Source organism: Tinamus guttatus, unplaced genomic scaffold (genome assembly GCF_059628265.1).
Source record: "Tinamus guttatus ecotype Peru unplaced genomic scaffold, ASM5962826v1 Tinamus_guttatus_pri_ptg000364l, whole genome shotgun sequence".
Classification (NCBI taxonomy): Eukaryota; Metazoa; Chordata; class Aves; order Tinamiformes; family Tinamidae; genus Tinamus; species Tinamus guttatus.
In genome coordinates this window covers 647,334-710,447 of record NW_028288898.1, presented here as the reverse complement: position 1 = coordinate 710,447, position 63,114 = coordinate 647,334, and the positions used below count along the sequence as shown (strand labels likewise).

The 63,114-nt window shown below is 37.5% G+C and overlaps 1 protein-coding gene across 1 annotated transcript; it reads left to right on the top strand.

Moving 5' to 3' along the window:
• The first annotated feature begins 14,584 nt into the window (after nucleotides 1-14,584).
• On the top strand, nucleotides 14,585-21,816 carry TRIM42 (tripartite motif containing 42). Its single transcript, XM_088530207.1, has 5 exons — nucleotides 14,585-14,946; nucleotides 16,588-17,294; nucleotides 18,565-19,382; nucleotides 20,107-20,334; nucleotides 21,613-21,816. Exons 1-5 carry the CDS (start codon nucleotides 14,585-14,587, stop codon nucleotides 21,697-21,699), a joined length of 2,202 nt encoding a protein of 733 aa, XP_088386333.1. The 3' UTR covers nucleotides 21,700-21,816.
• The last annotated feature ends 41,298 nt before the right edge of the window (nucleotides 21,817-63,114 follow it).

The window sequence follows — 63,114 nt, the reverse complement described above, 5'->3', positions numbered from 1 at the left end:
AGGAAATCAGTGAACAACAATAAAATATTATAATTCATTAAGGACCTCTGAAACGACATTGCCAATGTTAGAAAAGTAACTCAGAAGCATGTTTTGTAAAGTCTCATCATTTAGGGATGTCACTGATTCTCTCAACTAAGTAGTATACTGCAGATACAGAACATCCAAATTAGCCTGTAGAAAACCTTTATACCAACTGAACATTTTTTATGCAACAGATTTAAATAGGCAGATATAAACTGTTGCATAGCCACAAAAGATCTTTGTAACTGTGATTTCATATTTTTTTTTAAATAGGCAAGGAATCAACTCAAGCTATATCATTATAATTCAAACTATAATAAAAGTCTCAAAGAGTTAATGGATGGATATGATTTTTTATCATTAACTGCAAATTTGTGCATCTTCAAAGTAGTCCTTATAAGATATGTTGAGATTCATGCTGTTTTTTTCTGTGAACATTTTTCACCCACAGAAATGATGGAATTCATAGAAATTCTATATCAGAATACCAAAAGTAAGTTTTTCACTATAATGCTGGAGCTGAATTTAATGCACTTTTGGTACTCTTAAGTAATTGGTTGCATCTGATCATAGATATTTGAGGGTGTTTTGTTTTTTATGTCATCTGCTTCTTGCAATTTTTCTCAAAATGCAGTACCTAAATCTTGTACGCCTTCACCTTGCAAAAAAATAAAATATATCACCACGTTGACTGTGCCTTCTGGTTCATACAAATCTGTACATATGCATTATTAATAAATAAAATCTTCGCTACTATGCTGGTACTGTAAGGGCTACCAGGCAGCAGAAAGAAGCAGGAGGGTTAGAAATAGAGGATGACACTTGATGGGGCACAATGTAGTTGGAAATGAAAAGTATCTCTCTGAGCACAAGCTAACCTCTGCTTTCTTTGCATTGTTAATCTGCCTCAGTTAGACACAGATAGATATCATATGTCCTTCTGTTTGCAGGTCTCACACCAAAAGACTGTCTATCAAAGGAAAGCCATTTCAGTAGGAATATTTCCTAAACTTAACTAGGACAAAATCTGGGCTAGGAAGCAGACTTCTTCCCGCCCTTCCCCAGTGCTTTCATTGTTAAAATCTACTGATGCTATGTTAATTGCTAGGTAAGAAAAATCTACTCTTCCCATTTCTGTGCTAGATGAATACTTTCATAAGTTTGCTGTCAAGAGAATGAGAGAAGCAACGTGCACGTTAGGTAACTATGCCGCACATAAGTCAACATTAAACAGTAGTAAGACATCATTTCTAGACCAGTCAACACTTCTTTTCTATATTATTCTTTTCATAGCAAAAGGCTAGTCTACTTTCTTAAACTACACACAATTTTTCTTGAATTTTTTTTCTGGACCTATGAAGTCTACGCAGTCTGCAAGCATTTAGAACATAGGTAAACTATTTGCCTTTACATTTTCCTGGCCATATGGCTCAGTGCCTTAGTCAATTACCTTCAACATCAAGTCTTTTATTGTTTTAACGAGACAGAAGGACTCTATAACATTTTCTTTAAGTTTGAAAAAGAGCACTTGGCAAGACTTTTGGTTTTAATGGAACATATCTGTGCAACCCTGTATTTCTGTTCCTGTGGCACACATAGGCTATCGCTCAACCTAAACACAATGTTGCGCCAAAACAAAATTAAGTGGTTCTCAGTGATACCACATGCAGTAAAGGATTTATGGTATAAACCATTGTACAAAGACACAGTAAACGACAAGCCTGAAAACTTACAATATAGTAAGATGAACTAAGAAATGAGGGAAGAGAAAGAACACGTTAAACAGACACTCAGAGTCCAGAGGGATAAATGGGGTAAATGTCTTAACTGAGTCTCAGCTTTTGACGTCTTTGACATTACCAAAATGTTCCTCCTCCACCTTTTCCTACTCTTTATCCTATTCTATTCCCCTACAGGAAATTATTTCTTTAGTTTTCGAGCTGAGATATTGTCCCAAGAAACTCAGTTCTTACTTGTATCTAAATACAGGCTTATTCAAACCAAGAGCCAGCATACGGTTTAGGCCATTTAACACATTCAACATTCAGTAGCAGCAACTGGACAAACTGTACATAATCATCCTCCTTTGAGCTTGGGAAAAGGAGTTGCTAGCTGATTATTGACTCCTCTTCAAAAGTTTACCACTTGGATGGAGTAGGCTGCATCTAAAAGCTAAAAACTTCCACATGGAATAAAGTTATAAGATGGCACACTTTGCCAGTTTATTAGCAATTAGCTACTGTAGTCATTCAAGCTTATATTTATCCTCTGCTTATTACACGTGAAATATTTAGATACGGATGTACAGGCATTAAATGAATGATTTGGTCAGTTTTGACAGGCCAGTAGTGGAAACAACTGCAGATCACTAATGAGATGTTCCTCGGCTCAGGTATGAAACCTGAGCAAATTCCTCTGAAGAGGAATTACCTCTTCAGGGTAATTCCACCAAACGTGCAAAAGGCATCTTTTCAGAAAACCTCCTTGTTAAAACAAATCTGTTAAATCAATGTCATTTGAAGCAGACAAAAGTGGAGAGCCTTTCAAATTAGTATTATTTATTAAGTTCTCTAACTCATATTGTAAACAGTTCTTTTATGCACTACAATATTCTGCTCTGTTAATATTGCTCTCCAAGAGATATGTGATGATCCAGACACGGAGAGGTTTACAGTCTGCTGCAGTCTGCTGGATTACTCTGCATGAGATCACACCAGGGGTGGATTATAGATATGAATAGGATACTATCTATAGGATAGGAGCTCCAATATCTGCTGCAGATTGCTTGCATGACCTCGTATACATTATACTGCTCATGTAGCTTGGCTATTAAAGAGCAGTTAAAAGTTGAAGGAATATGAAGGACTAAATTTGAAAATGAAGCAGGTTCTCTCTGATCTTTAATCAGATGGAGATACGTGTTAAGTGCACAAGCACTTACTAATGAGCAGAACTTGTACCCTGTGCTTGGACACAGCTTAAAAAGCCAAAAGACCATCTTGATTCTCTTTGGCTTATTTCCCTTTATAGATATTGTCACAGTAAAAAGTCAAATGTTGGAAGAAGTAAAACCAAGGTCCCGGGCTTTGTTAAATAAGCTAGTAAAAACCTCAAACAAGAGAGTTCTTCATTACAAACAGTATGTTGCAGTTTTCTCATCAGAAGGCTGGAATATATTGCATTGTAAAGCAAACCTTGCCCTAAAAGTCTACAATCAACTTGGCTGGAAAGTCACCTTGCATGACTACCCAAGTAAAGTTCACTAGCTTTCTCAAAGAAAATAGCCAAGCAATAGACTTTATTGCAAAGAGAAAAGAAAAAAAAAAAAAGAAAAAAAACCACAACAGATATAAAAATACAAAATATCTCCTATTTTCTCATTTCCTGCATCCACATTCAGTAATGAAGGATGACAATTTCTCTTCTATCAATACATTTTAGGGCATTTCTTTAGGATTTTAGGGCATTTTAGGATACTTCTACCAGCTGCAGTGGCTGCAAGAAAATCAGATTTTCTTCTTAAAAGACTGTTTGACAACAGTTTAAGAAAAAAAAATGTACTTTGTTTGTTGATTTAATCTAATTGAAAATTGGATGAATTCTCAGTCTGTATTTGTTTACCTCTTTCCTTGTCCATTTTTGGACCATTCTCCAAAAATTCATATTTACATATGTACTTCAGGATAATAAGGTGAATATACCTGTTAGGCAAACAGTTACAGAGGCTACATAAATTATAGAAATTAGTGTTACTTTCTATACATAATTCACATTACCCCAAAACAGATGTTCTCAGACTTGAAGAAATTGAAAGGTGAGCAAATAAAACAGATTTAAGAAATAAATACTACAGAGAACCACTTCCCAATGAGACAAAGAAGGGAGATATTTTCCCAGAGTTGGTAGAAATAGTCAAGGCCCAAGTCTCATTCACACGACTGTTTTATTCTTTTGACTATCATATTCTATGATAGTCATGAAAGCTTAGAGTACCAACACAATGTATTATATAATGTAGAAAAAAGGTGTTTTCTTAATGCTGTTTTTCGAAGTGTTACTAGTATTTGCCATTCATATACCAAGAACAGCAAAGTCACCACAATTCCAGTTTGAAGATAACAAGTTACGAGGTCAAATACAATTCCTGAATAATCTATTTCCTTTGTTTATAGTTGTCTGAGAAAATACAAAAACATGAACAGGACATCTGCCTTTGTTTATTTTGACAGTGAGGAGATTAAACACTGTTGTACAAGTTGTCAACCACTAAAAGTTCCTGTCAAGGATTTGAGACACTAGCTCCTATAAAGACAATATTTTTCTTCTGAGTTGAACGCTGATCCTTGCAACTTCATGAGAACTTTTCCCTTCAAATTAGCTACTGTCAAACAGATTCAGTGCCATCAAATCACAATACGCTGACGTTTCTGGCATACAGCTTATATGTACACCAGAATTTTCACGCTATATGAAAATATATGTTTTGATTCAAGTTCTGCTCTCCTACCACCACTAATCTGGTGACGAAAAGCTTCTGGTGAATAGGAAGTATGAAAATTATTTGCAAAAATGGATCAAAAGCAAAACCCAGTTTAAGACTAAAGACTTATATTAATACAAACATTACAGTTTTATGTGAAGTAGCATATTTTGCTTTATCTTGTAAGATTTTTTTTTTATGAAGAATGCTTCAGACTCTAAAAAATGATTTTTTTTTCTTCTTTTGCAACCTTGAATGGAGACCAAATAAGAGAAACACATCTTGGGGTTGATAAGGACTGGTTTTAAGGCTTATTTACCAATATCTGAGGAAACTTCTTAGAGTCTACAAAATATTTTGCACAGTTAATAATAATAAAACTTTTCTTTTTGCTGCTTTTTTCCACAAGCAGTATGTGGCCTTGTCCCCCAGTTTCGTTACCACCTTCTTATTTTTCCTGTAATCGGTCACTGAAAAATGAGTGCTAGACTACCGCAGACTAGCAGTGGATTAGTTCACTGACACAAACAACTCTTTTCTTCAGGGGGACATAAAATGGATCTGTATTCTCAAACTTCACACAAACCAGCATTATATATATATATATACCACACTGAAAAAAAGCACTAAGTCATTCTGCCTTTTCTGAGTAATATATACATTTCTGTAAGAGACTTACAGATAAATCTCAGACTACTCAGAATGCTTTAAAAAAGTTTTATGTTGTATGTTTCACAGATTACACCAAGAAGCTGGAAAATGAATTTGCTAGGAGCTGTCCAGCTCTCTTGATGTTTTTACCATATGTCATTCCCACTTACTAGTCTCATAATTTGTCAAGCATTCATGGTTTAAAAATTGTATCCACTGTTGCATGCTTTTTTACTTAGTGCCATAACACTACTAAATTCAGAATGCAAAGAGACAACAGCTCAAAAGATAGGGATCACAACTGCAGCTTCAGCAGCTCAGCCATTTTGATACCTTCCTTTACAGTGACAGCTGTATTTGAGAGACAAACACGAGGCTGGAACATCACATGCAGCACAACTGCAATTTCTCCTCACCTCAGGTTACTTGGAGCTTACAGCTCACTTCTGCAAGAATTCAGAGACTTCTTTCTTTCACTCCTGATACAAAAAAAGTGACTAGGACACATAGCTGTTCACTTAGAATTCCCTCCTCACAGGCAAGCTACTGTGCTATAAGCAATCATTATTTATAGCCATTATTTCCTTTTAAAGAAAATGCTCCACTATAAACAAGCAATATATGCAGATACCATTAAAATCAATATATCCTGTTAACAGCTATCCAAGAAGCAGGTCTGTAGTACAGAATCAAAGCTAGTGTTAATTTGTCAGTTCTTGCAAGGTAAATTAGGAAAAACAAACAAGAAATCATGTGAACCCATTGCTGAATTCAGTACATAGCAATTGTAGTCTGAAGCCTTCAGTAGATAACCCAACATGGAAACAAATGTAAACACCAAGTTGGATCTGGTTCATTTTTGCCGTGAATTACAATAAGAATTACATTGCTTTCAAGACCAACTACAGTAGAAAATAGAGGCACACAGAAAGACTTATTACAGCTAAAAGATATAGGTCCATGTTATTGATACTGCTCTGTTTTTTCATCCATTGTTCTTTAGATAAAAGAATACTCCATCCTTCCGTTCTTCCTAGTAAGGATGATTAATCTTAAAGTATTTTCACTCTTACACGGAAAGGCAACCTTTTGCTCTACAGACCTTAAGATACTTCATTAAGACAGGTTTTAATGAAAACGACTCTGCTTAGGACAAAGGAAAAGCTATGCTAATTCCTTTCTAGGGATAAATATATATATCAACAAATGAGAATTAAAACGAAACCCTGATCCTTACTCTATCTGATTAGTCAAGCTCTAGTATGACACAAACTGCAACTCCGCGACAGCTACTTGTTTTGTCCAACTTCATATTTTCTCACTATCACTTGTGCACAAACCTTACAAGGAGTCAGGCCCCTCAAGACAGACAGAAATGTCAGCTTGACAGCATCCAGTCAGCAAAATAAAGGCTCAAAATTTTATCAGTTTTAATGCCAAAAATCCCCATCTTCAATAAGAATGTCCTCAGTGTCCCACCCATTCTCTTGGGAGTTTGCAGAAACTCAGATATTACAAATAAAGATATTTATTTCCATTAAGATCAACTTTCATTTCCCCTAAAAGCAAAGACATAGTTCCTAATAAATGCAAGGTTACACCAGCAAAGATGGGGAAGAGTTCAGTAAAATTAAACAGGTTGTTAACAACAAAATAATCAGATGCACCCCTCTATGAGGCTGAGTGTTAAACAGAAAAAGGAAAACACCAAGTTAGCCAAGAGATATAAACTACACAGTCAGTACAGAAAGTCCTAGATTTGTTATTTCTTAAAAGTTTGGGTCTGATACTTGAAGAAAAACATCCCACATTGCATCTGTATTCTACTAAAGGCTCCTTTGGTATCATCGAAAGCACTGCAACCTCCTGCGGGGATCCCCAGGAAAACAATATGTGCATCTCAAGAGGCAAGCTCACTGCCTAACATCTTAATTAAATGGAACAGCTTCTAGTCTTCATCATCTAATGCGACAAAAAAACAGAGTAGGATTCAACATTAGGAAATCTCACAGCTTATTTTACTAAACCGGCCTTTTGTACATACATAGTCTTCTTACACCTATAAATTTTAAAAAGATTAAGGTATTAAAAATTAAGCCCTACAACAAATGTTCTAGAAGAAAGTGAAGCACCGTATCTACAGCCCAGCAAGGTGAAGTCACTTGCTGAGGGTCACAGATCGAACTGTATTATTTTTTCCACTGCTCACTTTAAAATACTGCGCAGCTAAATGTAAGAAGATGGAGGAATCATTGGCCATTGCTTAATATTTTATAATCTGACATTATGGTATTTAAAAAAAAATGCCTCAGCTATGCACTGCTTAATACAGTTGTGTATTAATGAAGCTTTCTAACAGGCTAATCTCCCTCATTGCTTGGTACGCTTATATTTACGCTTAATCTAATGGTATTTCATCATGTTAGACATGATCCGCTTATCTCCATCTCAACATTACAATGCTGCTTTGGAGCAGACTCTTCTCATAGCAAAATGCTGCAAATGTTACTATAATCAAATTGAATGTAAATTCATTGCAGTATCATAATCTTAAATCAATGCACACTTAAGCTGAATCTTTCAGCACTGCTACTTCAAGGACAAGGTGGTATCAATACAGAATAACTTTGCCGAGTCTTCACTTGGATACAGATTCAGATAAAAGTTTATTTTATATACTGTTTCTCTGTTTGGGGTTTAACTGCTCTTTTAGAAATACTTCCTTTTGTATAAGAACTATATGCTACTTACTTCCAATTATTTAGACAACTTCAAATTAATTTTCCTATTTTAAATGTTCAAACAGGGAAGAGGAAAATGAATACTTTATGCCTTAAACATATTCCAAAAAGTAGTGTTAATTCCAAGTTATTCACTTCTGGAAATACTAGAGTCTGAAGTTCACTTCATAATCCTTTAGGCAAATTCTTACAATTTATTTGAAGAAAAAAGGACTCATTCTGTACAATTTCTTAAATAAAAGAAGACATTTATTTCAATCAAATAATTCAGATGCATTGGCAAAGAAAATCTTTTAGAAAACACGCTCATTTCTTTGATCTATACTTCCCTGTAATTTTCCAAGACAGTTTCAGCTTTTAAATCCTAACCTCTAAACCTGGCCAGCAGTGCTATTTTCTTAAGTATAATTCTGTTCTGATACAGTGCCTAGAACGTTTCAAGATGAAAAGGCAAATTTCTGTTTGCTACTTGAACTGCCTTGCTACAGCACCCTCCTGTTTAAGGTAGTTACGGGTGAAAGTCCCTGAGAATTAACAGCAACCACCCAACTGAAAGGCCCATAGCATCTGTGGATCAGTTAACAAGCCAAATCTAGAGCACACTAGCTGATGACCTAGGATCGCAGAGTACCTTCTGCAGTCAATGAGAACAACCTAACTGCGTTATAATAAACTCTAACTACAAAACCAAGGATTGTACATAATAAAAATACCTTTGGGAAAAATAAATAGTTTGTATAGCAGCCTAACAATTTAGGCAGAAGCATTCAGTCTCTCACTTCCTTTTAAATAACTGAAATGAAAACTATTATCACTGGAAAATCCTCTTCTCTGCTGTTGTTACATAAAATAGGAAAGGGTTCTTTACACAGAAGCTTGAATATTTCCAAAAGATTCATAGAGAAATATCCAAACCTTAAACTGAAAACAGCATAAGAAGCTGTAAGATGTAAGCATAAGATGTAAGAAGTAGGATCTGCAGTGAGAATACTAGTTAGACTTGTATATTCTGAAGCTCCCAACTGATGAGAAAATTGGTAAGAGACAAGTCTCATGGCATAACACATTTTTTTTCCTGATATTCTGATTGCAGAGGTAGTAAGCACACAAACCTAAACAAAAGTAGAAAAGTAGAGCAGTTGCAAACCTGAAAAGCAGAGCAAAAAATTAACACCCCGTGGTAACACAATAGTTCCAATTTTGATAAATATCGTTTATTCAAGTGCAAGCCTAGATGCATAGCAAGCGACTTTGCTCAGGAAGCTCTTTCACCTCTGCAGTAAGATGTCTGCTGCTGTATTCCCCATACTCTCTGCAGGGGTCCTACACAGTTCTCACATTTCAATTAAAGTGTTTATACTCCAACATCTTTCCTTGCCAGAAGACTTTTTTTCTCCTCACAAATTCACCTAAAAAACATTTATTTTCCTTCTTCATTTATTATAGTCCTTCCCAACCGGTTTCTTAGAGGTGAAGGAGAAACTTCACTCCTTCCACTTTTGTATAAAACAACCTATCCTATCTAGGATAATTTTAATACCCTACACTAACCCATGCTTCAACCGATAAAGCCTTTTCCTCCCTCTCTACCCATTTCACGCATATTTTCTCTTCCCTTAGGCCATGTAAGCAATGCAGTGTTTATTTTTATTTTTTCATTTTAACAAGAGCTAAGTTATTAACACATATTTCACTGCTCAGTTAGACCTTCTAATGTCTGCTACTTAATCAAGAGAGTTATCAGGACGTTCAGGGAAGAACCAACACAAAAATGAAAAAGAGTCTAAAAAGTGAGTCAGAAGCAGGGCACTATGGCCAGGAAAGGTGACAAGCTAACAGAGACAGCAGCTCAAGGCAAGTGCCTCATCACCACGTTGCCTGATCACTAAAGACCAGTAAAAAGACCATATGTTAGCAGGCTTGGTTACTACTCATTTACACTCTTGGATCAGAAAAGGCAAATTTGCTTTAATCAAGTGCCAAGAAGCCTAACCAAAGACTGGGATACGCAGCAGTGAGACCGCCCTACCAACTTACCAAATTTGAGACGTCCTCACGTGCGCAGCAAGAGGCAGCCCGACAGCGCGAGCCCAACGGCCGCCCCGCCCGCGAGCCCAACGGTCGCTCCGCCGCCTCGCGCTCCCAACAACCGCCCCGCCCGCGAGCCCAACGGCCGCCCCACCCCGCCCTGCCTGCGGGGCCAACGGTCGCCGCGGGCCGCCCGGCCCGGCGCAGCCTCCCTGCACTAGCTCGTGGTGCTGGGGCCGTTTTAAGGCCGCCTCAGGGATGCAATGACACCCGACACCCTTTGCTGAGGGTGCGCTGGGGCATCTAGCATAGTCCTAAAATCGCCATCACCCTTTTTTTCCAGAATGACAGGTCTCACAGCATGACTCTTCTAGAGGAAAGCAACAAGCCTGCGTGTAACAGGAACAAGAAATGGGTTGGCAAAGACCATGCATGCTGACCTGCAGTAACAGCATGTTATTACAGTTTCTTAATGGTTCTGCCCTGGCATGTGGTTTCCAAAAAAAAAAAAAAAAAACCAACTGCTGTTAGGTTGGGCCCTCATCTCTGTCATCCATGACTGCAACAGCACATCAGGTGATAGGACAGACCTATTTCCCAAAGCGTGACCTATATTAGGCACACCTGGCACCTGTGGTGTGCCTTATTGCACAGGATTGCTGTCCTAGCTAGGTACCTTAGTGCAGAGTGCCACACTGGAAGAACAAGCAGATGTGGTCGTCTCAAATCAGTGTCTAAATCTTCAAATTATAAAGCAAGGAATTAGGGTTAGGGGGTTAGAGTGAGGGTTAGAAGGAGGGATTAGCATTAGCATTAGACTAAAGAGAGGGATTAGAGGGAGCTCTAGTAGGTAGTATTACAGGTATTGTTATAGACTTTCTCATAGTATTTTGGCTGTTGCAGTCCCAACTGGAATACAGTCAAGCACAGAAAAGCACAAAACCAAAAGAATAAAGAAAATAAAGTAGTACTTTAAAAGGAGCTAAAAAGAAACAATCTGAATATGGAGTACCTTCTTAAACAGCTACAGCTGCACCAATAAGTCTATTTCAGCCACTTAACTAACAGTTAGGTTCAGGGCAACACCAGGTGTTGCATTAAGACTGTGAAGCTGCAAACAACAGGACATTAACGCACACAGCAGGGCAAGCTCATGTTCAAAAGCCCTAGCGACACATACGTAATTTAAGTGGGGGAAAATATCCTAGATTTCCAAGAAGTATATTAACAAAATATTAACTCTTAATAATTAATAATATTAATAATATTAATAATAATATTAACTGTTTTAGTTCAGTAGACTTCAAGTCTATTATGTGCTTTAACCTTGATTGTTTTGCAGAAAGCAATGCTGTAAGCTCTGCCGCGCAGAGGAATTTTGCTCCCAGTGGGAGCAACCACATGCCACAAGGTACCTGGTTTGGTGTGATTCTGTAGTCTGTAGAACATCAGGATGTGCAGAAACTGTGGTAGGATGAACAGAGCCTATTGCTCCTCACAATTGCAGAGGAGAACTCCAAAGGGGCATCTAATTACTTATGCTCATATGAAAACTGACAGCCTTACTAATTTGCACCATAATGATTAGGAAAGCGAAGCAATGGTGTTGCGACCAGGAAGAAATGCATTCGGATACAGCAGAACAGACTAAAACTCTGTAAACTACGGAATAAAGCTTTATAAGGCAAAATAGATTATGAATGTAGAGTTGTTTTCTTGGTACTGTAAGAACACAGCTGGACTGAAATGTCATTCATTACTGAGTATAAGGCACAAGATTTCTGCGGAGTATCTGAAAGAGTCAGCATGCCAAAAAAACCCTTGATGCCATTAGCAAGCACAGGAAATAACAACAGGAGCAGTAGTAGCTTGCTGTGTTAAGAGTGCAGAATATAAAGAAAAGTCATCCGGATCTATCTTCATTATTTTCTCTGCATAAATATGGAAAGAAAAAGTACTATTCTAAATAATGAATCCTAAATTCATGTAATGTTACGATACACACTAGTAAAAGGAATAAACCACAAAAAGCATAGGGTATTTCTTCCTTCTTTTGTACCTTAGTAACCATTGTGCATTCTAGAATTTGAGTTAGAAGTTTCGCTGTCAGAAATATCAGAGATATTTGGAGGTAGAGGAAAAGGGAGAAGAAAGAAAAAACAGAAAACGGTAATTAGACTTACTCTGGAAAAAAAGGTTAAGTTGCCAAGTGAAAAATATTATTTGATACCTCATAGAAGTACAACAGAGCTTGCTGTATGTAATTTGAAGTAATAAAACCCCAAACTTTGTCCTCACAGTACTGTCTTTCTTTTTTTATATTTTTATTTGTCTCTCTCCATGGTTTTCCTTGAGCACTAGGGTGATGCCTGTATATCATAACAAGGCCTAGGAGACTCAACGCCTTGCAGGCTCAGCCTCATTTGTAGGTGAAGCCAACCACATCCAGGTCTGGCTCTCAGGAGAGCTGTGATGAAAATGACAGCCCAACCCGGCTACAACAGAGATGGGAGCAGGAGGGAGTGGGTTTGCAAATACTATTAAAAGTTTGTCAGTTTGACTGCAGCTGATGCATCTAATTCAGTTTCTCTGGCAGCCAGACTTATTTGATCTTTCAGTATCTGTTAGAAAGAATAAACATATTAATGAGATGGGACCATGCTGGAACTGGCTGTGTACCCAAAGACACAGAGAGGGTCACTTGTATCGGGAGCTGCACAGGAATGAGGCCGATGGTGACAGTAGTTCTGTTAAAGCAAGAATTTTACCACTACTGCTATGGGAATTATATGGAGAGGTTAAAACAAAGAAGTTCAAAGCCCAATGGAAAAACTTAACTCGGAAGAAAGGCACAAAAAAGAAATGTGTGCTCAGAATGATAGATAAACAAGGCATTCTAACAGGTATGTTTTGTAGAGGTGGAAAAGGATGTTATAGGCACCAGCTGCTAAAACTTGCCTATTAACAATTGCTCTGATCTAAAATGTGGTACACTACACTGAAATCTGCTTGCTTTTTTTTCTATTACTTCCCCACCTCTCCTTTCCCAAAAGAAGAGTATATATGAGTGTGCTTGCATTTTGCAAAAGAAAAGCAGACAAGCATCTAGATACATTTTTCTACCAACTGATTGAATTCAAAAATGTTTTGATCTTCTAAAATTAAATATGCAAAATAAAAAGCATTAGCTTTGATTAAATTGGAAAGACAAATGGAGTAACTATCACCCACTAAAGGTTCAAATTACACTGCAGAAAGACTTCCAGCACATAGATCCAGTGCTTATGCATGAAAACCCCATTGACACAATAGGCCATAACCATTCCCGAGGACCTCTTATGGCCCATCATGTAAATAGCTACCCATAATGACACAGCCATTACCATCCACAGGGCTCTGCACCGGTGAATTAAAATTTCTCTAGGCAGAGCAGACTTTGAGCAACTAGGCTCAAAGGAGCTGTTACAGTAAACTATGCCAAGACCTATCTTAGTAACTCACAGTTCTACATTAACCCATTAACACAACCTGAATTGGTATAGAAACTCCTGGCAACCTACACTACAGAGACCACAATTAAAAGTCGGTATTCTTAAAAATGTACCATATAGACACCACTGTCCCCTTACGCTTTCAAGTAAGAGAATAAGCTGTTTCAGCTGTCAGTTACAGGTAACTTTTTATATATAAATATATATATATATATATATAAGCATTACAGTAAGCTAATAGCATATGGAGCTTTTGTATTTTTTACAATTATTTTTTATTTAAAAGGATGATCCCTCTAAATAGATAAAAAATGCAATTTAAATCGTATAACAGATCACCTAAATGAAGGAAAACAGGTGCAAAATATGAGGTAACTAAATAACTAAAAGACGGTGTCTTATATTGCAATTGTAGGAGAGTAGTGGGCTTACAGAGAAGTGGACAGTTTAAGGAAGGACAAGAAACACATTTGGGCATCAGTGGGAAAAGAGGCGGGTCCACAGAGAATGAGCAATTACACTGAATCCACAAACCAAGTTTAGCTCCTTTCCATAGGAGCTTTCCATTCATCAGTGGAACAAATGCTGTAGGTTGTTCAAGACCATAAACACTGGCAGACAAAGGTTTATAATGAAGACAGTTAAAAGGAAACGTTTCAAGATGCAACTCAAGTGCATGAACCTTAATTCTTTCATGTGTGACACCCTTAAAATCTTATAAAGATTTGATGAAAAATCTCTTCCTAGTTAGGGCCTGGCTGTGGTGGTTCACTTATGACACCCAATTTAGCCAAGGAACTGTCTATAAAGCAAGGCTGTGGTTTTAACGTTTGCCTTAGCATATGGTAATGTGTAATCTAGCTATGCAGATCTAGGTAATCTAGATATGTAGATCAGTAGAATCTAGGTGTCTCCCTATGCAAGTAATAGGGTGAGGTAGATTATTTCAAGAAAAAAGAATGTTTATAGTTAGTCTTTTTATAGGTGATGTTATCAGTGTGTCATTTACAGGCGCAGGAGATTCTGCCGGCATCCTTATTTGAATATGTCACTGTGACATCCTGATCCTGTTCCGATTGGAACAGGGCACTAGAACATCTTCACAGCACGGAGCTGGACCCAACGATCAGACCTCAAACCTTTCTTCCAAGTGTCTGCTGGAGCGAGCAATGGCCCAAAGTGAACGTCCGTATTTTACCCAGCCGTGCTGCTCAGATTGCTGCTACGTAACTTGCAACAGCAGAAGTGACAGATGTTGTTTGTGCTGGCGCTTCTTATTTACCAATGAGCGCAACTGCAGCTGTTTCCCATGTCCATACACCGAAGACAAACCTTGCCAGTGTTGCCACTGCTCATGTACAGAGCATGCAAACTGCTGGTGCTGCTGCTGCTCTTGCGGAAATAACCCGGACTGCAAATGCATCTGCTGCGGTGGGGAGAATTCAGCGTGCCAGTACTATGAAAGCAGATGCTGCAGAAGCTCGGTCCGCAAACCACCTCCACAGCCCTCAGGAGCACTAGGGCCTGTTCAGTAAGTAAAGAACTCTTAATTTTTTTTTTCCTCTTCTATTTGCCGTCATGTCTTAATGGATGTGCTGCATTTAGGAACATAAGATCTGCTGGCTCACTGGAGTCCAGTTCCCAGCTATTTCAAAAAAGAAGGGAATATTATCTTACAAGATGAAACGGAAAAGCAGAAGGGAAGGGACAAATAATTAAATACAAAAGCACTAAGCTAAAGAGCAGTCAACTAAAAAGGTAATTCTCCAATGCCTTAGGAGAATTAAATTCTGTAATGCCTTTGAAGAATTTGGAGAATTAATTCTCCAATGCCTTTGGAGAATAGCTAGCAAGCCTGGAAAAGAACTTGAGACTGCAACAGCAGCACACAGAAAGGATCTGAGAGGACTTCTGGTCTGTTCATTCCTACATTGCTAAACCAGGAAGTCCAGAAAGAGTCTTCACAGCAACAGAAAATTGACTGTAGCTTACTGATTCTTTCATGGCTGTTTAAAATGACAATAAAGCAGACAGCATGGTGGCTATTGAACATCTGGGAAAGAATGAGGGAAGGAAAAACAACAATATGAGTGCTAGAAAGACATATGGCACAGGGCCAGACTACTGCTATTCAGAATGAGATGTACAGGTAACATCGAATATGGATGCTCTTGTCAAGGGTCTGGAAACTCTATTAGCTACTCAGGAAGTAATACAAAGGTAGAACTGAATTTTTAAAATAATAATGTCCACAGGCTAAGATGCAGACTACAGCAATCAAGATTTGAAGGTAACAGGAATTTAGCGTGTCCTAAAAACCAGGCCTCTTCCATAATAAGGAAGATCCAAAACGTATACCCACATTTGAAACCCTGGCTAATCAAGATTAGGCTACTACTGCTACTATCACTAGGCTGCTACTATCACTAAAGACAATCTTCATTCAATATAAAAAATCAAAAATAATTCAAATATGACTTTTAAAATTATTAAAATATTAGCATGATCATATGTAAGTGTGGTTTGCTAAATGAAGCAGAAATTTTGTCAGTACTTCCTGAAGTGGTAAACCATCTACTTGTGCTATTTTCTGAAGGATATATTCTATCTAGAAATCCCCCCCCCCCAAAACATTTTGACATTTATCTCCTTATCTCCAAATTTATTCTAAAAATCTTACCAATGGAGTTGTAAAAGAAAGCATTTAATACCCTACAAAACAAAATAAAGTTTCCCAATTGAATTGCCCAAAATGTTTTTCTTCACCCTGGTTACTTATCGTTTCCATTTTGAGAAAAAAAAGATCAAACAAGAAAAGCCAAAAAAATATATATACTTCAGTTTGTACTAAAATGATCTGTTTTATTCTTCTTGTTTGGCAACCAGAAATAATGCAACAAGTTAAGACAGACCTGCAATGTGCATTTATTCTGTAAGGTGCTGATTTATTGGCAACATTAGTCAATAATAATTATGAAAAAAAGAAAAGAGAAAAGCAGACTCCTAATAATGCTAATTGAGTTGGTTAAATAAAAAAAACCCTGTCAGAATAAAAGAATGATTGGCAAGCAAAGCAGAACAAGTTGTATTATCAATTTTGCTGATTAGATGGCATTCTAATATTCAGACAGCTTGTGTTTTGGATTTCTTTTTCCATATTTATTTTATCTAGGTCAAAAGATGCTTTGTCAAGGGTGCGAACTGGAAGCGATGCCTCTATCCTTACCCTGGAAAGGAATGTCTCGGGCCATGCTTTCCGTGACCAGCTCGCCTGTCCACTGTGTAAACGACTGTTTCTTCAACCATTTATGCTGCCATGCAACCACTGCATTTGTGAGAGGTGCATAATTAAACACAAGAGCAAAGCTGAAGTGACTGAAAATTTTTTCATCGTCATATGCCCAGTGTGTAACAAAGCCCATTGCCTCCCCTATGCTAGTAAGATTCAGCTGAGAAAGAATTACCTGAGAGCCAAACTAGCCAAGAAATACATGCGCAGACATGGCTTTCTGAGGTGGAGATTTGACCGCAGTGAAAGACCAGTCTATTGTGAAGCTTGCAGGGACAAAAAAAGAAAGGCAACCAAAAAGTGTAGAACGTGTGGAATTAATTACTGTAACGAATGTCTGCATGTATATCATATTGAGACTGGTGCTCAAGATCACCTTTTCACCAAAGCATACCAAGAAGACCATGAAGAGTGGCGCTGCTTATTGCATTGCAACTCAAATCTCTCTGAATACTGTCTGGATGACCATGAGCTGATCTGCGAGTTCTGCAAGAACTCACTGCACAACGACCACGACACTATTCCTCTGACAGTGGCATGCTCAAGAGAGGCCACTTCCCTCTTTGATGCTATTGCAAAGTTTAAAAAAGGTTTGTGTTTCTCTTGTCTTTTTCACACTTTGCCATGTCTCTTTGGGAAGGGAGCTCGAACACCTGCTTCACAAGCCGTGTTGTCCTCTAATTCACTGCACAACACAAGAGCCAGAAAGGTGGCTTATTCCCACTGTGGAGACACAACGGAAACAAGCTCATAATTATGTGGAACAGGAGCCTAACTCAGCTATCAAAGAATGAAAGAGCTGCAGACAGGACAGAGACAGAAACATAAACATCCATCTAGGGAGGAGAAGTTCAATTTCATATTGCAGACCTAGTGTGGAATGAATACCACATACTGCTTGCATGATAAAATAGTGATTTCTTTTTAAATCAGAAATTTACACTCTAGTATCTTCCCCAGCAAGTGAATTGTATTGTACTCCTTCAGTAAGTTTTCTGCTTATACCTGCATTAAAATGCCAAGTGGTCACCTACATTGTGCTGAGGTGGCACAGTAAAATCACACTTTTTATATAAGATTTATCCACAGCAAATGAGTGGCTGAACAAAGACTGGAATTTTATGAACTTCTTTTAAATGTTTTGATCTTTGTATATAACTTCATAGGTGTTGGGACCATGGCTTTTAGATGGAAAATATAATTCAGAAAGACAAAGAGGAGCCAGTAGAAAACCCCTAGGATCATTAATTTCTTGATTTCAAACAGTATAAATGTTGAAAAAAATGAAAATATGCAGAATATTTCTACAAGATTTGGTTTCAAGATGTTAGCTGAACTCCACTAAAAATCAGCCATCAGTATTTTTGATTCTAATGCTTCATAGTTCTAAATTTTTAATGTCAGGAGAGTAAATCACATTGTCACATAACAGCCCTCAGAAGAATGTACTATCCAACATAGGCGTAATGAGACCTACAGAGGTGATTTTGATACCATTATTTTAACTTGATACTAGCCTATTTTCAAAGATAATACAGAGCTGCAATATATTGTTTCATCATTTCCCATGAAATGAAAAATTATCAAGCCCATTTCATGGGGGGGGGGGGGGAAGATAAATTTGAACAAGGAAATAATAATAACTGTCTAATTTTATACACCCAAATGTGAACATTTTAACCCAAGTAACTTCCCTCAAGACTTACCAGCAGTAGAGAAGACAGCAGAACACTAGAAACCTCACTCTTGTCTCAGGTTGTCACCAACTTGAAATCTCTTTAAGCTACAATCTATCTTCTGCCCCTTGTAACTACATTTCAGTATGAATTTGGAACTACTGACATGCTTTTTGTTTTACAGTACGCCACGGGGTTGATAATGATCTGATGGAAGTTCTCCTATTAAAAAATAACTTCAAGGCCTACAAGGACACTAAAAGGAAGGAGATAAGAAATGGATTCTTAAAATTACGCATGGTTCTTCATGAACAAGAAAAGGAGATGATGGAGTTACTTGAGAACATTGAACTTAAAAAACAGAAGGACATTTTGGAATACATAAACTATACATCCAGCCAGCTGTCATATATGGATGGCCTTATTCAGTACTCTAAAGAGGCTCTGAAGGAGGAAAGCCAGGTGGTGTTTCTGCAATCTGCACACTGCTTGGTGAAAGAAATAGAGGACATAATTGCTTCCATTTTCCAACCTAGTCCACGTCTCAGAGAGGATCCCTTAAAAAAGCTTCAGCTCGACTTTGATGAACTTTTGATGAATCTACGGGGACTTTTCCCATCCCCTAATAGAATAAAGCAGTCAGATGGTAAAACAGGAAAGTATCCCTATCCTTGTAACTCAGACATAATGATTCCAAGGCATATTCCAAGCACACATGAATTTAACAAAGCATCATACCGAAGCCCATCTTTAAATTCCTTGCTTGATTTAGGAGCAGTGACCAGAGAAACTCTTGGAAGACCAAGCTCTACACCTCCCCATCATCCTAAACCACGTAATGAAATGTGTGCATATTGGGATGCAGCTTGTGAAACTCCAAAAAAGGAAAGAAAATATCAGAATGTTTCCTTTCCTAGCACAGAGCTGTCAGAGAATGAATCAGTCATGGTCCCAGGACTTGTTGTTATCTATCAGACTGTTGTATACCCGAGGTCTGCCAAAGTAAGACGTTTTTAAATTCTGGATGTGTACAAAAGACCAACTAGTATCATTATATTTTCAGGTTCTTATACAGTCTGAACCCCTGGGGAGTTTCAGTAAATGAAACTACAGTATCAATTTAAATACTTAATTTTAGGAGATGAGGCATTTCAATTTATAATGCATATTTATATGACATCTGTAATAATGTAAGAATCCTACTATAGTAGGTATGTGATAGGGTTCAGTTTAAGCTTCAGTTTATGTCTTAACCTCATTAACTGCAAAGGGCCAATGCAAGGAGAAACAGATATACTATTTTTGCATTTAGATGTTTGTACTTCAGATTAAATTATTTGATCCTGGTCCTGTCCTTCAATGTAATGACATTATGTCTGGGTGATTTTCCTCATTCTATTTTGCAGAGATGATAATAAGATTAGAATGCCAGTTGCATAAGATCCCTAGTTCATATTGTGAAGTGCTGACTGCTGTCAGCATGCATTGCTTTTAGTGCACTAGAAGAGAGTACTATGAAGTTTCTAGGAGGAGGCTTAGCATTTTCTGAGTGAGAACAAAAATTGCATTTCTTTCATGTATGTTTCGTGCCATGGAATTTCAGCTGCTTTGGCATTTAAAAATTAAAGGCTGCCAAACAGGGGACTTCCAAAGAAGCAAAAATGAAAATAAGCAAAAAAAATAAGAATACATAATTTGTACCCTGTAGATTTTTTTCTCTTCACAGATTTACTGGACCTGTCCAACAGAAGATGTGGATTTCTTTGAGGTAGAATTTTATGAAGTTGTTGCTACTGGTCCTGACAACATTATCCAGACACAACTAGCTGGCCAGCTGAGCAACATAAAGCAACAGAACCTTGAGATTCAACATCTGGATCCAAATACAGAGTATATATTTAAAGTCCGTGCTGTCAATACAAGTGGTCCAGGTGAATGGAGTGACGTTTGTAAGGTACCAGAGAGTCTGTATAGAATCATGCTGTATAGAATCCTTTTAATATTTTTGACTCCCAGATTTGTGTTTTTTTCCTGCATCTATTTATGAAGAAGATTGTTTAGATGAAAGGCATCACTTTTAGGCAAGTGATGTTAATGTTTTAATTGGAAGTTGAAAGTTTTTCAAAAAGGTATCAGAAGTTAAGATATTTAGCAGTTTAATTTGCACACCATCTGAGCATGCTGCGTCTCTTACCAAGGTCCTTTTAGTTTTCCAAACCTCAACCCAAAATTCATATCTAATTTTTTTTTTATTGTGATAAATTATAGGAGTGAATTATTCTAGGAAAGGTTTGCACACTCAGTAAATTGTGCTTTGAGGAATGCAATGTGTATAGAGCAAGTAGGTTCCATGACAAGGGTAGGTTGCATTCTCTGGTTCTAACCACAGCATTTCTGCCCTTTTCCTGTATTATCAGTTGCACCAAGAGCTATCTCTCCCAAACCCCTGATCCTTTGCCACATTTAGACAGTAAAAGTCTAACTTTAAAATGGTGTTCAGACATCTCACTCACTTGCTGAGTTCTAATGATAAATGACACCTTCCAGAATAGCTCTACTTCCTTCCTATACTTAAAATACTGAGCACAGTATTTTACTTCCCTCTTTTTTTTTTATTTGACCTGTTGGAATCCTACATTGATTTTTTCTTTTGAAAACAGTTCTTTCTGCAGGCAACACAGTCATATTAATATTCCAAAGAAACACAAACTCGCTTAACATCTGCTGTAATTTACAGAAGTACAGAGTTCCACAGAAAATGGAAATGAGACAGCATATACAACAGACTTTTATAAATCTTTTTTTTTTAAATAACTATCTCTATTCCTTTTGCATAATATCAGAATACTTTACCTATACAGAAAAGCTGTGTAGAACTTAAATTAAGAAAAACTTATTTAAAAGAAATATGGCACTGAATTTTAAAAAGGGATTTATGAAGAACAGTATTTATCTGTGTGTGTAACAGTTATAGTGTCTGGGAGGAAATGTGACTGTGATGAGTCTGAAAGGTCATGGAAGCTCAGGGACCAAGCTACAAGGGGGGAGGAAGGTGATGGAAAGTTTTGTTAGGCAGCAGGCACTATTTTGTTCTGTAAACTAAAGCTGATGCCATGACACCAATATACCAAGTCCCACAAAAGATGCTGTTAAATATTAAATGTTATTCTCAAAACATTAAAGTATGTGTACCTCTTCTCTGCTCGAATACATTCTTGTATCCTTCTTGCAGATACTCACTCCGGATGAACAAGGCAAAGTCCAAGGCAGGTGGGGGATTCGGAGGAATTTCCAAGGTGCTCTGCATACAGATACATAGACAAATAATCAAGCCAGGAATTCTTTTTTTGCTGAAGTACTGGAAAATATCTATGTTTTTTAATGCAATTACTCCTTTTCCATTGAAGTTAGCAGCCAGATATCTAAGAGAGAGCTCTTTCGATGATTATTGCAACTGATAAATAAATAAATAATTAACCAACTCTCTTTATCCTTCTTCATTTCAGACATAGCACCAAGATCCATCAAAAATGCTAAGTCATGCATAAATGCACAGTGTAAAATCCATTTGCTTACTTGAAAGGACTTTGCACTTTCAAAGAAAATTAAGACATAATTTTGCAATGTTCTGATTATTATTTCCTCTGAGATGATTTAACACAGTTCATACAGACCTGCAGTAGCCTATAGCACACTTGGTATATTTTTAAAGCACAGAATGAGCTAGTCGATACCCACATGTGGTCTCAGGCTCACACAGCTCTCTGGTGCACTCAATGAAGCTGGCAGCAAGTGGGACAAGGGGCCCAAGAATGAGGGTAGAGAGAATTGTGGCTCCTTATGCCCTTGGGTAGCCATGCTCAGGTCTACTTGACTGTTGTGAGGGTCACCTTTGTGAGATGCAGAGTAGCAGTTTGTCAAAAGTAGCTGCGGGTAAAATCAGGAGTCACAGAGCTCTGACTCCCTGAGCAGGCCAGCTATGGTGCTGACACGACAAGGAGTAATAACTAATGCCATCCTCTGTGCTGGGATGTCTTCCACGGCTCTCTCTCACTCAGGCCATATCAAGCAAATGTGTGTATACAGCTATCTAGCTATCTGCCTGTTTACATCTACACATACCCATATGTGCTTACACACACATCTCGTATATATTTAAACATATTTATAACAGCCTTTGTCCCCATACTTTCACCTGGGGCATTTAACTGGGATAAGAAATAGGATTAGTGCCATTTTAGTCCTTCTGAACACTTTCTGTGCATTTGTGTATTTGTGTCTTACCTTCAGTACAGAGGAAATCCCAGTATGGAAAATCATGTACAGAATTATGAATACCACCCATGAAATTTTGGATCTTCTACTATCTTACTTAAGGCAAACAATAAAACTCAGGTTTTCTTAATATTACTGATTTCTATTGCACTTTTCATTTCGCAGGGTCTTGTTTAGCTTGATATAATCACTGTAAGGTAGTAATATTATAATGTGCTAAAGGAAGAGACTGAACAAAAAGGCAGCAACATCATCAGCAAAAGGAAAATTTGAACTAGGAGAGCACCCATTTCTCCCTTTTGTGCAAGGCGGTGAGCTCTTAGAGATGCTTCAGTTAACATACGTGCTGCTGCCAGGATCTCTCTCCAGTCTTTCCTTGAGAACATTCTTTTCCATGGACACAGTCTTTACACAGGTGTTTAGGTCATTAATGGTAAAAGAGGCTTTCATCTTCAATTGGACAATTACATTCAATTTACACTTTCTGCTGAACAGAAAGCTAGCTGTGGTGATTGAAAAATTCTGCTAGATTTTTGCAGAAATGTAAATGTCTGACCACTTCAGCTAGTAAAGCCCAATTACTCCCTGACTGTTTAAACCCCTTCCCCAGACGGCAGCATTTTAGCCCCTTTTCAAAGGTATGAGAGTTACAGGTCTCCAGAAACCCACTGATTTGGCATTCCTTGGAGTATATTTCCCTGTAGATGGATCAGACTGCAATATGGACCCAGTGTGCAAAAACTTGACTGTAGCAGCCTTCTTGTACCTAGGAGCTCTGAAGAAATGTATTTTGCCGTTCGCAGATCTAACAGCCAAGCGAAGCTGCAATTCCCTTTTCATGTAAACAGTGACTGTTCACTTTAGTAGGGCAACACCTTATCAATATCACTGAGAAAATTAGAATCAGTCCCACACTGTAAACATTAAGATTCTCATTAATTATTGTGGGGCTGCTGAAAATTTCTGGGGGTTTTTTGTCCTTTTTTTTTTTCTCCTGTCTCAAACAAATTACCTTTCAAACACCTCTATCTCAGCTCGCTTTGCTTTTTCTCCAGAGCTGCCTTTTTTCCTTCATAGGGGGAAAAAATGTGCCACTTCTTTACATACAGTTCAATGCCTGCCTGTTATGAGCACAGTGAAATCCCATGATGACTGGATGATTACAGTCCAATTTACTGCTTTTTTTTCCCTCAATAAACAGGCAAGGCAAAGAATTGGACAATTTTGCTTATCTGGTGCTTGCTGCACAATTTGGTGGGGAGGCAGAACCATCTCTCACACTGGGCACACATTTTTCAGCAGCATGCCTTGAAATTGAAATTTTGAGATGTTTATAAATAAACAAAAACCTGCCTGAATTTAATGCAGCGTGATATTTGCATAATTACTTTTCAAGGTAATGAGTGCAACAGAAGCCAAAACACAGAAGGTTGAATATCTTCAGAGAAGCCTGTGCTAGTAAATAAACACACAACTCTTGTAAGTATCAAATTGGAGAGCAGTTTAGAAAGAGCACAATATATTTAGGGAACAACAAGCATCTATTTGTGTTGGGAAGATGTCCAAGGTGAAAAAAAAAAAATGAAAGACATTTATGTAATTGAATATTAGAGGAGCCATCACTTTATTTCACTACCATTTGTCTTTCAGAATATGTATAGCTAACCCTGCCAAACAGAACATTGCAAAATAGAAGAGGTATCAAATCATCTCCTCCAAAGTCAAGCTTTTACCAAAACAAACAGCCGTACTGAAGCAAACAACGACAATTTGACAGAAAATATTTGGTGGTGGTGGCTACCCGCGTTCATGAGTGAAAATAGGGGAGATCAAAGATGCATCACACACAGAAGTTCAGTCAATGGCATCCCAATCTTCCTGGCCACCAAAGTAGCCAGAAGACTGGAGATTTTGGATAACTAACCCATACTGACAACGAGCTAACCAACCAGCCCTGCACATCCCTAGATCAGAAAGCAGTAACAATATTGTTCAAGGGAGTTATGGTCTGTGTTGCCTTCTTCAAGAATATTTCCATGACATTTTTAGAATTTTGGAAAACATTGATCCCCGTGTCAAACATCATTGCTACACAAGATGAGGGAGCATCTTGGGGGAGCCTAATCCGAACCGATGCTTCAGATTGAAAATATTCCAAATGTTCTGCAAACTAGTTACTGTCAGCAATGAGGAGACCTCTTTCTAATGAATAAGAGTGCCTTTCTAGCTGAACAAAAATTCTCTGAAGTTTACAATCACGGATAGATATTATTTTAGGTTAAAAACATTTTAGGTAAATAGAGCAGGTAAATAAATAAAATAGCAGGCTAAAAACACAGCCTATCCATGAGGTAGGACCGTCAGTTTTGTTCAGTGTGGTGCATTTCAGCTGAAGGAACACAGTAGGAACTCTTTTTTCCCAAAGAACATTTAGTAGAGCAGACAGCTCACAGAAAATGTAGCCTATCAGCTCAGAAACTCAAACCAGAAATGTCTAACCCCAATCTGGGACCCAGCTAAAGAAAAATCTTTGTTGAAAGACTAGGATAGCTTGACCAGACCTAGTACTCACCTCCATGTACCTTTACCTATAGCTCAAACCCTTGCTTCTGTTTCCTGGCATGAATTCAAGCATTTTAACATTTGTTTTTTCAGTTACATAGAATTTGTTTCAGTTATTTGGTTATTTTGCTAGATTTAAAGTACTTCAAAAATTGTTAGGGAAACGTGCTTCCTTGCTGTTCATGTGTTAGACAACCCTTCAGAGAGAAATCTTCATTGTCGAGAGCTCTCGCAGCCATGCATCAATCTTTTTAATAGAGTTCACTGGGGTTTTTTCCCCTTTCCGCAATAGTAACTGAGACAGACATTATAAATTCTGGGATTTCAGGCTGCAAATAAGAATTTTCCTGAGTGTGCCTTTGCATTTATAAATGTATTAGTTACTAGGTGGTTTTTGCATTACTTACTTTTACCAGCTCATGGTGGGCAACAATTCTTAGCAAATCTAAGATCAAGTAATTAATTCTGTTGCAGAATCTCAAATGTAGTAAGAATATTTCACAAGATCCCACTGTAGGGGAAAAGTCTTATTTAAAAAAGGAAAAAAAAAGACTCTCAAAGCTTGTAGTCTTCAAATCATCTAGACATATGGTGACTTCTCTGGGGGGGGAAAAAAAAAAAAAAAAATCTTCGGTAAACACATTTGTTTTCTTTTCCAGAAAACAGGTATGACATCATATTTATTGGCAATTCCATCCTTTGGAAAGTTCAGCTTTTCATGAGAAAGCTTACACAGGAAGTACTATTACTTCATTTTAATGTTACTGAATATATTACTGTATGTTACTGATTTGGGCAGACAACTCTGAATAGGTTAGCTCTCTTCTCCCAGGGCTATTTATCTGAAGGTTTCAAATCAGAATGAGGCTCATAAGAAAGCCTAAGCATCCAAAATCTAATTCTTCGATACAATTTTTGAAGTTCAGAAAAATACATACTAATAATGCAGAACCAGATGCTCCAAAACTCCTGTTAAGTTAAAGAAGTGGCTTTCAGTTCATGACTGAAAGGATTCTCAGAAAGACTTCTAACCTACAACTTACCAGATTAATAAATATTCTCATATTACTGTTCCCTGGATGATCTGTACAAGAACAGTGGGGTTATGTGAAAGCTCTATCCAGTGCGTTATCCACTGTTTCTAACAACAGTGAGCAGAAGAGCGCTGCTTTGTAAGAACAAAGTGGGCGCATTGTGACTTTCTCCAAGCTCTCAGTAAGGTATCACTTAAGATTTCCTTCAGCCACAGATGGTTTCTTAGTATCACAGCATATAAATATTTTCTTTTGTAACTTTTTTCTGATCCTTTCTGAAACTCTGTCAACTTTTTGCCTGTATTATTCCCTCTATAACAAGGCATTTCTACCTCTTCAATATCAAAATCAAATGGGAGCTCAGAAGCAGCAAGCATACTGTCATATCAGTTACATATTTAAAATTTCATTCTACTGGATAACATATCTCATATTCCCCATCTCCTCCACTAATTTCTATAACCAAGAAAAATACAATATGTCTGAATTCCAATAAATAAGAAAATAACTCACACAACGTTGAAATATATCTACAAAGGCAATTTGTAACTGAAAAGTCAAGTAAATCTAAGTAATTTTTTATTTTAAAAAAAGAGGCTCAGTAAGAGTCTGTCAGTAGGTGTTGACCTATGTCATATAGAGGAAATGTCTGGAAACCTGAAGGGAAAAATAATGTCCATAATAAGAGTTAAGCTATTATTTGTTGAGGTTGATGTAAAAACAGTCCAATTATATTTCCTTGGACAACCTTCTTTTAAAATGTTAGCCACAACTAGCCTTCCTTTGTGACTGCTAAGTTTGCTAAGATTTATTAAGAGCTAACTCTGTGGACCAAAAAATGCCTTAGATCATGTCTTAGGAAATGACTTGATTCTTTCAAAACGCTTGAATACAAGCTATCTCTACCTGCTAAATTTAAAAGTTTTGCTTTTATAAATTATATTTATCATCGTCCTTATCCACCAGTGAAAAATAAAGTAGATATGTACCCAGGACAACAAGTCATGGAGTAATTGAAAATACAGCATCTGGAAGTCAAGCAGAAGAGAACGGCAAGACCTGCATTTTCTGCACATCTTTATTAAGAGACTTGCTCCTAAGAGTCCATTGTTGTAGGAGGTTACATGGAGCTAAAGGAGCTCATTGCACTGTGGAACAATTTAGTAAAAATTCTGAGAATTTTCCCTTGTGAAGCTCTTCTCAGCAAACCATCTCCTAGTGAATTATTCACTGAAGAACAAACTTTAAAAGGCCCCTAGTTCACCACCTAGCTTTCTTATGAAACTAGAAATCACACCAACACAAGCTTATCCAACCAAATAAACATTAACTTGTGTAAATTAAACATATTAAAAGTAGCTAAAACAAAACAAGAACAAACAAACAAACAAAAACCCTCTCAGCTAGGTTTATTCTTAATTAACCACAACAGACCAACTGTGCTACGCACTGCAGGAATCTTCAGGGACTACTGAGATCTCTACATTAGGCTACTGTGCATCATTCAGAAATCCATCAGGAATTTTAACTGGACTAGAGAAATGTTTTACATTTCCACGTGGAGTTTCTTTAGATAGTCAGTAGGAACAGAAAAGTCACAGAATGGCTTTTCTTATCCTTAGTCTCCACAGAACCTTTTCCCCGAAGAAGAGTTATTCCTGAGGTGCAAGAAACTGTAATTTTTTTTAAAAAAGTCAGAAGTAGTACACATGGAAAGGCTGGAAACGTTTACCCTCTCTCAAACTCAAATCACTTCCTGTTCCCTACTAGCCAATGTATTTGAGAAACGGAGACATCCACAATATTTAACAGAGTGCTTTGGTCTCCTGAAGAGTGCAGAAGGCCCCTGTGCTCCACGGACACCAGGTTTTAGGGCTTGCCAAAACAGACGTAAAGGACAGTGCTGTTGCAGGAGGCACAGCAGATACTCAAGATGAAGAGGCAATTATTTGTTAATCATGAGAAGCTGGGGTAGACATGCAGTTATTCTCCCAGTACTAAGAAACACTCCTTTAATGCAACATTGAGATCAGGCTAATAAACTGGCCTATTCGACTGGATTTTCTAGACTGTATTTCTAGGCTATATTTGCATCTTCTTAACATGCAAAATAGCTGAGTTCAGTTGTGTCTGCTAAGGGTAGAGTTCTCAATCCCCCTGCAACGTATCTGAGGACAGACAAGGAATATACATCTAATAAAACCTCGCTGAGCTCAGGCACTTCAGGTTTGGGCAACAGAGAGTTTACTCACCTCTAATTGCCAAGATTGAAGTGAAAACAAAGCCAAAGAAAAAATAGACAATTTCTCCAACTATACTACCATTATTTTTTTTTTTAATAATTTAAGGCTACTTCAGCCTCCAAAATGGCACTGTGTGTCCCCTAGTTACACAGAAAAGTGGCAGGGTAATGGTCCATCTTTCACAAACACCAGAAAGTCTCACAATTTGAGATTTCAAGATTAGAAAAGGGAACTATTGCTTGACTTATAGTGCAAAGAATTAGAGTAGAAGAAGGTTTCTGCATCCTTCCTTGTCCCAATATGTGCAAAGACCGAGCTAGCGTGACCCTTTAGATTTATGGAAAAGCTGTATTATCTCAGGCAAGTCTGTCTCCTGCAGATTCACGGTTCCATCTAGACCTACTTACAAATTATTTTAAACACGTGCGGGAAATAAAAATGCTTTATGCATGATATATTCACATTTCGGTTATTTTGATTTCCTTCCCTGGTTTGCAAGAAATGCAGCTGGAAAGTAGAGGTGAGTAAACTCAAAGTTACCAAGTGGAGCAGGATGCAGGAAAGGAATATTGTGTGTTCCTAAAGCTTTTGATAAAGCTTTGAAATGTTCTGCAGAAAGCACATGCTTTGCAAAGCCCAACATTTCTGTTAAAAGCCATTTTCAGGAAAGATTTTGATCCACCTCAAGTATAGCACATTTTCTGCACTAAAGTCTCACACAAAGGGCTATACAGAGCTGACCATAATGAATGTAACATCCATTTCATAGCCTTCTGATACAAGTGATTTCTATCCATCCACAGGCCACATCAGCTGTGTCATTACTCCAATTTACAATGCAAACATCAGTGCTGAACAAATAAGAACAGTTGCTATTTGAGGGCTTTTTTCTCACATCTTCCCACTGTGAGATTAGTCAGCACAACATTAATTGAAGGAACTGAAAATGCCAGAGATTTGGAAATGGCATAAGTGGCAAATGATATGATGGTAATTGAAGGCTAATTATATCCGTCTCGCAAATCATCACTTTATATTCTGTGTTTCATTAAAATTAAGGAGAGAGAAAAAAAAAAAAAGGAGATGGGTTAAACAACTTAAATTTTCTTTATTATAAAAGAAAATAGCCTCCAGGCTATTTTAAACAATCCTCTTTTCTTCATATCCCCCAGCTCCTGCCTGCAGATTACCTAGGGACATTTCCACCCCTACATCTAGGCACAGGGTACCTAAAAGTCAGAGATCATCATACTTGCCTGCCTTTTGTGACTTTATCCCTGGAGTGTATCTGTCCCCAGGGCAGACATGAGTAAAGACTGCCTATGGCTTTTTTTTTTTTTTTTAGGAGGCAGGCAAAACCTACTTGCTTTTTTGACTTTTTAGATTTGAATGCAAATAATTTCATTTAAAAAATATATCTTTCTTAGAGTGAATTGCTTGAATCTGTTCACTGGGTAACCAGGCTTGATAAAACAGCATTTTAATAGGCTACCATATGCAACCTTCCCATATAGTCTTTTTTTCTAGCATGTGTGATATGTGACAACCTTGTTAAATGCATTTAGGAGTAATCTATCATGTAACTTTATTTCACAGTGACACATACTGGAACTCAAATTACACCAGGCCTTTCTAGAAAGCAAATGATCATAATTTCAAAGAGGAGAATCATTCTTGGAGTTGGGATATATTTCAACCTAAGTAAATTAAATTAGTAAATTAACCTGAGTGTAAGTAAATTAAAACCAAGTTAATTTTGTACTATCAGGGATACCCAGAGGAAGGAGATGAAGCATGAAAGAGACAACATTTGCATGAACATGGAACTTCCTTAACGAGTCTTGATCACTAGAAAGTGGCTAATAGTCCTGCTGTTTCAGTTTGTAAGAATGCTAAGAATGGGATGTCTATTAACTTACTTTCAATTTAATTAACATTTCTGCATTACCTTGTTTTTTGGAGGCATGGGACTTACCATTTCTTGCAGGCAGTGCTTCTGATACACTTTGTTGACATTACACGGTCTGCTGTTCTCCTATGAGACAGGGTAGTAGGATGGGGAAATTCTGTATTCTTCCCTAAAACAATGCAGAAAACCTTTGTAAGAGGAGGTATAGTGCCTTTCCTCCATCAGCAGGCTTGCTTTGTTTTGTTTCTGCTGAGCTTCCTGATTTACTAAGCCCCAGCTCTGTTAAAGCCCCTCTTAATATTTTTTCCAATAATTTGATCAGTATTCTCTTTCAAAATACATATGTTGATATGACCTAGCATGTTTCCCTTTTCTTCTATTCCTAAAACTTCGCCCCTGAATTTCAATGAGACATGACAGTACTGTGTCTAAACCAATGTGCTAGAGGTGTTTGGCAACAGTTACCAACTGATGACAGAGCTCGCTGCATTCTGTAAGAAGGGAAATTTAGTTAAAAGGTTACACTTAACGTATTTGAAAAAGATTCCTCTCATCCATCATCCAAAATAAATAATTTTGGAGGTTTTGAAAGGAGACAAGCTGAGACTATAGGATTAGCACAACATAAGAAAACAGAAGGAAAACAGGATTGCAAATGGCAAGTTGCTAATCTAGCACAGCTTTGACAATGATGTGATGCATCATATTTGTTTAGTTTTCTTCACAAAGGTACACCAAAGGATATAACAATGAGCATATGCTGAAAGGGGTGTGTTTGTACGGTTATGATACCACCTTCAGAATTTCTCTCTGTAAAATATGTAACATAGATGCTAGAGATATCCAACAGAAACAGAGAATATTTGAGGTTGAGCGTTTGTGAACATTTGACAGGAATATATCAATCATTTTTACAGTCTGGACAGAGCTTGAGGCCAACTTCTCTTCTTTGAAAATGAATGGACCTGGAATAGAACAGTTACTCTTTGCTGTCTTTTGGTCATGGAAGAACTTGATCCAGTCAAACATGCAGTTCTGGGAGGAAATTTGTTGTGTAGACTCAAGATGCTTGAAGCAATTTTAATGGAAACTGATTTAAGGAACAGGAGCTTCCCTTAACACTCAATGGAGCAAAACAGATGCTTTGAAAACATTCTATCCCCTCAGAATCCATGGAGGGATGCTAAGAAAATAGGCCCATTTTATTAGAAGATCCACACAAGTAATCCTTTTCAGATCAACCCAGTAAAACTCCCTTTCTTACTCGCTCTTCTTATTGGCTGGCATTTTATGTCAAAGCTAGTGCTTTGTGGATCTTCTCATTTCCATATTCTTTCCTTGTGTTTAGTCTGGAGAACAGATCCTGCTATATTGCCGGACACTAAAATGTAGGCACTATAATGCTGAGCAAAATTCTACCGTGACTGTGCCTGAGTCAGTAAGATGCAGGAGAACTTCAGAAAGTGAGTATGTCACATTCCTGTTACATACACCTGGTAGCATAAATAGGAGTTTATGCTATCCTACATAACTTAATTTGTTAATCAAAAGGCAAACTAACTGTTCTCTCTCTTTTTCCTCTCGCTAGCAACAAAATGTTGATAACATGGAGAAAAATTGTCACAATACAGTTACCTACCAATCACATTTGTTGTAGCTCAATCAGTGAAGACAAAGCCATTAACCCGCATACTATCAAGAGCAAAATGTTGCCCAAAACTTCTATACTAGCAGAATTGAATCAGGAGTCAGAGAATGAAAAAAAAAAAAAAATTATTTCCTAGATAAGTAAGACACCAACAGTGCAGAGGACGAAATCTTCACAGCAAGTTTCTTGAAACTTTTTTCAAGCTAAAAATCACACTTTCATAATAAATGCTACAGGCTTTCATCTAAATCTGTACTCTCACTTTGATATCTAAAGGAAAGCTCCTATGTCAGCCAGAATTTCCCTGCCCATTAAATTTCTCACAAAAATGTCAGCATTAGCATCCATGAACTAGAGAAGTTGTTCCAAGTTTTCCATGCTTCTGAATGTGACTTCAGAATCCATTACCCTGTGATGCTACAGACATTGACTTAGTATCTTTATGTTATTTATGTCATGTTATTTCATATTCATTTTCATAGTAATTTTCCCTATCCATTATTTCATAATATTCTATGTTATATTATGTTATTTCATATTTTATTTAATATCGAAATGTTATTGCATAACATCTTATTCTTTGAAATTAGATTGTCTCTGTGACGCTGCTGGGAGAAAACAGCATCCCTGACAGTTTTTTAAAAATACATTGCCTAATGGTTCTGTTTCCTTCCTTCCTAATTAATTTTGCACTGGCTTGGGTGCCTTGCGAGTTTATTGCAGTAGCAGGAAACAATCAAGCACAGGGGGCCCACTGTGCAGATGCCGAGCCTGACCAAAAAAAAAACTTTTCAGGATATATTCCAGAAGGAAACGAGAGTATAAAGGTACACACCTTTAAAGCCTCATCCCAGTTTAATACACAGAACTCACAATACAGTTAGAAGATAAAAACAGGATGTATGTTGTGAGACATAAAGAAGCCAAGGACTGTACAAAGCCAAAACACAGCCTGGAGCTAAGCCAAAGATCTGGCATTAAAGAGGATGAAGGGTACAAAAACACAAAAATTACAGCATTCCAGAATGGTAGTAGGCTGAACAAATACAACCTTTGGAAATACAGCTATTTTTTAATATTAGTTGGACCATGTGCAGAGAGTCAGACAAAACTCCCCTTAGAAGCTCTTTCCTACAATGTGTATTAAAACATGGTTTATATCAGCATAGCTATGTGCTCCAAATCTCCCATCTGTGAACCTACCTGAGGAGGCTACAAGACACATGTAAAGAAAATACACGACCTTTACAGATCAGCTAAATAAAGATAGGATTTCATCACAGACAACACAGCTACCATAGATGTAGAGAAAGGTTCATAAAAGGAAACCATATAATTATTCTGTATTTAATTAGGTTTTTTATTTGCTAAATCTTTTTGTCACCCATTATTAAATCACAAGGACACTTAGAATTAGGACAGTGCAACTCCAAATCCTTTATCCTAAAGCTTTGCCTCCATGGAAAAAGATCCTAATTTAGGTTACCCCTATGGTTCTATTCACAGTCAAAACCTTTACCCTCAATCTTATGCATTTCTTAAGCGTCAGTTTAATCAGCAGATAATTTTAACATTTCTTTATCAAGTCAATAGCTGTCCTTACCTCTCTGAAGAGCTAGTGCATCTCAAGAATGAATCATTTCCTATACAGATGGGAGACAGGACCCTGTTATCACTTTATCTATTCTGAACTCCTTGTGTATCCTAAGTGCTAATCTGAGAAATGTTTAAATCTCAGGTGAAAGCAATTTTTCCACTAAAACTATACAACATGGCTGTTTAAGCATATGGGTTGGGAGCAATGTTTTGTACAACTACATAAATGGGATTCCTGTATGACCCACATTAGGCTAATTAAACAGAGTAAAAATCAGCTTCTTTTCATAAGTAAGACCATTGACTGGTCTGTAATTCAAGAATACAGTAATTACTGTACAGTAATACTGAGTTTCAAATGCCTGTTCAAAATCCCTCAAAATGGGGTTTTGAAAGCTGACATAACTAAGATGATAACATTAGCCTCTTACTGTTTAATAGGAAAAAGGTGCATTGTTAGAGGAGCACATATCTGGAAGTGACTGTCCAAAAGTTCCGAGTCACAGGTGTCAAACTGCTGACGGGTAGGAGGTATTCGAGCCTGGCAGGAATCGAATAATTTTCAGATCACTCATCAGACACATTATCCACTGCAGAGCTGGCAGAAGCATCCATCTCCTTGGCACTAGCTCCTGGTCAGCTTACATATCTACTGCTGCCATAATGTTTCTGAGGAATCAGTCCTATGAACTTGCTTTTTTTCCTACTATTTTATAAAGACAAACTAGAAGCCTATTCATAGTATTTAACTCTACTCTTTGGAAGGGCTGTTACATACAGCTAAATCTGTTTGTGCAGCAAGACATAGGATCTCCTGTATGGTATACGAATATCATGGTTTTAAGAACTATGATGGAAAAACATAAAAGCTGTTAAGCTTTTCAATTCAATCCATGGCTACTTGATCTTCATTAAATAGGAACAAAAAAAATCATTTAAACTTTTAAAATTAGCTAATCCATTAACTAATAGTGCTATATATCAGTCTTACAGAGAAAATGAAAGTGTTGTTATCAAACAAATCTTCCAAAAGGCTAGAGATCATACGCATGTTATGGTCCTCCTTAGACAGCAGAGTTCGATTTAGTGAAGTGCTTGTCCAGTTCACAGTGCTCAATAGATGCCTGGCCGGTTTCAGCCGTGCTTACCACTCAATACTGGCACCTCTCTGAGCCCTACGCAGCACCAATTACAGCTGAGACAGCAGCCGCCAGCACGGATATATGAGCTGTTATGTGATCAGTTGTTGGGTGACATTGATGCAATGGACGAAAAGCACTGTACACAGAAGTGTGTAGGAAAGCTACTGTCTAGCAGTCAGCAGCGTAGGAGGTGATTTGGATTTATGATGTAAAGTATGGAAAAGAAACAGGACTGTGATCATCAAGGAACACATCAACCAGTTCCCTGTGGCAAAATGCTCCTACTGATTAACTGGAGATACAATTTCTGATCTTTAGACAAAGGGTTAATTCCCTCTATCCCTAGCAAAAATGCCACTTCTTGTGTAGCTACTAAATCGCACTGGAGACACAACTCGAATGAGGGCCTGTCTGTTTGCATGACAGGTTGACAGCAAACTGGCTGGCGGAAAGGAGGAGCAACAATCTCTGAATGGATTTATAATTTGGCAATTTGTTGAATTATTGACGTGAGTAGGCTGCAATGCTCATTTACATTGATATCTATATCAGCAAAATAGATCCCTTAGACCTCCCAAGGCTTGCACGTGCCTCGGCAACACTTAAGTTATTCCTAAAACTGAAGCAATATCTGATTGACAGGAGTTAGTCCTGCCAATGGCCAGCTGCCAGACAAGGATTAGATCATTAACTTTAGCAAAATATCCTGCTCTATTTTGAAATTTGGTTTTATAAAAACATAAATTCACTGTTAAGTAATTATTTATTTCCTCAGTAAATTCAATAGAAATGGCTTTCAGAAGAATTTTATAGCCTATACAAGTTGTTCTGGTGGAAATTAATGGAATTTAGTTCCTGAATCTTAAAAAACAGAAACTTAAGTAAAAACAACTTCTTTATGACACACAGACACTTTGGTTTTTGATAATCCACCACATCACCTGACATTTCTCCCTTTTTAGACAGTCTATTTTAAATCTGAATCATGCAGCTTTAATTAGGAACTGAACTTAATCTTGAGAAAAGTTTACCCCAGTTTATTCTACATCCTGCATTATCTTCTTTCAGTAGATTGTCTTCTTTAACAGTTACTACATCTTATGGAACGGACTTGAAATGGTTTGTAGAAAAAGAAATAACTTCCGCTAGTTCTTTGTTCAAATAAAAGGCCCTCTAAGATGAAATCTTCTTTCCTCAGGATATAGGTTTGAAGAATGTGGTGATTATTTAGATGAGATCACCAAATCAGACAATTCAAGTCTCAAACTACTTAATTCACGTTTAGCAATGTGAATATGTAGTTTACATACATTCAAATGACCTCCATTTTTGCCTAAGTACCAGATAAAACTCTAGAAACAATAAGCAAAACAGACACTTATTTTAGTAATATATTGTTATCTGAGAAGATATTCACGAACACTAAAAATGAACTACAGTTGCTATAATTCTCATTTGAACTGCACTATACACACTCCATAAAAGGTTCCTGGTGATCTGAATTAAAATATATCATTTTAGGCATCTATTTTTATCATTTCAGAGGGTTCCTCCTATTGCTAAACCTCTCCAGTGTTCAATTTCATTTACTAACTGAACTTATTATGGTTTCAACAATCATTTTCAAGTTCTTGAGACTTGTCAAAGTCTCAAAGGCACACGTGGCTTTGACACTTAGATCATTTCAGCCTTTACCTATCATGTGTAAGATTAAACTCAAAGCTTCATCACAGTTAGGATCATTTAGTTCAAACTAGCTAAAAAAACTGCCACTATCTCCTCGCTTATGTTTCCCGAGGCAGCTGTGCTCTTTGGGTAGCAAGAAACTCCAAAAGGACTAGGTGAGAGACATGAGACATAGGAGAGTCATCCAATCACTTATCACAGACAACCACATCAAATAACTGTTCAAGCGTAGTAAACTCATCCTAATACCAAACAGGCTCATGTCCCCTCTCCTCCTATAGATCACTGTTCTAGAAGCTTATTCCATTCATAGTTCTTCTTAATTTCCAACATAAATTTATTCAGGGGCACTATTCACTCATTAGTTTCTTATGCGGGCACCATTCATCATCTTAAATAGCTCTTTTACCTCCATATTGTTTATTCCTGAAGTTTTTGTAAAAAACTTATCTCCCTCTCCACTTTCTTGTAGAAATGGCAAATGCCAGTTTTAAACATGAAACCACTGATCTCCTTGGTGATCCTTTTCTATCTTCTTCTAGGAAGAGATAGCTCAGTCGTTTCAGCAACTGCGTCTGACTTTCAAACATGTTCCAAAATCATCCCCCGTGGGAACAAACCTGACTCCTCTGGGGACAAAAGATACATTTCCATAGTGTATGTGGTAAGAAGATATTGGCATGCACAAAAATTGTGATGCAGCCTTTAAGAATCAGGCTATTTTCTTAGGTATTGCTGCTACCCTACCTTGAAAATGTTGATTATGGCATTTGTATTTGACTACAGCCTAAGCTATGCTTTCAGAAGATACTATGTAATGACAAGGAAAGGAATTAGGATGGATATTGCCACTAGTATTTCAGATCACTTAATCATACTTGCCGGCTTTGAGCTAAAAATGATTTATCATAATTTCCTTGACAAACTAAATGTAATACACAGTGTTTCTCATTTTAAGAAGCAGGCTTTTTCTTCCAAGTATTTGTCTTTGTTTGAAATGCTCCTATTAATACTGAGTCTACAGATGAATCAGCTTATATTGGCAGGGATAATATATGATTCAAAACTGAAGCTACTGTCATTCTGAATCTTTAGAGAAATATTTTATTCTAAAACACTAGTACTTTCAGGATTCTATTTCTACGGTAATTTTGCAAATTAATTGGCAGGTTATATTTTCATTACACTGCAATCTAAAATGAAAAGAGTTTTGTGCTTCCATAAATGTATTTTTTAAACCATTTTAAAAACTTAAATCAGTATGTATAACTAATTCAATCTTGAATTTAGCTGGTCTTTTTCTATAACATATGATACAAATCTTTCTGGAGCATTATGCTGCTAGGCAAGTCTATATTTTTATTACAGCCACACAAGAGTGTTTTAAATTAATTCTGTTTGCATATGAAAATTAATAATTTACTCCTCTTTGTTTCCTTGTCAAAATATTCATTCCTTTTTTTTTTTCTTCTTCTCTAAAGTGCCTAGTTGTATAACATTTTCTTCACATAAAAAGCACATACAACTGAATGCATCACAGAGTCTATGGTTGTATTAATTCTACATTTAACCCTTCTGTTGCAGAACTGTTTTACTACTGAAGAGTTCAGAGAGGATACTTTATAAAAGCCCATCTCTGGGAGCTCTTTATAGAAATAGAAGACAACTTTTAGAGGATCAAAATTCAATCTAATTTCAAAGCTGAACAACAACTCAAAGTCTGGAGAAAGCAATTTGACTTCAACATGCAAAAACTCTCAAGCACTTCCTTATTCTTACGTCACATTTACATTCAATGATAAAGTCATCAGTGAAATATGTGCCAGAATTCATACTTGCAAAGTTTATCTATCGTAATATCGCAAAAACTTTTATTTTGGTGAGCATTTTCAGTGATACCCAAAGCATACCACAGAAAGTAAGATTATTATTTCTTCAAGCATGTAAATATTTTAAGTTAAACTACCAAAATAGAGGAGCCTGAGATCAAAGACAAGCAGATCAAAACTTAGGGGATCTGTTGGAAGTCCATGGAAAGACTCCCATTGACTTATAGGTAGGCTTTCAATGAGATCCTTGCAACGATACCTTGGGCAACAAACAGTCCAAAGAGCCCTCCATAAAACACATCATCTACTGCTGCTGATGGAGAGAAGAGCTGTTGCCAACTTCACTGCCTTCCTCCCCCAGCTTTGACTAGTTTATGCCCGACCGGTGACATTTTCTCTCTTGGTTTATTTTCACATATGTTTAGCTGTATATGCCTTGCATTTAGTTTGAAATATCTTATCATTAAAAAAGTGTCACTGCAATAACTTCAAAGTGAAGAACTGCTCAAAATGTTTTCAGTGGATTTTAAAATAAGATCAATTATTGTAGTTAGTACATCACATAAAGACGCACCATATTGTGACAATACTAATTCCACAAGCCATTCAAAGACTTATTCGCAGTAATTTCAAAAGCTACTAAAAGCATAATTTTAAAATCTCTCCCTTTCCAGAATGATTTACTTTTGTCCTATTCAGCATTATGATGTTTGATTGAAAATTTTCAGAGTGTGTTCTGCAATTGCAGATAACTTGTTCCAATTAATTCACCATGACACATATTTTCTTTGTGTATTAATGGACTGCTTTAGCACTCTTTGATTAACTTCATTTCTCCAAATGAAGGTGTGAAGTTCTAGGTAGGAAAGGTGAATTTGGGCATCAACCATTGCCTAGAGTGTGTTTGTAGATTACAGCAAACAAATGTTTAACATAAATATTGCATAAAAATAAAAACGGTACCTTGTCCCTGAATTTGTTTATATTATGTTTTGACTGACTCAGTAATTTCAATTTTAGGACTGTTGTTGTGATAATAAAATAGCTTTAGGTATAATTAAAGCCTGACCTCCGGTTGTTTCAGACATAAAAGTGTATACTATAAAAAAAAAGGAGATCACTTTTAAAAATAATCTTCTACTGCTATATTGATGAAGCGCTCTAACCTCCTAACTGATCCGTGCCCATTACACACTTTATATTGCTCAAGATTGATTAAGTGATAATTGCATTCGATGTAGGTCTTACACCAGGAAACAAATTATTCATCAGACAAAAAAAATGAGGAGGCTGCAGATTGGACAATCGATTGATCCATGCAACATTTATCTCACACTCTAAAATATCACTAATAGCATATTCCATTAGAAAACTGCATTACTTGGACTGCTATTTTTAAGTCCCCTTCCAGCAGTATTTGTAGGTAAAAATATTTACATGATTAACTCATTGAAAGAATGATTTTACTAAATCTTTCTAAATTTATTTGAAATAGGGCAATTGATCAGGCCACTGAAAGCTAAAGCAGCTGTATTTGTCTCATTCTAACCCATGCTGAAACATCAGGTATCTGTTTTTGTAGATTATGCTTTTGATATTGACTGCCAAAGTAACGGGGTGCAAACCCTGTGTTTTACGGCTACTTCTCTCCTGTTTTCATTGACAAATGGTGCTTTGTTAAAGGTAGTGCCAGGAACAGATGTCGACACTGAACAAGAATTTTGCCTGATCTCCTGACTACTAATATGGTACCCCAAAACAGAAGGTTATACAATTGTCTCCTCAGACTTGCTTTAATGTTTCTCCATAGTCTCAGCTCTGAGACAGAGCTGAAGTTCAGCACACTGTATCACTTCCCCGAAAAAAGGCTGCTCTAAGCTGATGCAAAGTGCCCAGTCCTACACAAAGCAGCTATAAAATGGAAGTTACACCAAAAGTGAACCACTAAGTCACTTCTTTCTAAAGCTTTCACCTTCTTCTTTGCGTGTATTTTGACCAAGGACCCAGACAACTGTCGTGATTCTGAGTCAGCAATTGCAAGTAGCTTATTTTAGGATAAGTTAGGTGCTTTGAGAAAAAAATGATGGAAAGGTGGGAGTAAGTTAAATAGGTGATTGTGAAGAGACTTGCAAGACAACAAAATCTTCAGACGGTATCATTAACAGCCATATATAAGATTTCTTATAGACGTTTTATATTCCTGCTACATCTGAAGTATTCTTTGCACAGGATGATTTGTATTGTCAGTTTCTAAAACTTGGAGACATTAAGATCAATGGAGTGAGGTTGAAAAACACAAGTTGGGAATCAGACTCAACAGATTTTCAAATAACTGTTTTTTCCCCCGAAATAAGTATTGTATCAAGAAACTGCTTACTGCAGGATCTCATTGATTCTCGAGGTGTCGGTACGCTCCTTTGCTGCAGATGAGGTACTATTATTGGATCATTTAAAGTATGGACTGCAAACCTAAAATACTAAAGCTAGTCACATTCAAAGTACACTTTTACTTGTAGCAACTCTGACATTCATGAGGGCTGAGTTCATGTTATAATCTTGGTATCATTCTTTTTAAAACAGTCAAAGATGAGAAATAAATTCACAGGAAATCTAAATTTATTAATTATACCTCATCAACATCCCGCTAGTCTCCCACTGGATCCCTGTCTTATTTCTCAGACTGGATGCAAAAATGGACAACATTAAGATTTCAGAGTCAACCAAAAACCTGCCCTATTTTCCAAAATTCTAGCACTTACCATTGCGATCTGAGCATGTTTTCCCCAGTGCAAGCTTTAATTATATTCACCACTCCTATGAATATATCAGGACAACCATGTCCCCCTCCTCCATGAACATTGTTCCAAACTGAGAATACAAACCTCTTTGTTTTCACTTTTTCTAGATGTGTACTTTTTTCTTCCAAACCTGGCATTTCCCATGACATGTTTTGCATGTCACCTTGGATATCTTCGTTTCTCCTTCCGTTGCTAAAAGGAAAGTGATATTGCTCTCCTCTGTCGTAAATCACCAGTATTTATAGATGAAAAATGCCATTTAAGAGCTACATATCAATTACTGATGGTACACAAAAGCTCCATCTCTAAGTGAAAGTGGGAGCAAAAAGATGAAAGAACTTGCAGGATACCATGTTTTTCATTAATACAGACTTTGCTTGAATATATATAACAAATGTGCATGACAACTCAAGTATGAGATTGCTCAAGGCAAAGGGCATTAACAAATTGGCAAATCAGGTGCCTTGGAGAGGGAAGTCACCAAGATGAAGCTGCCTGTCTGAAACTGCTGTTCCCTCACTGTCTAAACACGAAACATCTTCAGGTGCTGCAGGCTGTGAAGGGAAGCAGGGGCAGCTGGGGGGGACTGACTCTTGAGCAACTTGTGCAGCAAGGAGACCTCATTCACGGCTGCAGAGCTGCAGCAGTGCAATCTGATGATACATACTCAGCCAAGCTTACCTGAGCTTTTAGAAAGATATTTGCGCACACCAAATCACGGATGTGTATGGAGTCTCTTGTCATGTGCATTTATAACTAGTATAACTGAAACTATAAAACCCAGCATACTGAACTATAAAGCTGCTCTGCTCCTGCACAGAGCGTGCTAGTTACTTCATGGCTTGTATGAACTGATGGCAGTATAAACTGATTTTTTCAAGTACTTATTAGTTTTACTTATAAAAGCTATTTTCAGATTGACATACAATAGTAACAAGGCAAAAGTACTTTCCTGTGGGTGTCTAAGGGACTTTATGTAGATATAAATTCTTTCCCAAGGTATGCTGGGATTATGAAAAGCTAGGGGGCTTAATGATATTTAAACCTGTCTGCCCAGCAAGAAATGGTAGCAGGTAAAAGAATTTGAAGAAAGCAGATGATGGAGTCAAGTTCTCAGGCCATCCTAATGAGATTTCTGATTAGCACTTGTGTTTATAGCCATGTCTGGCATGACATCATCTTCACTTTAGTGCTAAAAAGATTAGCTCTACCACTATGACTGCAGGTGGGATTAGCCAGGAACGTAGCTGCTGTGTGATGCACTGCCAAAGCTGATGGCCATTACAGAGCCCCTCATATTCTGCAGCTTTCTGAAGGGCCTAGTGTCATATCTTATAGGACTCTGGTAAATCTACAACTTTAGGCAGATTGCTGAATCAGTGCTACTGTTTGGTAATGGTAGAAAAATTCACACAGCTGAGGCGAGAGCAAAGAGATGTTCCAGAACTATGTGTGAGCTTCCTGGGAAAGGCGAGAACTACCGCATAAAAGATTTCGGAAGAGGTTAGGCACAGCTGAGCAAACAGGGAATTGCAAACACTATTCAGACATGAAAGGAGAAGCAAATGAAAGTGTGATGTAAAAATGTAATTTCTGTAAGTAATGCACTATTCAGTAGGAAGCCAGACAGCAGCAATCTTTCACCACTTGAGGAAATGTTCGTTCGTGATCTGGGCTGTATAACCTGCTTATTTGTTGCATTTTGATTCTTCTGGAACTTGCACAAAATACCCTCATTTAGCCTCACCAGTGCAGCACTCCATTTTCTAAATTGATCGTCACTATAGAGGACAGAACAGCTCCTAAAGGCTGCTGCAGAAACAGGAGTTCTGCAAAACAGACCTTCCACAGAGGGAAAGAATAAAATGGCTTGAAGATCTGTTCAAACGTCATCTTATCTCCAGCTTTAAAAGTTATATCAGAGATAATGAGGTCCCCCTCAAAGCAAAAGCCACCAACTTTCTAGCAAGATATTTCAAACATGAATTGGAATTCAAGGGCCTTAAACTACTCTCATATGTGCTTGCAGAAAAAGAAAAATCCTTAAGAAAGAGAAAAGAATATCATTGCAATATTGATATTCCCTTACTGTAAAAGAATTGTCACTGAGACCAGTGCCAGGTGACATAACTGCAAGGATTCTTACTTAGGTATTCAGTGGTCAGTGCATTTCAATGTATAGTAACCCTAACATTAATAATCTGAATGCTACTAAGTCCCCTACTAAGTACAAAATCATCATGACAAAAACCTGCAGTACACATTTCGTGGCTTCTTTACCTAGCCTGATCACGTATGGAAAGGGATCAAAGACTGCCAAAAGGAAAAAAAAATCCAAACCAAAACAAATAAAACAGAAGAAAAATTTCATGTTAGATTATGCTCATCTCCCAGATACCATTTCTGGTATTTCTGGAACACTTAACAGTATGACACTTACGCCAGTAGCAGTACCAACCCCAAAGCTTCCTTATTTTAGTCCCTTCAAAACCTCAGTAAAAAACATTATTTCCACATTATTTTTCACTCAGCTGTAAACTGAGTCAGATTTTTGTTTAATCTCAGCTAACCTCAACATGACATCAAAGCTCAGCATCTGATTACATAAAGAACAAACACATGAAAGACGTGTTGCCTTTGAGCTGTTTAAATGACATACACGTCTGTCACATACAGCTCCCCGTCCAAATGTAAGCCAACAGTTTCAGTAATCATCAAGAGTCCACTGGTTTTTTGGAAAGAGTTGAATATCCCATCCACTGAAAATAATCAGACTGCAAAGTACCTCAAGCTGCCCATAAATTAAGGCAATGAAAATCCTCATTTTCTTTGTGAAAGAAAATTGTTTCCAGCATGTATCTGTGGAGAGCTTGATAAAATAAAAAGCAGCAGCTGTTACTGTCTCAGAGCTCTGTGATTACTGTGTATGATTAGCTAGTGACCTCAGTCCTTTAGTGAATAAATATTCACATTACAAAAACTAGAGTCATATCTGACACTGTCAGCAGCAACCATATTAAAGGAGTCAGGTTGATTAAATCAGCAGAGTTCTATTCCATGTGTCAAAAAACCTGAATCTTATTTGTACATGGGAAAGTACCGACTGAAGAATATGAGAATTCTGGCTAAATCCATTTCAAATGTTTAGAGCTGTGCAAACTCTTATTTACTCTTCACTGGGTTGCAATTGCAAAAATAAATCTGAGAATGGTGATTGCATTTTTCTTTAACTCTCTGACCTTCTTCCTCTCTCCTGGTGCTCAGCACCAGGGAGAATCATCCGCTGGAAATTTTGTTTTGCAACTTATACTTAACCTGCTAGGGACTTGCATTCAGTTAGTGTTTGCTTTTTTGATGGAATATCTAGAAATGAGAAAGCTACTTATAAGATTAGAGATACATAAAGCATCAGTATTTGATACACTGTATTTCATTCTGTTGATCTCTAGATCTCCTTATCCAGGAGAAAAAAGAAAAAAGAAAAAAAAAGAAAAAAGAAAAGAAAAGAAAAAAAAAAAAAAGGAATGTGTCCAAAGAATCCCCATTTAGAATTTGTGACAGGAATAGCAAGAGATAAATTCCTTTGGCATATTCTGATTAAATTCAATTGCTAGTGTGCTGAAGAGTTCCATATTTCTTAATGGGACAGAATCATAAACCGTGTTTTTCAGACTACAGAAATACCCGATACCCTTAGCCCAACTAAAGCATCAGTTCAACGCCTCTCCCACATGAACAAAATGCACGTAGCTTCCTAAGAAGGATCTCAAAGGTCTTCTATTTCATCATTTTGATCAAAAGATTAACAAAGTCTACGTCACTTCTGACTATTTAAGTTGTACTTGAAGAACTCACATAGTCATAACTATTTGAAAAGAAAAGAAAAAAGAAACCTAGGGTTCTAACCTCTCAGAAAAAAACATATACTTTTGATTTTAAGGTAAACATGATCAATTGTTGATTCATGGGAATCCTGAACAATTACCTTATTTCTGTAAATGGCAGTGTTTGAGAGAAGCAATTACAACACCTTTCAGAATAGCAGTTAAAAATTAATAATAAGCCAAAAGGCAAATGCTAAATGTGCAAAGAGTGCTCGATAAACCATAAAAAGTAAACCTTTTAAAGCAATGCAAATTAAATGCTGACAAGGCATATAGATTTAGCGCTACAACCCTGACCCACGACCCTTTAAACAATGCAGATTATTCAGTGTGTTTGGGCAGTGCTTGGGAATAAACCTGCTCTTAACACACAACATCAGAGCACTAGCAACTTACTGCATGGGCAGAAGACAGGCAATAGGATTTAGGTTTTGATCTCGCATAAACAGAGCAGAACATTTTAGAGCAAACCTTGCTGTCACTAAGTAACACAGAAACTAATACAGAGCTGAAAAACAGAATTTCTCCTGAAGATGGTCAAACAACTTATATTAGGCTATACACCTGGTCAGGTCATACCGACAACTATTGATCAGCAGTTAAAATACTGATGGGTAGGTCTAGAAATGACATTTAAAATGCAGAAAGCTACGACTTCCTTGAGTAAATGTTCAGATAAGCTTGTATTAGTTGAAATACTTCAACACATGCAGCCGCAGGAGGAAGATAAAGGCCAGTGTGACCTCTTTGAAATGACTTCAGGAATCAATCACAAGTAACTTGGAGAAGCTTTATAAAGCAGCATGAGACCTTTGGCTAATCCTACTATTTATTTAAATCAGTGAAACTCTTGACTGCTGTAATCAAAAGAGAGTAGAGAAAAAAATTAGCTTAAGCCTGTCCAACCTGCTAATGATCAGTACACAATATTTCTGAATGCGAAAAAAAAAAAAATGCAGATTGCGAGCATAAGTGTTTTCTGCTGACAACCCTGGTCTGCTTGTTTCTGTTGCATTGATAGATATTTTCCTGACAAAAAAAAATTCTTTATCAATATGTGCCATTTTATTGAACTTCAATTACCATAAGCAAATGTTGTCAGTTTGACAACAGCTGGAGCAGGGGCTGCTGTCACTGCAGCACCTTCTCCACATCTCTCTTGGGTGCCGTGTTAGTGCTCGCCTCCCACCACTTTCCTCCAGTAGCATCTTGACTTACAGGAAGTTGGCTGTGCCAACAGAAATGACACCCTCCGCCCTTTTTGTTTTTCTTTCTTTCTTTTCTTTTTTCCAAGCTATTTTAGTTATATAATAACCTTGCTTTTCTCTACAAAATAATGTGGAGTACAGTACCTTCAGTTCCAACACAGAGTAGTAGAAGATACACCACAAGATCATGAAGTTTGACCACTGCAGATCGTGCAGCATTTGAGTTAGCCCATGAAGAGCTTTCACATAGAACACATTTCCTCCCTGACCTTCACCTGCTGCTCTACTCTGACTCACAAAATTGTGTTTTCCCTTGTGGTGAACGCTCGTCAAACCTCATTTATCATGAATGCCCCCACAGACCTTCCACAAAAAAAAAAAAAAAAGACCCAAATTCCAAAAACAAATGGGTCTTTCTGAATAGGCAGCTGCACAGACGTTACAACAATGACACCTGAGGTGGATCCCTGCCATTATCTAGCTTTAACTATGTTCCTCTTCCATCATCTTGTCGCAAACAGAGAACCAACCTGGCAATTTACTCCAGGTGCCACTTAAAAGAAGGGATTAAAAAGCTGTTGAACATTGAAGATTAAACTTAACATAGGTTTCTTTCAATTTATGTGTTACACAGACAGAAAGCTGTGATCAGAATAAATGACAAAAAATTTACCATAGAAAAAAAAAAAGTTGTTTCTCTATGCCTCCCATTCCCAAAACAAAATCTGTGATGATCCCTTCCCAGGTGGGTGCCTGTAAGGTATTTTTATTTCTAAGTGCTAAATCACATACATGAGATGCAAAGTTACAGGAAAAGTCTTTCCAAAAAAAAAAAAAAAAAAGGTAATATCTGCAAAGCAGAAGTAGGAGAGCTGCACTGAGGCAGCACTGAACACAAGTGCCAGCAGGAAGGAATTATGTTCTCTAAAATACATGTTTTATTAAGGTGTGAACCACTAAAAGAAGGATGTTTAAAACTTTTGCCCTCAGTAGAAGGAGCACACAAGTCCTTCATTGTGTTAGAAGACATTTACAACATGGAAGTGTTGAAAGTCTGAGCCCTGCTTTGAAGGCTCACCACCGACACCCTTGCTTGCTCTGAGGTGCAAGCAGCAAAACCACAGCACTGCTTGCTCTGGCCAAGCGCAGCTCTCATCACCTGCATGAGGCCCACACCAGCTGCCTGCAGAATCCATACAAAGGGCCCGTGCTCCAATCCCTGCATTCTCAGCACTGATGGCTTCACTCTACCCACCTGCCCTTCTTATGCCACATTCTTGCTAATGGAGATGTGGCCCCTGTCAGTAGTTCTGGCCCTGGCAGCACAAAGTAAAGATAAATCTATCAATTTCCTCACACACCGTTACCCACCAGTACTTAAAGCCTGGAATAAGTTAGCCACAGAGAGACACAGACCAGGTGAAAATAGGTTGTTATAGGCTGGAAACGTGGAAGACACCATCAAAAGGTCAGGTCTATAATTCAAAAACCAGTGTGTGCTTCCTTCCTGGTGAAGGGTGGGAGAAAGCGGCTCTGGCTTGTGGCAAGTGCCGAGGAGAGCAGCGGCGGGACAGACACGCAGCCCTTGGAATCGGGCAACTTCCCACCTGTGGGAAGGGAAAGGGACACAGATGCCTTCAGTTAAGTGAAATAAATCCACACAGCAGCATCTACAATGCTGATCCTTGAATCTTAATGTGTGGTGTGCTTAATTTGCTTGCATCAAACATTTTTTTTTAAACTCTTTAGCTGAAGTATGTTCAACTAGAGAAATACATTTAATTACAGGAATTAAAATATAAAGTTGTTTCCTGAGAAATGGAAACTGGAAATACAAATGCAGAATTCATCAGAAAATTAATGGGGAACCATCTGCTGAACTTTAAAAATAACATACATAACAATATGTCCCCAGTCTCTCACACAACTCATACCAAGCATCCAGCTCTCTTTTTCTCCTGTAGTTTTGTGCTTGCTATTGTGGTCATCATTAAAACAATCATCCACTTCTGCCATTACAGAACTTTTGGGGAACCTTGTGTTGTTATACTACTGTATGTAAATACATAGCCTTCCAAGCAGTGGCTTTAGAGCCTAAACATAAATCTTATGCCAAGTGACCAGTCACAAAGGATCTCATTATATTACATGCTTACATTGCCTTCTTTCCTTTTATGCCCTGTTCTTTCAGGCATTTAAACTACCTTCATGTTGACTTGCACTGATTTACTGGCGTGTAATTTACACCATTTATGACAGCACTTAATTTGGCTCAAACAAAGTTCCTGCTGGTGGCAGCATGCTGTGCTACAGATAGATCTGTGGGGCTGGAGCAGATGGTAAATTGCAAGTACACTGTGCGGAAAAAAGTGACAAGACAACAAAAAAGTCCTCATATAAGACAGGCTTCAACCACTAGGAACATGGAGACACAGTTAGAAGATGGATTAGCCAATTTATTGAGCCTTTTTTTTAATAATGAATTTCTATTTTCTACCATTATATCTTCAAACTAATCTGTATTTATTACAACTTAAATACCAGACATTGAAATAGGTAATATTAGTCCAGCAAGGTGATACAAATAACATAGATTAGGTAAATCCTATCTTGTGCTGCAGAATTTAGTGAGGGAAGGGGGAAAGACACCACTCTCTTTGGGTTTGCATGATGCCTAGAGTACTGAGTTTCTGATTCCTGATTGAGGACCCTCAACACCTGATAAAAGGTTCAGAACATGCGTTTTCTGTCAGACAACATATGCATGCTGAAACCCAGACACAACACTTGGATCTCACACTGTCAACTTTTGAAAAAATCCAAAACAAAAAAAAAACCCTCAAAATTAAAACAATTAGAAAATAAACTAAAAACCCTTTTGCTTTTGTTAACTGAACTATTACACATACTATTATCTGCCTAAGCAAGAGGAGAAGAAAATCTCCTGTTGCAGAAGTCAAAATAATTATTTGTATCATCAAAATTTCCAAATATCTTTAAAAATCAGAATCAATAATTTTTTTCTGGATCTTTCAGAGCAGATTCAGGTAAAGATCACTTAAAGTCATTTGTCTTTGCAATGGCATAGAAGCAATTTTATCAGAGATTTGTGTTGTCGTTCTTCCTGCAAAGACCTTAGTTCTACCAACTGGAAGTCTGGAACAATGAAGTAATCCATGGCTGGAGAAAACTACTAGTTTGGTGTCAATAGACAGATCCTAACTCTATTTGAATCAGTTACTGATGCACATTACAGTTTAATGAAAGATTCATTGAAATCGACTGATTTATCCAAGAGATTATGTACCCCTTTTTTTTTTTTTTTTTTTTTTGAATTTTGAATCAGATTCTGCTGAGGACACGTTCTATTTTATCACCATCATCAGCATCAAATTCATTTTGCAGTATTACTTCAGTAAGCAATAAATGATGTGTGAAATAAAAGAATTAAGAAAAAGAAGAATGCCTGCCTGCCCAGAGCTGGGAGCCGGGCAGCCGCCAGCCTGTAACCCCTGCTGTGCTGGGCTGCTCCATCCTCATATTATTTGCCAATACAGATGAAAATACTAATGAGGCTCAGAGGTCACAAAGTAGGAAGAAATTCCTACACTAATTGAACTTCCCCATTCAGTAGACTTCTTGCAATATTTTCCTTCTCTCGCTGTTCTCTACCCACTGCCACATTTCTTTTTTTCTCCTCTTTACAGCACCCCTTGTTATCAGCACACTTCTTCACCCCAGTGCTTTGGGGCAGAAAGCTCTTTCATCTTCGCATGCAAAAAACTGTACATCACAGAGATGTTGGACTGTTGTCCAGAAAGAAGCAAAGTAGATTAAAAATGCCATGAATCTCTGACAGGATTCATGGCAGATAAATTTGCTAAATAAGTCACAAACATGATTCCTTCTTTTCCACCTATGCTGGTATTCCCAGGATAAAAATGAAGCAGATCAACCAAGTGTAGCCTACATGGTGTCTGTTGAAAGACATCATTGTTTTGCAGAAACGTTCAGTCTCTGAAATTCCTCCCTGAAAAAAAACATGTTATTTTGATAATACCAAAAAAAAAAAAAAAAGGTTTTAAACAAGTTTATAGGAGCACAAGTGGTCCCACCACTTTATCATAGGTCTCATTGTATTTGGTGAATTATGTGACTAAATATTTTAAAATTAAAAAGCTTATAGAATTTATTTTGATGTTTTAACACCTTTAAAGGTTTCTAGTCCTGTAGGTCAAACAGAATTTTTTTAGTCACACTATGTGACTGTTTCAGAGGAAGTATAGAATAAGTATTGTGTTTTTAACCACAACCAACAGATTAAGTCATTAACAGTGCAGAGAGAGGAACAGCCTTCCCCCAGTAGCCCAGCCTACCTTTCTACCACAGTTGTTGCTTTTTTTAATCTATATGATGTTCTGCTTGAAGGCAGAACACCAGCCCTATCCATTTTTTCTTACTGTGAATCAGAATTTAAAAGCCTTTCTTCACCAGTGAATTATCTATATTGAGAATAAATGTAAACATATGGTGGTACAAGTTAATTGAAAGGGTATTTCCCAAGGCACTGATGGGCATTGCTGTGGAGCAGTCAGTGCTGTCAAAGGGTGCTGAGTAAGAGCGAAAGCAAACGAGCCCTCCCTGGAAGAGGCTGGGAGCAGGAGAGAGCAGCTAACCTGTTTGAGAACTGTCCTGCTCCTGTGAGAAAAAAAAAAAAAAAAAAAAAAAAAAAAGCACAGGAAAAGCACTGTGCTTTTCCTAGGCTGCAGCATTTCTGGTAATATTTTTTAGATTTGGACCTTTCCTTGAAAGCTTTTTGGTATTACAGATTTCCATGCCAGAAACAATAGAAGGATCTTCCTTAAATGATGCACAAGAACCTCATTTTTAGTGTTCCTGGCAGATGGTACCCTAACAGCATTTTTCAGGTAACAAGTAGAGATCATCTGATCTCTGCTGCAGTGGAAGCAATTCTAATACCCTTTATGAGGGCATTTCTCATTGAGAAAAAATGAGTATCATCTCCCTTAAAGATGTGCAGAAATTACTCTTTCTTTATGCACCTATGTCACTGAAGTTTTGACACTTTTACGCAAACAGTTGAGGAATTTGTGCAAAAATACAGCAAGATGATATGAGCTAAGGAGTGCAGGAAATTAGTTCACTGCTTGGCCTCTTCTATCCATCCAGATGACTAATCATTTTCATTTAGTCTCCAATATGTTTGGCCACACTGAAGAATAACAGTGTCGGAAAGTCTTTGTTCAAGTTTGATTTTGCAGCTAAATACAATGGTATGAAACACTGCACGTAAAATAACACTAAAATAAATTAACAGCAATTGAATGTCACAAATAGCAGGAAAATAAACTGTCAGTGATTGAATGTCACAATGCTTTGGACTGCAGCACTTTACTGGACCTAGCAAAACAGTCAAAAATCAAACACACATCAAGAAACATTAACTGAGTCTTAAGATACAACCCTTTCCAGGATTTATGTCCCTATCTCAGTTCTGAGTTCACAATTTGTCTTCCATTCTGTATTTTAGTGACAGAAGTGATTTTTGGCACTTTTTGGTAAAAGTCTTTCCTGAAAATAAACACTGCCCACATTGCATACCTAGTTTTTCCATAGTCATTACTGTTTCTGTTGTACTTTGGGAGGTCTTCAGACTTTCCAGGAATGTGGTGTTCCTAAAGAATATCGGCATTTCACATCTTTCAAGTTTCTTTGGGCCTTACAGCCTAATGTTGAATACAGGCCCATACACAGCACTACTTAACAACTACTTTGTGATTTTATTTTTTTTTAATTATTTCAGCAATGTAACGAATCTATTGCTAACTATACCAAGAAACTCCAGGGGAGTTATGGTACAATGAGATCTAATCATGCCCTTGGAGCTCTGTTATTTAATCAGAGCTCAATCAATACAATGAGAACTTTGATAGGGAAATAAAAATGCTACGCACACTTGTCTGACTTTCTTTTTCAAACACTTCCCTTAGTTCTGGCTTAATTAAAAGGATTATCCCAAACTCAGTACGTACCAGAAGGAATTCCAGTAACCAGGCAGAGCTTCTACAGCTCAGTCATAATCAAAGCAATGCACACACATGCACACACACCAGCTTACATGTTTCGAAGAGTCCTACGGTCAAGAGGCTGAATTCTGCTCTTATTTGCAAGAGTTAATTGCAATCATTAGCATTATCTGTTCAGTTCAACCCAGCTTCCTGAGCAGGTATGGAATGAATTGTCCCCCTTGCAAAAGAAGAGAGAATGCAAATGCCTTGTTCAAAGACAGAGACAACGCTAGTATTGGAGCTGGGGTTAAGACCTGGAAGTTCCTTGCTTTCCTGGGGCTTTCTCAGAGTTAAATCCATTGCAGAAGGAGCATCCACTGAGAATTCATAGATACCATCCACAAAGACTTTTAATGGAAGTGAAAAAAATCCAGAAAAACAAACAAACACCATTTTACAAAGCTGACATCATGCTTTCCCTCATCTAACTGGACTGACTTTAAATTACTGTGCTTTTGTTAACATAATACACATTAATTATGATCAAGATAAGAGTCATTCAGCAGATAAGCACAACTTAACATAGGAAAACAACCATTTCCACAACCAGACAATTTTAATTCCCAACTTGTTTTTTCCTAACTAGCAGAGCTGACTAACAACAAGCTACCAAGGATCAGAAACAACTGACTTGACAGGGGCAATAAGAACATTATCAGTAAATTATCGGGAAAGAGCAGCTTGGCCTCCTGCAGATATAACAGACTCACAGGCTCTTCTTTAGGAGGTTAGTGCCCACATCACTAACCTAGAGTGCTGCTGGATCCACATTATTTATCATTTCTATTCAATGACTCTGCTGAAATGGAGAAGACATGAAGACCTAATAAAAAGAAAGCTATGGGGAGATAAAAAAACTTTTTAGCTGTGCTATAGATTTTTGCTCTCTCCTTAAATTAAGATGGTGAGATAGGATATTTTCAGCAAAAGAAATGGCACAGTGGCTCTACATGTCCCCAAATATGTAAGAGGTGATTCATAAGATTTTATTTATTTATTTATTTTTGGAGGGGTGTGTGGGGGGGTGGGGCTAGGTAATTGCTGCACAATGAAATACTAAGGATGACCAATATGAAGCATTTTCAGGCAATATAGCATTGTCTCTGTGTACTATAAAAAAGTCAAAACTCTCTCCATTATAGGCACCGGCATACATGTGATTGCTCTCACCTTCTGTTGGATGATGACATTTTTCAGAGGTAAAGGCATGAGACTGCATGGTAATTTAGTTTGGAGGGCACGGCTTATCAATAATGCAATTTTTTGATCATAATATGAAAGATGAAATGGGTTTATCAACACTGAGAAAGCCCAGAAGAGATGGGCCAAAAAGATGGTTTCTGGCTCTGGAGTTAGAAGATGGTGCCAGATACCTTTCCAAGGTAGTTTATGAGTAACAGTCTTGCTCAAATCCAGTGAAATTAAATGATTGTAAACTATTCTTAGGAGATTAACTTTGTCGATAACTTCGCTGTCTTAAAACACTGTGACATTGCTGAAGCCTAACAACTAAAATCGTTCTTTCAGATTTCTTCTACTGAGCTTCAACTGAATTATCACTAGTATAAAATAAAGGGCATAACAAAGATTATGAATTTTTTAAAAAGAAAAGCAACTTTATCATTATTGATTTTCCACTGAAATGAAAAAGTAATTTCAATTAGACCAGGAATGAGCATTTTCCTTTCTGAGTTTTCACTAGCAAACAAAAATAACAAATTGAGGTAACAGCAGAAACCTCGGAAGAATTATTGACTACACCAATTCAGGATTTTCAAGTTAAAAAAAAAAAAAAATCAGTTGCATGTGTATCTTCCTATTAACATATATGCAATTGCATACTGTGATTTCCTCCACCAGAACTTTTCAGACTTGTTTTCTTAATGAAAGGAAATTTGCACAATCATCATATCAGTTCACCTGTCACAGCTGCACACATTTTCAGGTCAAATCCCAAACTTGGAATGAGATCTCAAAGGAAAGGCACTTGGGGTAGTTTTCTTTGGGGAGAGGGGGGACAGGTTCTTTTTATAAAAATCACCTGATGAAGGAAATAAATTTGCGATGTCAGTTCGACTGTTTGCCTGTTGGCCAGTAAGCATGTGTATAAACCTCAATGATTGCAGCTGCCTCCACCCACAGAGCAATTAGACACATGAGAAGCAACCAAGAGTCCTGTACAGATATATGGCATGTGAGGGAGTTTGAAGGCAATGAGATGCACAATAGAACAGATAAGAAAAGCTTTTTTTTTTTTTTTTTTTTTTTTTTAAGAAAAAAAAAAAAGAGTGAAGTTGCTTCACATAAGAGACAAAGGAACACAAGGCAAATCTCTAGAAAGCTAAGCTTCATTGGTTCTGTTGCTTACAGAGGAATATTTTTAACTTAACTATCATTGTGGAACATTTTAATTACAACTGCTTAGGACATTCTGGCAGAATTCTGATAAAACTCTTTTACAAACAGCACTGATGAACTGCAAGGAGTTCAGGCCACTGTAGGCATTAGAGGCAGCAACGCAAACAAAGTCTTTGAGCTACCTGACTAATTACTGGTATGTTATTAACTTCAAAGCCCACCTTCAAAGATTACATATCTGAACAGGGAAATACACTCCTGATATTTGCCATCAATTCCTTGATAATTCACCTTAGAAATAATATGCTGCTCAAGCTCTACTGGAGTCATAAAAAAATGGAGACACAGCTGGCTGAACTGAATCTATCCAAGAACCATGTTCCTAATAGAGGTCAAGGGGAAAGTACAGGGAAGCACATAAGTACTTTCCAGAGTTGGTTTTGAGCCTTATGTTTTACCCGTAACGCACAGTGTGCGTGGGGGTATCCTTAAATGGTTCTAAATGGTATCAACTGGATACTTTTCTAGCTATCAACCAAAACTTGTTCCCTGTGTGAAAAATGCCCTAAGAGGCAATGAAAATATAATTGTTGAGCAAGCCACAGCAAGAATAAATGTGAACTGATAATATGGATCTTCTAAGACATAGTACAAGGTCTTTTTAGAGGGAAAATGTGTCCATGTGGAGCTTATTACTGCAACAGTGCCTGGTTGAAGGCGAATAATCTGTATAAACCAAAAGAATAACAATATTGTCAAGACCAACTTCACTCTTTCTCATTTCAAATTTTGCCATTTTCTCAGCTCGGTTTTGCTACAATCTAGTCTCCTAATAAGAAAGGGACTGCTGAGAAGACACTTCGTTGTGGTATTGAATACACAAACAGTACAACAGTGGTCAATTAGGAGTGAATATTGGGGGCTCTTTTTTTTAAGATACAAAATAAAAAACAGTGTTGAGACAGCTTATTATTTCAGAGTGAGAGGTAGCTAGCCTCACAAAGTATTCAGAGATGATATCATTTTCCAAACTCATAAAGATTTTTGTTTTTCTTAAATAGCAACTTTCACTACTTACAGTGTCAATGTGACAACAGTGAATAGCAGACAGTAGTCAGCATGCCAAACCTGCACTGGGTATCTAGCAATGTGGCAATGAGGAACTTGCAAAGAGTGGTAATGATTTGTTTAACTATTGTTCACTGTCTTGTAGGAAAATTATTTTTTTAAGCTATAAAATGCCACCAATACCAATGCCTTAAATGCTCAGAGAGAGAGACTCAATTTCTCACTCCTTTTACTGCAGTTAGTTGAATGCTGTTGAAAAACAAAACATCCCTGTTCCCACGGCACCTTGGGGAAAAAAAGAAAAAAAAAAAAGATTACAGCTTTCTTTTCCACTCCCTGCAAGGATGGCAGGGGCTTCAGTCAGTAAGAAGGGGACAGCATAGATGCTGTGGTAGAGTATAACTTTCTTCCCTAAAATCAAGAATAGAGTGAACATGCAATATCATGGAGGGAAAAAAAAAATGACAGTTTTTAGCAGAATACAAAATTAGATTGAATAACTCATTGCTCTGAGGATTTCCTGATCTTTACAGCTGGAAGTGACAGCAAATGCCACTTAACTTTGGCTTAATCATTTTTAAACTTGTGTATTTTTACCATATCAGCCAAGGACCATGTCCCTTGATCAATTCTTCTCCTCCATGTATTATATGAAAAGAATCAGACGGTAGAAAAGGATTCAAATTACTCACTAAAATCAGAAGTTAGAATTAAAATTTTTCACACTAGGCTCTTCTCCCCAGAACAGCACAGGTGAAACTGAGCCGCAGGAGGTTTCAGTTAAGAAGGAATGTTGTTAGTGCGGTTAATTTAGTGAAATACACTACAAAGATAAAATAATAAAATAAAATAAATCAATAGAACTGAGGCAAACACGAAGTTATTTAGATCCTGAAGTTCAGAGAAAGGAATATTCCTGATATCCTCAAGGAAGCACAATTCCCTTAAAACCTTGTCTTGGATTCAGGGAGAGCATGTCACTGACACATTTTTTGACTGAAATGTTTCAGATTTTATAAAAGTTTTTTCTCTGGAGTTTTTAGAATTCTTTTGAATGTTTCATCAACAAAATTTCAACCAGCTTACACTGAAGGCACTAAACATACTTCCTGCAAACAAAACAAGCAACAACCTGTTGAATGAATATTCCTTAGACTTGTGACTTCAGATTGTAATCTCCCTTCTCCACCTCCACATAAAACGTGACCTGCTAGGCATCTAGCATTTTGGCAAAAAAAGTAAAAAGCAAATATGCTGTTTTTATAGGAGAATTTTGAAAAGACTAACAATGTCAGAAATATTTCTCAAACTTCAATATAGATATAAAAATTGATAGGTTTGATAACAGATGCTTTTGTTTAGTATCAGTTAGATATAAGGCAACACACATATGTAAGAGGGAAAAAATATTTAACATGATATGCTACATATATGTAACATTGTATAAAATAATATATAAGTAACTGAAAAACAAAAATAATTAGGTGAAGTATTAAAGCTTATAGTTTAAAAACTGTTTGCAAGAAAACTGAAATCTATCATAACTGATCAAGGATAGATCTTAGGATCTTAGTCATTTATAGACGAAACATCTGAAAGGAAATGAATACTTCGCTTCAAGAAGGAAATATATTCCCTAATATTAGCACCTCCCTCTGAGGAGCAGCCCTACTGAATTACAATAGGGAAATTCTGTTGTAAAAGTGATCACTAAGCTGCAAAATAAATAAATAAATAAATAAATAAAATAAAAACAAACAAACAAACAAAAAACAGCAAGAATGTGGGACAGACTTATTACATGATGGAAAGCCACTAGCATTGCCATTTCTAGTTTTCTGCTTTAGGAATTGGGAAATTCAGTATATCAACTTCTACACATTACCATCTTTATATTTTACGGCAACAACTTGCCATTTTTGTGACAAGAGAAATTATTGTCAGGTCCCATCCAGCACAGACAGCTCCTTTGTCTACTGTCTTATAAAAGTGTCACTATTAGGCTCCTCCAGATCCGTCTCCTGCTTTCACTAGAACTGATGCAATTTTTCTCTGAAATCAGAGGCTAAAAGGCATCCAGACACCAGGCGACTCTGCCCTCTCCACCTCTCTGCAGACAGTTGAAGCCCTGCAGACAGCTGAAGGCTCTATCAACGTGCTGCTGTTCTCCCTGTTGACCCTTAGTAAAAATGAACCCAACCTGGGCTTCTACATCATGCCATGGGCTCACACTATCAGACTCCTAAATAAGGTGCAACCGACTTGGCAGGTTGATTTTCTAGCTTCAGTCTCTTGACAAAAAATACAGGGTGCTCTAGAGTTTCATAGACACAATCTGCCTTAGATAATTCCTTCTTTGCAGACATTGCTGCTTGTAGCTCTTCACAAAGAAAGCAACCAACAGAATAGCATCCTAGACTGCTGGCTTCAAACACAACGTGGATTTTAAGGTAAATTTTCAAGTGTTACAACAGCTCAACTTCCTTGTGGAGGCATGCAGTTATTTTACTTATCTAGTACAACATGATCCAAACGAACATGTTCGTCAGTTTGAATGGTTGTAGTAGTACAAAATCACTGTGAACGTTTGAGGACCTGGCTAAAAGAAGTTGACCTCTAAGCCAGTGCAAAGGAGCAATACTAAATTTTCTAAGATGGAAGGGCCACTTATCCCCTTCCACAGCAGCAAGCTAAGCTTTCTGCAGACAAAAAGGTCTGGTAGGAAAAAGGCAAGTGAGCAACACACCAAAACGAGTAACCTGGCCTACAGTCCGCTCCCACACACTGCAGGTGAAGAAGCAAAGCATGCACAGGGATACACAGCAAAGTGGGAAAGGAATAGATTTCCTGCTGCCCTCTAACTTGTCTGTTTTGCGCAGTGCCCTACTTTAGGAACAGGAAAGTGGGAGGATTATTCTGGAGCTTTTTTCCACTTTAGAAAAGGTGTTATTTAATGGATCTACTAGTAGTTTTATCTGAAAATAGGTTATCCTTCTCATCAGAGACTGATTTGTCTTCTTCCTGAGAGTCTACTTCATGAAAAGGAGGTTGTGTCAGAAAGCCCTTAAGATGTTTGTGCTCTCCAACAAGAGGATTCTACCTCCTGCTTTTTGCCTCTGTGCTCAGTCTTGCTGGCTTCTGAGATTGGCAGTTTCTGTTAATGACCTACTCACTCACCTGAGTCCTTGCAATTCAGTCACACATTTAGACATGGATGACAGGAAGTAAATATCTGACCTCACTCAACTTGAGCTGAGGAAAAGCTAAACAAAGAGAAAGAGAAGTCCTTGTATTAACATAACAACTATCACTGAAAGAAAGAGAAGAGGGATCAAAGTACAGCCGCAGGAATGCTGGGTGGTCAAACACATAAAGAAAGAACTGTAGCTGTAGCATGAGACTACAGCCCACACGCCCTGTCATCAAAACTCGGCAGACTTCCTTCGCATGACCTGGGCAAACCTTTAAACAGGTAAGTCCTTAACTCTAAAAAACAAAGAGATGGTGTTTCCAAGTCACATACTCTGGCATTTCAGTTAAAAAAAAAAAAAAAAAAAAAAAACTCTCATTCCAATGCACTGCATAGATGAGGTGCTACATAATGCATAACTGAATGCATATGAGAGCATGGAGATCTTTATCTTCCTGTAGTGGATAATAACTGATTTAACTTTTGTTTTTATATGATGGCCTTTGGCAAACCAGTTGATTTGTTCTAACCCGTTCCCATAGGAGGTATCATATCACAGAATGCTTTGCATCTCACTTCTTGCTGCATCTCAACAAAAAGTTTCCATTTTACATGGATTTGGAGATTACTTTTTCCTACAGAGGACACAACATTGCTCCCTCTAGAGCATTCTGAAAAATGCGGAGGATGACTCAAGTTCACATAGATGCATATGTGAATCGATTAAAAATGTGTACGTATCTAAACTGCATGGAACTCTAAAATTCGGTGATTTTATCAGCTCTATTCATGAGCAGCTGCCACTTCAACAGAAAACTAATTAAAAGTTTACTGGATCCGACTCAGTTACATAAAATAAATCCCATCATAACCAGAGCAGAAAAAAGTTGCCTGGAGAAATACTTGAAGAAACTTTGCACATATAGGTCACTACCTTATTATATGGAAAAGCAAAGTACTGTGGCACTGAATCAACATTTTTGATATAAAATTTATTTTCCAGTAGTTTATAATTTGGCCATGAAAAATTCCTTCAGGCTGAATTTTTACTGTGAATACATAGGTCAGACTCAGGGTTCTCTCTGAAACTCCAAAATTAAGTTCAGACATTACAGAAAAGATCAGGAGAAATTCCAGAAATAATTTTCAATTGAATTTACAAAACAAAATAAATCACAGCAATTGAAATTGCAGAACAAAATAAAACACAGCAGGCTGAAGTTAGCAATGTGTCTTTTTCCCAGATTCATTTCCAGGTTATCTGCAATTTTCCATACACGATTTAACCAAACAATTCTAGATCAAGAAGACAGAATGTCTATGTGCCGACATGTCATATGATTTTCACATCATACATTCAAAAATGCAAAACTTAATGAAAGCTGCAAGTATTTCAGTGCCTGTAAAACACATATACCAATATCACAACAAAATCCTCCCTGAATTTAAAGAAACTTTAAATGGCTTTAGGCTTTCACGATGAAATTCCTGCCACTGAAGAGCAGATGTTAGTAGGATGGAGCATAGCAGTCTGTCATGGATTGCCACAATTTCTCCTGATAAAACATGAGATTTTGTAGCCTGAAAGGACACTGGGCCAAGCAGATAATTGGTTCTGCCCTTTATGCCTTCCCTATGGGTTTCTTTTCATCAACCTTGGCAACCATTTTGTAGGATAGCTACTTTCATAGATTTTCCAACTTTTAATTGGGATATAAAACGCGAGGAGCACATTTCCATCTTATTTTAGGCTCACCCCAGAATGCTCAATTAGCTTCACGGGGCATTCAGGATTCATATTGCTAAAACTGAGACAGCTTTCTGCAAACCTGCGAACATCGGCTCTGGCTTCAGCACTCGGCTGGCTACAGTGAGGCTCCGCAACGTTCATCGTCTGTCTGCAGCTCACCACATCAGCGTGCTGCCAGGCAATACGCGCATCTAACTGGCATCCGCGGCCTATGGGCAATATTATCAAGTGCTGAGAGATGCCTAGTTCTTCACTACAGTCACTTAACAGGAGTTGATACATGTGAAAACCCTCGCAGTTACCCTGGCCAACACAGGAGCAGTTCAGCCGGGAGCTTAAACCAACATGATAGAGGCTAGAAAGCGGGGAGACGTTTCTGAGAGTTGTTACACCTCCTGGGGACTGCTTTCCCAAATTTAAATAGATTACATGTCTTTTAGAGCTTCTTAAAGGTAGCAAATTATTGTGTGTGATTATAACATACCAATGCATAAACATTAACTTGAAAAGTAGACTAAAGTAGTTCATGCTTGTATCAATCTCCAGCAGACACATTTTCTGCTGCTCTGTTTTGATCTGCTGGAGCGATGGTGGCACCCTGTGGCTCGAAAGCTGTGCCTAAAAGGTTTCTCCTGCTTTCTGCCCACTGCAGAGCCCTGCCAGTGCAGATCTCTCTTTTCCTATGACACTGAAAATGATACTATGAGCTGCCAGATGTAACAGACAAAGGAAATACTGAGTTCAATCACATACTGGTGTGCCAGGTATTTTAAGAAGTCCTCTTCAAGGCTGTTTTCAAAGATGATTAAAAAGGCAACATCATCCAGCAAGTCATGTAGTACCAAGTACTCAGGCCTTCTCACATAGATTCATTAAAGAACCAAATTCATATAATTATAAAGCTCATCTCAGTCTTTTTAAGATTTTTGAGACAAGGTTCTCCAGCACCTGGCACTACAGGATTGTGCTATACACCAGGATTATGATATACACCAGGGTTTCCCCCTCTCTCAACCAGTCCAAGTGTAGCTGTTACTTTATGAACAGAAAGACACAAATCTTAATAATGGCAACTAATTATCTTCTTCTGATCATTAATCCTTAAGCTGTTATAAAAGAGCTTGACAAGACAAAGACCAAGAACTGACAAGAAAACAGAAGTGCAGAAATGTTGGGATATTAAGAATAAGCAATAACCTATCAAAACTGAACATTAAGTCACCAGCAATTTGGCTGCAAAAGCTCTCAAGCTTTTGCACACAGGAGACTCTGCCTTATTTGGTGCCTTGACCACTGACCAGCAGCAGTTCCCTCTCTGGATTAATTAGTAGGTAAGGATATATTTGCACATATCCAGCAAGAGCTGAAACAGCACCACTAAACTGACAAGTCTAAGACAGAGAGGGGACTTTTCCAAAGGGCAAGCTGTGGAACCCTTAGACTCTCCTGACCCATCCTTACCATCATGACCGTTTCACCCTCATCTGCGAAAGCTCTATTACCTACCTAAGAAACCATTTTATCAGAAGTTTGTTCTGTGCTATTTAACATCTCAGCAAATAAGAAACTTCCGCAACCAACAATGTGTAGAAAAATGTCTCAAATCACCATCTGTATTTTTTTTAAACAAATTTCTCATCGTTCTTTCTCCATTTGAAATACTGGGTCTCTATTTGCAATTCTAAACAGTAGTCACTTATTCTTTGCAAAGATGATAGTTCATAAAATGCAGGAAAACACTATTATTGACAATCACGAGAGCTGAAATACATCCTATATATCAATCTAGTGGGGGTACCAAAAGTCCACCATATATAAGATTCAGACCAAAAAATAACCTTGGAGCAGTCATTCCTGCTAAGTTTCTCCATTTTTTATTAGAACAGAATGGTATGAGGTCTTTGTACTGAGAGTTTATTCTTTAATAATAACAGTCTGCAGAGTATGCAGCATCAATACATTCATACAGCTGGTGTGTTCTGCTGACAAATTTATTTCCTTGTCCTGATATATGATTATCTCAGGTCAGATTTATCAGAGATTGCAGCATTCATTATTTTGAGGGGGTATTTTCATCTGCATGGGGCTATGTGTGCATGTTCTCACCTGCCTTACGTAGCGTGAGATTCAGTTCACTTTGCAAGTTCCCTTGGAGTCTGCACCCTGACATTTCTTAGCAATTACAGAAACTTAGGACACTCGATCTCCCGCTAACGTCTCATGACTCAGGATACTTTTCCAGCAAGCATAGAATATTGTGACATGTTTTGTAGCTTGCAACTCAGTTTCTTTCTCTTTCACAAAGAAATTGCTTCTTTCTTCAGAAAGACTTTATGGATCCAACAACCATAAAAAATTACATCAACCTTTTGCATATTTCTCAAAATGAAGTTTCAAATCCAATACAAAAAAATAAATCCCCAGTATTTCAAACAAAAAGTAAAACATATAAAAAAAGAATAAAA

What these genes read in the sequence shown, in the direction of transcription:
- TRIM42 (XM_088530207.1), top strand. Translation starts at nt 14,585, where the DNA reads ATGGCCCAAAGTGAACGTCCGTATTTTACCCAGCCGTGCTGCTCAGAT. An exon ending in GGAGCACTAGGGCCTGTTCA is followed by an intron (nt 14,947 to 16,587) that starts GTAAGTAAAGAA and finishes TATTTTATCTAG; the next exon opens with GTCAAAAGATGCTTTGTCAA. An exon ending in AATGGAGTGACGTTTGTAAG is followed by an intron (nt 20,335 to 21,612) that starts GTACCAGAGAGT and finishes TCCTTCTTGCAG; the next exon opens with ATACTCACTCCGGATGAACA.